We start from the raw sequence: 72,089 nt of genomic DNA, 5'->3' as shown, positions 1-72,089 counted from the left end.
ATGACTCATCGTCCGCTTCCCCGCTACAAAGGGAAGCAGATCGACAACACCAACCTGCTCGACTCCATCGATCGGGTCGACACCAAACTCGCTGAAACCCTAGCTCTGGTAAGTACGATTCAAAGTCAACCTAATGAGCAGGTAACTGCTCCCCACAATAGATCTACCCGACTAGCTCGGACCAGTCATCCTGCACGACTTGGTATAGATCTCATGGTCATATCTACTCCTGAAGGGCGCTCCGCTCGCCGCCGGCCAGCCTCCGCGATGGGTCTCCGGCTCTCCGAGTACGAAGCCTTGACGGAGAACCACCAGGTCTAGCCCTATGGCCTGCGAAACGCTGCCTCCAGCTACGCGTATAACCTACAACGCCGCTTGGATCTGTGTTTTATGCACCAACCTCGGTCGAAGCCGCGCAACTTCATCAACATGATCCGGAGTGAAGATTATCAAGAAGGATCCATCCACACAGTCCAAGAGGGCGACTCCAGCTCCTCGTCTGGCATCGCATCTAATGCATCTGTCCACACCAAGCTTCAGCATCACAAAGACGACGGCGCCAAGTACGATCTGGATCTGCCAGACCATGCCCCGGGGTTTTCACAATTCCTGTCTTTTCTACCAAGACGAGGGGATTTGATCCATGTTGTCAGCAATGATGAACCGCCAGCAGTTGGCGAAACAGAACAAGAAAGGACTGTGTACGAAGCACGCAATATTGACCGGTTTAATTGCCGACAAATCAAAGCCGAAGCAGACCAGGAGGCACGATGCATAAGGGTCCAGCCACGCGACCTCAATGATGCTTTCGACAGGGTGGGGGACAAATAGGTCTTCAGGACTCCAAGTGCCAACATAGCCATCGCCATGGCGACAATGCAACGGCTACCCAACACCCCGAAAACCCAAGCGGTTCACGATGAAATACAAGCCTATCTGACGGCTGCCGTGGCCCAGACCGCAGAGATTGTAAATCAAGTCTAGGCTCCATCCGTCTCAGTCGAGTCAAGCCATAGCTGCTAGCTCCCAAGTCGCTCACAGCCACTCAACCCACGTGGCTTGCGCAACAACGACCCATCAGACAACCGTCAAGGCAGAAACGGTGGCCACGATGGTGGTTAGGATGACAACCGCCGTCGGGAGGACAACCATCACGACATCTGGGACGATAATCACCGAGACAACCACGACAATCGCCGCGATAACCACGGTCATAGGGCGAATCTAGATGGCAATCGAGATCACCGTGATGGCAATAACGATCTCCGCCATTACCTCGGTGGACGTGATCTGCGCGCTCGCATCAACCAGAGAGCCGACGATCGAGCATCCGATGAAAGCTATCGCCGTATGGAGTATGACACTACCCATGGTCCACCGAGTTTGAAGCAGTTTACTCCACACCTTCGCCAAGTCATATGGCCCAAGAATTTCAAGCTTGAGAAACTTCAGAAGTACGATGGCAAGGAAAACCCCGAATTATGGGTCATGCTCTACGAAACTACGTGCAGATCAGCCATGGCTGACGAGCACGTCATGTCTAACTACTTCCCAGTCGCTGTTGGCCATGCAGGTCACCAATGGCTAGTCAGCTTGCCGGCGAACTACTTTGATTCTTGGCAGGAGCTTAAGCAAGCCTTCATCGACAATTTCATCGCTACTTGTGAACAACCGGGCAACAAGTACGATCTGTAATGGATCCGAGATTGGAAAGATGAGCCACTGCACGAGTACGTCCGGCGTTTCTCAGAGATGCGCATCAAGGTCCCATCAATCTCCGACAACGAGGTGATCGAGGCTTTCATCACTGGCCTCTGCTTCCACGACGCCCTAAGAGACAAGCTCCTCCGGAAGAGACCTGAATCAGTCACAGCGCTCGTATCCACCGCTAAGAAATATGCGGATGCCAACGATGCTAAGAAGATAATTATTGAAGAAGCAGTAAGGGTTCCACGCTCTGATCACCCCCCACACCGCGACGACTACCGCGGCAACCATGGTCGGAACGATAATTTTGACCGCCACAACCAGCGCAACGACTCCCGCGACCACCGTGACCAACATAATCAGCGGCGTAACCGCCATGACGATTACAGGAGCAAGCGTGCTCAGGAAGACGACGGCGAGGTCAATACCGTTAAAAAGGGTGGTGGACGTCGTAATTACAAAGATGACTACGCCAAAGCATTGAAAGGGCCCTGCCAGCTCCATCCTAAGTCAAACCATACCATGGAGAATTGCCACATTCTCAAGTCTATCTATACGCGTCAACAGGCTCCGGATACATCTGACAAGCCTAACGATGCAGGGGAACAATGCAACGAGGATAACAACGACGATGATGTAGACCCTCGTCACAAGTACGTCAAGCCAACCGATCACGTGCACACCATCATCGGAGGCAAAGTGTCCATCGAGACCAAGCGGGAACGCAAGCTGCTCGCCCGTGCTTGCTTGAACATGGCCAATGCCGACAACCTCCTCGCCGATCCATGGCTCCCTCCGTGGTCTCACCGCAAAATCTCTTTCAGCAGAAAGGACCAATGGGCCGCAATACCTGAGCCAGGACGTTTTTCCCTGGTCCTCGATCCTTGTATCAATAAGGTCTAGTTCGATAGAGTACTAATCGATGGCGGCAGCTCCATCAATATACTGTTCAAGAACAGTCTGCCCGCCCTGAAGATAGCTCAGGCGGATCTCAAGCCATACGAGGCATAGTTCTGGGGTGTTCTCCTGGGATAGAGCTCTACACCTCTCGGGCAGATCACGCTACCTGTGTAGTTTGGGACCCCGGACCACTTCCGCACCGACTATGTCAACTTTGTGGTTGCTGACTTCGACGGCACCTACCATGGTATTCTTGGTCGACCGTCGCTCACCAAGTTCATGGCCATACCTCATTACAGGTATTTGGTGCTCAAGATGCCTACCGAGAAAGGAGTCCTAACCCTCCGAGGTAACGTGTACGCAGCTTACACCTACGAAGACGGCAGTTTCAAAATAGCAGAGGCCCATGACCTCTCTATTCGCATGGCCGAGACCATGCTCGATGCTAAGAAGACCTCAGCCGACCACCTGGAGATCCCAGAGCTTGAGGTTCCATGCAAGAACATCAAGTCAAAGGAGCACAAGGTGATCCAGCTGGTCGATGGTGATTCCAGCAAATTGGCCCTTATCGGGGCCAACCTGGATCCCAAATAGGAAGACGCACTCGTCAGGTTCTTGAGGAGCAACATGGATGTGTTCGCATGGAAACCTACCGACATGCCTGGTGTATCTTGGAACTTGATCGAGCACTCCTTGAATGTCAACAGCAAGGCCAAACCTATCAAGCAGAAGCTACGATGGTTTGCTTGTGACAAAAAGGAAGCAATTAGAGTAGAAGTTACACGGCTTTTGGTAGCCGGATTTATCAAAGAAGTGTATCATCCGGAGTGGTTAGCCAACCCGGTTCTTGTACGCAAAAAGAATAATGAATGGAGAATGTGCGTTGATTACACTGATCTCAACAAACACTGCCCTAAGGACCCCTTCGGCTTACCTCGCATAGATGAGGTCATAGATTCAACCGTCGGTTGTGAGCTCCTTTCCTTTCTCAATTGCTACTCTGGTTATCACCAGATCGCTCTCAAAAAGGACGATCAGATCAAGATGTCTTTCACCACGCCCTTCGGCGCCTACTGCTACATGACTATGTCGTTTAGGCTCAAGAACGTCGGGGCTACATACCAACACACCATTCAGGCCTACCTCACAGATGAGATAAAAGACGACCTTGTAGAGGCCTATGTGGATGATGTAGTTGTCAAAACCAAGGAAGCACATACCCTTGTTGACAACCTAGAATGCACCTTTACAGCCCTAAATACATTCTAATGGAAGTTAAACCCAAAGAAGTGCATCGTTGGTGTTCCTTCTGGTATATTGCTAGGCAACGTCGTCAGTTACGACGGCATACGCCCTAATCCAGAGAAAGTCAAAGCTGTCTTAGACATGATGCCCCTAAAAAGGTGAAGGATGTCTAGAAGCTTACCGGATGCATGGCTGCTCTCAGCCGTTTCATATCAAGATTGGGAGAAAAAAGGACTACCATTTTTCAAACTGCTCAAAGCATCCAAGAAGTTTGAGTGGTTGGATGAAGCAGACGCTGCCTTCACGCAGCTAAAACAATACCTTACATCACCACCGGTCCTCACTACTCCTAGAGAAGATGAGACTCTCCTACTTTACATTGCGGCAACCAATCGGGTGATCTCCACTGCCATGGTGGTCGAGCGCGACGAGCCGGGCCACGCCTATAAGGTACATCGGCCGATTTATTTCATCAGTGAGGTACTCAACGAATCCAAGACCAGGTACCCATAGATTCAGAAACTGCTCTACGCCATACTGATAACATCCCGAAAGTTGAGACATTACTTCAATGGATATCGTGTGGTGGTCATGACCGAGTATCCTTTGGGGGACATCATTCGCAATAAGGATGCGAACGGGCGCATCGTCAAATGGGCAATGGAGCTATGCCCCTTCTCCTTGGAATTTGCAAGCCGTACTACAATCAAGTCTCAGGCACTCATCGATTTCATCGTTGAGTGGACAGATTTAAGCACGCCTGCCTCCCTGGGATTCGACGAGTATTGGACGATGTACTTCGATGGCTCTCTCAACATTAGCGGTGCGGGAGCAGGAGTCCTCTTCATGTCACCATCCAAGGAGCAGCTCCGGTATGTCCTCAGGATTTATTTCCTAGCATCTAATAACGCCGCCGAGTATGAAGCATGCCTGCACGGTTTATGCATTGCGGTTGAGCTTGGTGTTAAACGTCTCTATGTCTACAGAGACTCAACTCTGGTCATCAACCAACTCAACAAGGACTAGGACACGGCCAGCGAAAAGATGGACGCATACTACAAATCGATAAGAAAGCTGGAAGGCAGGTTCTATGGCATCGAGTACATACACGTGGTCCAGGACAAGAACCAAGCAGCAGATGTGCTGTCAAAGTTAGGATCATCCCGAGCCAAAATCCCACATGGCGTATTCGTCCAAGACCTGCTCACACCTTCCATCGAAGAGGAAGATTCCACGGTAGACAAGCCTCCAGACCAGCAATTGGTGGCTACGGTTCCAGTGTCGAGCACCATCAAGCTGCCTCCGACCACTCATGAGCCTGACTGGAGAATACCTTTCATCAAGTACTTAACAGATGGCAGCGGTTATACTGATAGGACAGAAAACGAGCGCCTGATACATCGCAGTAAGCAGTATCTGCTCGTCGATGGCAAGTTATGGTGCAAAAACGCAAAAGAGGAAATCTTGATGAAGTGTATAACCCAGGAAGAAGGCAAACATCTCCTAGACCAAATCCACTCTGGCTCCTACGGCAACCATGTGGCCTCAAGAACACTGGTTGGCAAGGCTTTCCGAGTAGGGTTCTATTGGCTGTCAGCAGTAGCCGACGTAGAAAAGCTAGTCCACCACTGTGAGGGTTGTCAGTTCTTCGCTAAGAGAATCCACGTACCAGCACATGAGATCCAGACAATACCAGCCTCCTAGCCCTTCGCATGTTGGGGACTGGATATGATCGGGCCCTTCAAACTAACTCCAGGGAAATTCACATGCGTCTTTGTGCTGATCGACAAATTTTCTAAGTGGATAGAATATATGCCTTTGGTACAGGCATCCTCAGAGAAGGCTATCACGTTCCTCGACTAGGTCATCCAGCGTTTTGGCATACCCAACAGCATCATCACTGATCTAGGTACTCAGTTCACTAGGAACGCATTTTGGGACTTCTACGATGAAAGGAGCATAGTAGTAAAATACGTCTCGGTGGCGCACCCTAGAGCTAATGGACAAGTTGAGCGGGCAAATGGCATGATCTTGGACGCATTGAAGAAGATGATGTACAGAGAAAATGACAAAGCTCTCGGAAGATGGCTCAAAGAGTTACCAGCCGTGGTCTGGGGCCTCAGAACTCAGCCCAGTCATAACACCGGCGTCTCACCATACTTTATGGTTTACGGCGCTAAGGCAGTCCTTCCAGCAAATATAGCTTTTAGATCAGCACAGGTAGAGAACTTCGACGAAGGAAGGGTCAATGAAGTACAGGAACTAGAAGTGAACAGCGTAGAAGAGAAACGGCTCGATTCTTACGTACGTACGACCAAATACCTTGCTATTTTGCGTAGGTACTACAACAAGAACGTTAAAGAGCGGTTCTTCATGGTTGGGGACCTAGTCCTAAAGTGGAAGATGAACCAGGCTGGTGTCCATAAACTCGCAACCCCATGGGAGGGTCCTTTCATGATCAAGGAGGTCACACAACCAATGTCTTATAGATTAGCTCACCTAGACGGTACTGACGTACCAAACTCGTGGCACATCGACAAGCTTAGATGTTTCTATGCTTAACTACTGAGATATGTACCCCTTTTATACTTTCGATTTACTTCAATAAAGCTATTATGATTTCTCCGACCACTCTAATGCGTCACTTCGAATTTTATGGTTATTCTAACTTAGCCAGTAAAAGCCAACCACCACTCCTTCTACGGTTTTTGGAGCAGGCCCTGTCTCCGGTTCCTCCCAACACATGCATGGGATCCGCTCTCTACGTTACGGGTGATCGACAGGTCCCCCTTGATTTGACTTGTCCGCGTCTACTTGTGCACAGGTCACAAACCTCACACTCCGACCACATGGCAAACTAGGGCCGCACAAACTTTTTGGGATGATGTGTCGAGCAAAATGGTACAACTAAACAGAACGTTAACACATTCTCACTTAGTTACACCAGCATAAGTTTCAAGCTTAAAAATGTTTTATACAAAGCAAACAAGCTTATAATGATATACAGTTACGTTATTACAAGCTTGCCTGAAGAGGCCCAAGTTTACAATAACACAACTATTCCCCCTTCTACAGCTCTAAGCCTATTACATTGGCTGGTCGGGGCATGCGGCACCTACTGCTCACTGCTTTCGATACCCTACTCGGGTCTTGAGGACTCTTGTGCTGGTCGAGCTGAAGGGGATGGCCCCGCCGATGCCTGGCTAGTCGAGACCGCAGGCTTCATCGGTTGGCTCGCAACTGATGGCGTTCCCTGTACAGGTGTTGTCCCACCTCCACACATGTTAATGTCGCCAATTATCTTTGACGATAGGTCTAGCTGGGCCATCCGAAGCTCCTCCGCCTTGTCTGGGTCTACCTCCTTTAGGTATCTAGCTTCCAGCGCTTGAGATTGATCAGGGGGTAGTGGGCACGCACCATGCTTAGCACATGGGCACCCGTGTACTCACCCGCCTCCTTCACGAACTCTTGGAACCATCCCCATGCTTGTCTAAATCTCTCGACCAGTCTGAGCTAGGGCGTCCTTGGCTCTTCCTCTGTGAGCGCCGGGTCGATAAGGTCGAGGACAGGCACAATGCCAGTGGCCACTTCCTGGCATCGGTTCTTCCATGTGTCCCGATCCTCGGTGGCCTCGAGGCATCTTGCTTTCCAGCCATCATGCTCTTTGATCATGGCTTCTAGATGCCTCTTGGCATTGACTTTTAAAACTGAACACCGCACAAGACATCAAATGTAATGGAACGACAAGACAAGGCGAGCAATAGAATGAGAAAGGTGGTCTGGAATACTTACTTTTTAGTTCCTCCTTTATTTTGGTGGTGTGGTCCTAGAGTTGAGACTGGTTGCATGCTAGTTTCTCATTGTCCTCCTTCAGACGACCACACTCTGTGGTCACGCGGCTATTCCCCTCTTGGAGGCGGGTTACTTCAGCTTCTAAGCCTGCATTATAGCTGTCACTACCAACAACACAACAATATGTGTTACACACCTACTGTGATAAAGTGATAACTTACTTATTTTTTCCCGCTCTTTGTTATTAAGCTGGCCGACCAGGTTCTGGTTCTGTGCCTCTAGCTCTGCCCTCTCCTAGTCAGCAGCTTCAAGTTGGCGGCACAAGTGTTCCACCTCGGCTGCCAGTTCTTTATTATTCGCCGTGATTCCCTCAATCTGGTCGAAGCACCTCTTTTGGTACTTCGCGGTCTTCATCAAGTCCTACATATAAACAAGCTAAGTCAGACAGATCGACTACATAAGAGGGTCAAGTGGTTAAGCCAAACATACCTGGACTTCTGTCACCAGACGCTTTGTCGCCTGTTCGACTCTTAGGGTCTCTTCGACCTCTAGGATTTCTTTGTGCATAACCCACTCATTGTTCCGCCAGCGTGACACATATACTTGTTGTCGTTTATCTTGGGGACGGCCCAGGATTTCTTCTACTTCGTCCTCTTCGGCCTCTTGTTCAGGGGGCTGCGCCGGTCTGGAGTCTGCAGTCACCGCAACCACCATGGCTTTCCCACGAGCCATAGCATCGGCTAGCGTGCTCTGTGCCAACCCCGGTTGCTGCTCCTCGGCTTGGACTGTTTCCTTTGGCGCCAAGGTACCTGCTTCAGCAGGGTTTGTGCTTGGAGCACTTGTACTTTGCTCGGCTGTCTTTTCGACTAGCTGCTCGGGGACTGACGTCTGGTCGCCCGCCTGTTGAGGCTCTGGTGAAATTTCTTCTTCAGGTTCCTCCATAACTGGCCGCTGGGCAGCTCTTTCCACCAGTACTGGTGAAGCCATGCCGCATCTGGCTAGCTGGTCGGGATTTTCGGTGGACGCCGACCGGATACACCACGGAAAAGTTCAGAAGACAATAATATTCAATACAAATTATGAGCTTACATCAAAGTCACAGATACTTATAGCTTTGAAGCATGGAATGACGTGGCGAAGGAGCGTCTCTTCGATCGCGCCTGCTCCACATGCTCGGCGGGTTCCACCGGGTCTTTTCCGATGACCGGTACTGGCGCCGGGGTTTGATGCTTAACACTTCCCTCGTTAGTCCTCTATGTTGCAGTGGTCGGTGATGTGACCACTGTTGGCACAGAGGAGCCACCCTGCTCCATCGACCCCATTTGTCTCCTCCTCTTTCGAGGGACAAGCCGGAAGATGTCCACATCCTCTGCTTCGTCGTCTGAAAGGGGGAAGATGGTTTGGCGCCGTTTGTTGGCAGCCGGCCGCTTGCCAACAGCTCTGGTCGATGCATCCTCCACAACCTTGAGTGCCACCCAGTGGACGTCTTTGGTCCTGGCACTGGTCTGGGCGACTGGGCTGGCAACTTGCGGCCAATCCACACCAAGGGGCGGAGACACAAACACTGTTGCCCGGTCACGACCATTACTCTAAGAAACATAAAGGAGACAACAATCAATTTCTTGTTACAACATGATTCTACAGGTACAAGGAAGTATCATTTACCTTTGGGGGAGGTCGGGCCAGCTTGAAGGCGTGCTCAATGTCGTTTAACCTGACATAATTGGGATCGGCCAGGTTGAATAGCTCCCCAATCCTGGCCTTGATTTCTATCTTATCGAGCGCCACTTTCCTGGTCCTTGTTGGATCTGCGCTTCCCTGGTACTCGAAGCCAGGATGTACCCTCTTCTGGCAGGGCTAGATCCTTCGGCTGATGAAGTTCCCGACCACGCTTGGGCCATCTAGCCTTCCCCATGGGATCATCCCGAGCAGTTTTGCGATCTGCTCCAAGTTCTCGGGCTTCTCTGACCAGCTGTTCTTCTTCTCTGGAATCAGTCCCACGTCGCACAGGGTGATTGTGTTTGACTCTTCGCGGATGTAGAACCACATCTTGTACCACTCGTCCAGTGAGGTGTTCCAAGGGCAGTGCAAGTATTAGGCTTTCATACCATCGCGCAGATTGAGGTAGACGCCTCTAGCTATCTTTGAGCCGCCGCACCCTTTCTTCCATAGATAGAACAGGTGGCAAAAGAAGTCAAAATGGGACTAGAAGCCACCATAGGCCTCGCAGAGATGGATGAAGGTGGAGACAAGAAGAATCGAGTTGGGATGCAGATTGCAAATCCTAATCTCATAATACAAGCAGAGACCCTAATGGAAAGGGTGCACTGGAACCCCAAAACCCCGCTTGAAGAAATCCTCGAAAACCACAATCTCACCTGGTTGTGGATCGGGGAAGCTTTCTCCTTCCGGCGCATGCCATCCCACGAGTGCCTTGTTGTGGAGCACTCCCATGACGACGAGGTCTTCGATGGTCTGCTCATTGCTGCTTGACTTCCACCACTCCTTCGCCATGACTCCACCTTTCTTCTGGGCGTCTCTCTTCACCATTAGTCTGTCCTTACTAAGGGGGTGGATGCGGTGGCAAGGGGATTAGTGATGATTTTTGGAGGAATAGGGTTCGGCAAGAGGAAGAAGAAGATTGCGGCGGCGAATGACAATGGGGATCGGTTAAAGTAACTTACTAGATCTATATTATAAATAACAACGAGCTCCATCATTTCATCCGCCCGAGATTCTTGGGAGACGTGCGCACGCGCCGTAGATGGTTGTTCACATAACCTCGAGATCTATGCCAATAAACACGCCCCATCGTTACCAGTGTACGCGCCTCTTCGTTGATAGTGTAAGAGGGCCCACACTGATGCACCTCCATACAGGTGCCAAGTGACTGTTTGCCAGAAAAGAGCAAGAAGACAGAGTGACATACTATATCCATCTACTTTTTTGACCAGACATATCAGACTGGACTTGACAGAGAAAGGAGATAAATAAATACACCAAATAATATTACAAGCGACGTTCGTATTTTTGCTGCATGTTTTGTGCTCAAGGATAGATCAGACTACTACAATGCTCGGGGACTACCTAGACCACTGCAATGCTCGGGGACTGCCCAGACCACTGCCATGCTCGGGGACTGCCCAGACCACTACTGTGCTCGTGGACTACCCAGACCACTACCGTGCTCGGGGATTGCTCCGACCACTGCCGTGCTCGGGGACTGCTCCGACAACTTATGTGCTCGGGGACTGTCCCGACCACTGCTTGGAGAATGGTTCTCCTCGGCTACATGTGATTTGTACTCACATACAGTTGAGAGACTTTTATTTAGACCTTGCTACAAGGCTCATACCTCGCCTTCCAGCAAGCTCGGGGACTACGTCGGTACGATGCACCTTCCGGTGCATCTCGTTTTTGTCTGTACAACGATTGGATTCTTAACTTCAGTGGAAATTCTTTTTTTTAGACCCTGGCACCATGTGCCTGCGTCACCTACTACCAGGCTCGGGAACTAAGTGGGCACACTTCACCTTGCGGTGAATGTCTTTTAATCGACCCCTGTGCTTTGAATGATTGTAAGGATTATTAATGTGCTCGGGGACTGTCCCGACCACTGCTCGGAGAATGGTTCCCTCGGCTACATGTGATTTGTACTCACATACAGTTGAGAGATATTTATTTAGACCTTGCTACAAGGCTCATACCTCACCTTCCAGCAAGCTCGGGGACTACATCGGTACGATGCACCTGCCGGTGCATCTCGTTTTTGTTTGTACGACAATTGGTTTCTCAACTTAACTAGGAATTCTTTTTAGACCCTAGCACCACATGCCTGCATCACCTACTACCAGGCTCGGGGACTAAGTGGGCACACTTCACCTTGCGGTGAATGTTTTTTGACCCCTACGCCTCTGACGTTCAAGGACACTATGCTTCAACACCACTTACATTTCTTTTCAGAACTACAAGTGGGCACACTTCTCAGGATGGAAATCTTTTTCTTTTTTCTTAAGAGCACCATACATTCTTCGGACAACTTACTTCTCCGATGATGACAGTGGTCAGAGATGTCAAGGACTCAAGCCTTACTTGTCGGAGAAGGTTAAAATGGCGTATCGCAGCATAATACATGGTGCTCGGGGACTAGCTGTGGGGGTATTAACCCCTAGACCCTTATGGCTAAGCTTGGGCCGGCCCGAATCGATGGGTCCGGTCCACCAAAAGAAGACGTGCGGCCCAGCCAACCTGATCAGAGTCCCGCACAAGGAGTCAAGGCAGATTTGGCGATCAAGCAAGATCCTGGTCGGTTAGAATAGGAATCCTTATCCGGCCACATATGGCAATTGTAACTGGCTAGGATTAGTTTCTAGATCTATAACCCTGCCCCCGGACTATATAAGGCGGGTAGGAGATCCCTCTAAAAACATCTCTCATTGATATACAGCAATACAAATCAGACGCAGGACGTAGGTATTACGCCTTCTGGGCGGCCGAACCTGGATAAAACCTCATGTCTGTCTTGCGTCACCATCTTGTTTGTAGCTTGCGCATCTGTCTACCAACAATCTACTACCTTGGGCATACCCCTAGGTAGACTGCTGACCATATTTCGTCGACAAGCTCCGCCATCATCTCAGCATGAGTCATCGGAGGCAGCGGTGGTGGAGGAGGATGAGGAGCCAAAAGTAGAGCCCCATGGCTCTCCCCGTTGGGCTCATGGGCCAGGCCACTCTTGCCTTGGCCCTCACCAAGACCGTGAGCCGCCCCAGCACTGGTGCTCCCGTGTCCGGACCTTAGATTCATCTGTAAGAGATAGGAACCATCCATTTAGAACAACTTTCTCGATTAGAAGCAAGGGATTAGAGAATTAACATCATATTTATTAAAGCATTCCTTTAGTTAGTCCTATCAATTTACTAACTCAATTATACATGAAGGGGGATTTCAGTTTAAGTAAGATGCTATTATTATCATGCATGCTTCGGCATATACGTTCACTCAAGCCGGAATATAGCGACATTCATAAAATTTTTGACACATCGTACACTCACTTTCTGTATACTAAGTGATTTCTTATGCAATGTAAGTCAGTGTACCTGTAGAAAACTGATTAGATAAAACCAGTGCCGCTATCCTAGAAAGACCATATTGCTAGGGCTTATACTCATTTACCAAATATAATCGCATCCTACTTTTCACAAAACTTTTGTTGGTCAAATTTTTAAGTTTTGAAAAAGAGTAATGAAACTCGTAACCATTATTGGCTCTGGTACCAACTATGGCAGAACCGCCCGAAATAACACACTTACGGAGGTGCTTGCCTTCCACCAGACACTAAGCACCCCGAAAGTAAGCTACAATGGGCGGTATCCGTCGGGCACACCCCAAGGGAGAACCCGAAAGATCCACATTTTCCCCAAGGATCCAATAATGAGAACGAGTTACAATACTAGTCCATTTCATACATCAGAGTTTCTTAAAAAGTACATTATTACAACACCAAATATTAGAGTGCGGAATAATAAACAACAAAATTTAAAAATAACATCTAGCGATAAGGGACGAGGATCCGTCTGTGCCCACCAGAAGAATCCTCCACACAAAGGTACTTCTCATGCATCACCTACAACAGGGGTAAATAAACCCTGAGTACACAATGTACTCGCAAGACTTATCCAACTAGTGGGAATAATTTTCCAACTCCAAGGAATATGATAAGATTTATGGTTTGCTGGTTTTCTTTAGCAGAAAGCAATACTAATAGTGAGTCCTTATTTATGTTATTATTATCAGCCATATTAAGTTATTATCTAGCCAGTCTATATAAGCACCTATTCTACTTTCAAGCAAGAGTTGAGCAATCAGTTCCATTTCTTCTCCTTTCAACTTTCAGTTCTCACTATGATGCTAGAGTTAAGACAAGCCATACCGACTCAGTGGCGATTCATGAACCAATGTGCCTAGCTAGGTGCCCCTAAAACAAATGCCCGGCTTGTACCCTAGACACAAATATGACTAACCCCTCACCCTCCTGTCCTAGGTGTCTAGGTCCCCGTCCAAACTTGGACTCCAAGCACCCACTCCTGAGTCCCGGACTCAGTGTGGTGCAAGGACCTTCACCATCACCGCCTCCAATCAGTTGGTCCGGAAAGAGCCAGATCCACGACAAGAGAGCAACAAGTCTTCCCTACACCCGTACCCAAGTATGTGCTCGGGACAATAGATCTGTGACTTACCTAGCGTTCATTGCAATGACCGGTCCTTAATTAACACAGACAGAGAAAAAGTGTAACTGAGCTATGCCCTGTTGGCCGCAGGACACAACCCTTTACACCCACCAATACCCAAACCATATCCCTGCTTGGTCACCATTTTCCTTTCCACCATTTTATCATGAGTGATCATATTTTATCACCTATTTGCGAGTAACGACAAGATACTCATGCTACCGATATCCTGAGCATAGCAGCTACTCGACCTATACTAGTAGGACTCATGGGTAGATATATTTATGCATATAGTTTCCATAAAATGTCTGTAACTTAAGTGCACATCACATATATATATTTAGTGATCATTAAAATAGGGGTTATGCACCGCGGCTTGCCTTGGGCAGGCGACAGGTCAGTAAGGTCAGCACCAAACGGTTCCGGGGTTCCCTCCTACACAATGATCTCCTCCTCGTACTCCTCAGTCACCTCGTCGTACTCCTATTCGTCGACGGGCATGAATTCTACCAGCTCGTGATCTACATGCATGAAATGATGATGCAATGCTTAGTAATATAGCAACAACAACTCTTAAAATAAAAGTACCTCTGTCTAACTACTGAGCTAGTGCTACCGACCATGGTACTAAGCTATCTGTTGTTACTGATAACAAGTTTGAAGCATGGCACACATTATTATAGCAACTACCGGTATTCTTACTCCCATTGCGGATTTACGCTATATATGATACAACAAGGCTAATCGCTATTCTACTTATCAACTTACCCTAGGACTACAAAATTTACAGCAAGTACCTACCAACCTAGTGAGCCCACTATAAAATTGTCATATCTATAGCTATCACTAATTTTCCACAAATATTCTTACAAATATTAATCTACATAATACTAAGCTCTTTAGTTTGAATTGATGACCCTACCATCGTCACAACTAACTGTAATCTAACTGTACTAACAAGTAGATGATAATTTTGTGAATCTAACAAAATTGGTTTCACTATATTTGGACAACTACACAAGGTACTACAATTTATCCAAGTTCAGCTAAAAACTTTATTGAATAAACACTTCCAATTTACTGGAAATTGGAAAACGAAATTCAATCGCGCGGCCCATGCGCTTTGGCTCAGCCCAAAACAGCGCGACGCGCGCACGCGTAGCGCGGCCCACGTGGGGGCACAGCCCAGCCGAACGACGGCCCACGGAGGGAAAGACCTGCGCGCGCCGGGCAATAAGCAGAAACCCCCTCGGACTACTCTGTATTCCCCGCGAGCGCTAAGGCACTGTTCTGCTAGTCTACGGTTTTACGGTTACGCCCTTGGAATATTCTATCTTTCATCAGCGACACCCCACGGGCACCCGCACACGCACCGGCACGGCGGTGTTGGCACCAGCGGCTGCGCCGGCCGCATCAGCCCTTCCCCGTCCTAACTACAGAACCGACCCTTACCTAGGAGTGAACACGAAGCGCCGGGCACTGGAAACGTGAATTGGGACGCTACAGCGAGGTCGGACCACATTGGCGGGTAACCTGCTACCATGGCGGGGCGTTCTAGTGAGCGATAGCGAAGACGGAGCAAACGAGTTAGCTAGTGAGAGCAAGGGGCTACCCACGGAGATAGTCGAGGCGTCGGTTCGGCCAGAGATGGCCCGAGCCGAGCTGGCCACGTGCGCACTGGCGGTGCGGCGACACACGACGATGGCACGACCGCGTTAGGGAAGACTGGACTGCGGTAATGCTTTGGCCACAGTGCGTGGGGTGCTTAGCCAATGGAGACAAGGCTATCAGCGCAAGGAATTGAAATGATATGCTTTGGTTACGTGGCTTGCCAATGGCGCAGGCCACCCTAGTCTTAAGGGCCCGGCGGGGCAGCACTTCAAAATTGAGGCACAATGCGGTGACACAAGCAGCGAGGTGGGGTCGGTTGGATGGCTGGCTACCCTGCAAAGCCAAGGACGTGACTAATTAGATTATGGTGCTGCCATCATGGCGAATCGAAGGAAATGGCCCCGCCAGCCATGGCGATAGTGGAGACAGGGGAGTTAGGCACGACTTGGCTCGACACTGTCATGGCCGTCAACACAAGGTACAAACATGCACAGGCGATGGGGAGCAGCGAGGCATGCACAAGACGTCACCACACTGCACCGCACGCATGTCGATGATGACTCGGCACTGATCGCCGCAGAGGATGGTAGGTCCAGGAAGGTAGCGATGAAACATGGTAGCAGACACGGGCGTGCTGGTGAAATTTGGCGGCCGTCCCATGCGTGTGCAGCTACGCTGCGTCAACGTCAATAGTGACGCACAGGTGGTGCTCATGAGCGCACCTGGCAAACGGCGACACCAGTTCAGCGAGCGTGGCAAGTAGAAAGGCGCAAGCGGAAGTGACCGCGGCAGAGCAGCTGGGCCCACCGGTGCAGTGAGCGTGCGTGCATGAGCGTGTGCCAGGGCGCAGCAGCAGGGACCCAGGCCAGCAGCGCGCCCATTCGCGTGGGCGGTGCATGCGGGCGTGATGGCGGTGCAACACAGCACGGCGATGCAGGACCACGTGGCAGGGCATGAGCAAGACCTTGCGCGGTGTGGTCCATAGGGCAGTGCTAGTGGTGAGGACGCCCGGTGCAGCAGCCCACGTATGGTGCACTTGCAAGGCAGCAGACGTAGTGACGACAAGCGCTGGCACAGCAACACTGAGAGCCTAGCAGGGTGACCACGGCCAGCGCTGGCACCGTTCACAAATATGTGACCTACACGCTTTTTAAAGTAGCCCAAAACTCAAACCTAATGCTCCAAACACCAAACCAGTTGTTCTACACTCAAAAGGGTACCTAAGGCTAGCCAACCATGCCAAAACATCTCACCACTTCTTAACCCGATCGCTCTATAGAAATTGTCGAACATGGCTTCGTCGACCCATTTTCAAACTTACACGAAATGACTTAAACTTCGAACAGTTTCACGTCGAATCCCTATTTCTGAGCTTCTTGATATATTAGCTAGCAAACCTCGTCCTCAACCATACGCATTTCATCATCTCCTACGAAGTTCGTACTACAAACTTTATCAACGTTCGCATAAATGTTCTATAGCATTTTTGTTTTGATAAAAATTCGCATAGAATACTAAATGATATTAAGCGACATGAAGTGTAACATTTGTTTCTTGTTTCAGATGAATGTTTCAAGTGTCGTACATTGATTTATACTTTATGTTACACACATTTTCATATAAGTATGATGCTCATGCAAAGTTTTAGCAAAAATGGTACAATGTAACACCGAGGGTGTTACATCAACTCTCTAGTGGAATGCCCGAGGCTAATTGGAGTGCTTTTTGTTGTGTTGATTCTTGTGGCATCCAAGTTAAGGGTCAAGCTTGAGAGGTTTGCTAGCGCGTGAATCATTCACCTAGAAACTTGCCTCAATGAAGATGTAGGTTACCGGCAAGCAATCGAACCTCGGGGATAAATCTTGTCTCCCTCTTGCCCACGGTGGTTAGCTACTCACACTTGTGCATTACTTTCATATACTTGCTTGTGTTTAGTTGTAGTTTAGTTGGTAGAAGTAGCTACTTTAGTTTCTTCACAAGTTTAGTTCAACTAGAATAGTTGCTAGTCTCTTGTGTGGTTGTGTGCTCTAGTGGCACTTTACCTCGCTACTAGAATTGTTTAGGAGGCTTGCATTTTAGTGTAATAGGCTAGGCAAAATAGTGGCTATTAGGGTTGCTTATTGTACTAACCATTTTGATCTGTGTTTGTTTATTTGTAGAGAAATTTTTATAAGCTATTCAACCCCCATCTAGCCATCTAGATCCTTACACCATGGAGCGACAAGGGAAACAACTCAAGTATATTGTACATGGAGGTCCCTAATCTAAGGAGTGCCACCCAGAGGACCACCGTCCCTGTCCCCATTCTAATCCCACCACCTCCCACATCCTGTCCTTCAATCTACTGTGGTCACCCCAACCTACATTGTACATATTGCAAAACAATCTGTCTAACCAACATGCATATTGATGAATAGTACTTATGTATCATTAAATTGTAATACCTTGCATTATTGTCAAGAAAATGAGACATGAGGATACGATATGGTTTGTCTATGTGGTAGAACCGTCCGAAATAATGCACTTACGGAGGCGCTTGTCTTCCACTACACACTAAGCACCCCGAGAGCGAGCTACATCGGGCGGATTCCGTCGAGCACACCCCAAGGGAGAGCCCGAATAATCCACATTTTTACTCAAGATCCAATAATGAGAACGAGTTTACATTACTTAGTCAATTTCATACATCCAGAGTTCTTCGAAAGACATTATTACATACCAAGTTCGGAGTGCGGAAATTAAACAGCAGAATGAAAATAAACATCTATCAATAATATACAAGGATCCGTCTGTGCCTACCAGAAGAATCCTTCACACAACGGCTACTCCTCAAGCTGCACCTGCAATAGGGGTAAAGAAACCCTGAGTACACAATGTACTCACAAGACTTATCCGACTAGTGGGAATAATTTCCTGACTCTAAGGGGTATGATAAGCTTTATGGTTTCCTAGGTTTCCTTTTTACATAAAGCAATACTAATAGTGCATCCTTATGTATGTTTATTATTAGCAATCATGATTATTTCATTATCTAGCCATTCTATGTAAGTACATGTTCTACTTTCAAGCAGGTGTTGAGCAAACAGTTCCATTTCACCACCTTTCATCTTTTAGTTCTTACTACGGTGCTAGACTGTAGACAAGCCATACCGGATCACCGATGATTCATGAATCAATGTGTCTAGCTGGGTACCCCAAAACACACGCCCTGCTTGTACCCCAGGCACATGCAGGACCAACCCACCACTCTCCTATCATGGGGTCCAGGTCCCCATCCAAACTTGGACTCTAAGCCCCCCCGCTCTTGAGTCCCGAACTCAGTGCGGTGCTTAGACCTCCACCATCCTCGCCTCCTATCAGTCGGTCTAGAAAGAGCCAGAACCCATAACAAGAGAGCAACAAGCCTTCTCTACCCCCATACACAAGTATGTGCTCGGGATAATAAGTCTGTGACTTACCTAGAACCCAATGTAATGGCCAGTCCTTAACCGACATAGATAGGGAAACAGTGTAACCAAGCTATGCCCCGTTGGCCACAGGACACAACCTCTTACACCCACCAATACCCAAACCATATCTCTACCCGGTCTCCATTTTCCTTTCACCATTTTTATCATGAGTGATAATAATAATCACCTATTGTGAGTAACGGTAGGCTACTCACGCTATCGAAATCCTGAGCATAGTAGCTACTCAACCTATACTAGTAGGACTCATAGGTAAGTACATCTATGCATGTAGTTTCCATAAAATGCCTATAACGTAAATACATATCACAAATATATCCAGTGATCATTCAAAAATAGGGGCTATGCACTAGGGCTTGCCTTGGCCAGGTGGGGTGTTAATAAAGTCAGCAACTGATGGCTCCAGGCCTCCCTCCTGTATGAGAATCTCCTCCTTGTACTCCTCAATGATCTCCTCATACTCCTGCTCGCCCGTAGGCACGAACTCTACCAACTCGTTATCTACATGTATGAAATGATGATGCAACACTTAATAATACGACAACAGCAACTCTTAAAATAAGAATACACCCATCAAGCTACTAAGCTAGCTCTACTGACTAAGACGCTAAGTTACCTCTTATTACCACTAAACAGGTATGAAACATTGTATGTATTATCTTAGCAACTAATGGCATCCTTATTCTTATTATCGATTTAATATATATACTACAACAAGGAATACTTAGCTACCATATTTCTCAATATATTTCAAGGCTACAAAAATTGCAGTGAGTACCTAATAATGTTATGAGTCTAATGTAAAATTTTCAGAGCTAGCACTTTAACCATTTCATCACGAAAATTCATTCTCTAAATAATCATAATAACAACAAGCATTTGAAAACAAATAAAGTAACCCTAAGGATACCACATAACTATATGAACTAAATACACTAAAAGATAGATCATGAATTTAGGAACCTAAAAATATTTATTTCATAATTTTAGGACACTTACATAATTTTATATTAATTATCAAAGATCAGTTCACAATTTAAATTAGAAAAGCATTAACTAACTCATTAGAAAAGAAAAAGGGCGACACAGCCTAGTGTGGCCCATCACGGCTCAGCCCACGCATGCGCAACGCGCACGCACACGCGCCCCACCAGCGTGGCCCACGTGGGGTGCGGCCCAACCGTGCGGCAATGGCCCGCGCGCGCCGGCAACTTCGCAAAAACCCCGTCGACCTACCGATGATTCACCTCGAGGACTGCAACACTATTCCTACAGTCTATGCTTATACAGATAAGCCCTTCCCAAATCATTTCTTTACCATGGGCGGGTCCTCCGGCCACCCCCACGCGCACCGGTGCGGTGGCCCTTGCACTGGACCACCACGCTGGCCATCTAGTCCCTTCCCCGTCCCCCCTAAGGAGCCGATGCTCACCTAGATGCAAACGTGAAGCGGTGGGCGGTGAAGCGATGAACGAAGACGCCATCAAGAGCTCCCTCCACGGCGGCGGCAACAGTGTTCCCATGAGCCAAACATAACTAAGGTGAAAGAACCATAGGATGGGCATCAGCAACTCACCCCAAAGCTACCTGTGGTGATCGCTTGACCAGGGACGGACAAGATGCATCCCGCCATGCATACACGTCAATCACGACGATGGGCTGTGGTGGCGTGACCGCGTCAACGGCGCCAGGAAAGCAATGACGGTGAAAATGGGGTGTGCACATCAAGAAGGACCGTGAGGTGGGGCTAGGGGTGCAACCAATTAGGCTTGGGATGACCAGGTGGGTAATGCCCACGGCAATGGCGGCTTAGCCTTTAATGGCGCGATGGCGAACGTCCGGCTCCAAATTGGAGCTTGCCAAGGCGCGATTGGACATGGTGCAGGGTCGGTTGGCTAGCAGGCTCGAAGATGGAGTTGGGGGCTCACCGAATTGAATGGACAAGACCCATCCATGCCGGATTGATGGCGCGGCTTGGCTGGCCTGGGCAGCAGAGGAGGGAGGGGAAAGAAGGGGATGGGTCCGGCTGCTTGCCCGAGCCTTGGCGGGACGCAGCAACCACACACGTGCAAGCGCTACAAGCCAACGCTGCCAGGAGAGGAAACATGCATGCGTGCAGCGGTGGCAGCGCAGCAGGGCAGCCATGGTGCCATTAATGGCAAAATGACACGCGAGCGGCCTCGGTAAGGCCACGTGCGTGAAGTCGGGACGAGCAGCGACGCAAAGGCATAGGCGGACGCAACGCAATGTTGTGGCATGACGGTGACAGCGCGGTGCAGCGAGCTAGCCTGTAGTGCAATGATAGGATGGTGGTGGCGCAGCCGCACAGGTGGACGTGACGCAAGCGGCGTGGGCGCACACGTGTGACCCAGCAAGCGCGACCGCAACCGGCAGCAGCGGCGACGCGATGCAAGCGGCAGTGAGGCAAGACAGCTGCCAGCCCAGGCATGGCTAGACACACACGAGCGCGTGGCCAGTGCACCGATGATGGCACAGGAGCACGGTGACCGCATCAACGCGAGGAACCCGACCCAAACGTGCCATGCACGCTTTTTAAAGCATCCTAAAAATCCAATTTGTTAATTCAAACGCCAATCCACCTATGCTATACTTAAGAGGGCATGTTAGGCTACTAAAACAAGCCCTAATACCCCATCACTCCTTAACCCAATTACTCTACAAAAATTGCCAAACTTAGCCTTGTCAAACCATTTTCTGACTTAAGAAAATTGACTAAGTCTTGATCGGATTTGCGTCAATTTTGATTTCGAAGCTATTAGGTATGCTAGCTAGTGAATTCATTTCTTGACCGCAGGTGTTTCATTGTCACCTATGAAGATTGTACTTCTAAATTTATTAAAGTTCCATATATACGTTCTATAGTGTTTTCGTTCAATAAAAATTCGCGAACATCCTTACTTGATAATTTCATAAGTCGTGGACAACCTTTCGTTATGCATTTCCGTTGGTCGTTTTAAGTTAAAGAAATTAATCGACACTCTATATTACATGCATTTACACATAAACATGATGCTCATGCAGTGTTTCAGTAATCAATTTATAGTGTAACACTGAGGGTGTTACAAATCTACACCCCATAAACAAAATCTCGTCCCGAGATTTCATGTGCCTAGCGTGGGAAAAAAGGTAAGAAACACCTTTTGATTTAAACAACTACCTCAATTAACCAGAAAGAAGGTGGGGGTAATGCTTTATGATATAACTTTCTTGCTCCCACGTTGCTTCATCCTCCGAGTGGTTTCGCCACTGAACTTTGTAGAACTTCACCACACTATTCCTAGTCACTCTTTCTTTCTCATCTAAGATTTTGACAGGATTCTCAATATAAGTCAAGTCAGGCTGGAGGGGAAGTCCTTCAATTTCCACAACTTCATCAGGGACCCGCAAACATTTCTTCAACTAAGATACATGAAACACATTGTGTGCCGCTGATAAAATATCTAGAAGTTGAAGATGATAAGCAACTGGGCTATACTGCTCCAAAACTTTGTAAGGGCCCACATATCGAGGACGAGCTTGCCACGGACACCAAACCGATGCACGCTTCTCATAGGAGACACCTTAAGATACACATGATCCCCAACTACAAACTACAAAGGCCTTCTTCGCTTGTCCGCTCAAGCCTTTTGTTGGCTCTGAGCTGCCTTCAAATGACTCTGAATAATATTGACTTGCTCTCGGGCTTCTTTGATAAAATTAGGCCTAAAATATCCACGATCTCCCACTTCAACCCAGTTAAGTGGTGTCCTACATTTCTTTCCATATAGAGCTTCAAAGGGTGCCATACAAATGCTTTCTTGATAGCTATTGTTGTAAGAAAACTTAGCTAAGTTCAAGCATTCATCCCACTTCTCAGGAAAAGAAATGGCACAAGCTCTCAATATGTCCTCTAGTACCTAATTTACCCTTTTGGTTTGGCCATCAGTTTGTGGATGATAAGCTAAACTTCAGAGGAGACTAGTACCAAGACATTTCTGGAGTTGCTCTTAAAAGCGAGAGACAAAGATTGTCCCTCTATCAGAGACGATAGTAAGAGAAACTAAATGCAAGGTCACAATCCGGTCTAAATACAACTTGGCATACTTTCTAGCTGAAGACCTGGTATACGCCAGGAGAAAGTGAGTGGACTTGGTAAGGCGATCCACAATGACCCAAATAGAGTTATAGCCCTTGGGCGTGCGGGGTAAACCCACAATGAAATCCATGGAAATATCTTCCCATTTCCAAATAGGAATGGGCAAAGGTTGTAAATATCCTAGGGTACGCATGTGGTCTACCTTAACTCTCCCACAAGTGTCGCACTCCACGATGTACTTGGTGATATCCTGCTTCATATTGGACCACCAGTACAAGTGGCACAAATCATGGTACATCTTGTTACTGCTAGGATGGATAGACAGCTTGGAATGATGAGCTTTATTCAAAATCTTCCTTCTAATCTCCTCATTTGATGGAACCACCAATCTGTTCTTGTACCTTACTACCCCTTGCTCATCAATACTAAATTGAGGACCACACCCTTCGGCAATTAATTTCTTGATGTGAGGAATTTTTTAAGTGTCTTGCCTTTGCTCCATAATAATTTGCTCAAGTAAATCTGAGACTAAGGCAATGTGAGCTAGCAACTCAGCATGGTTGAGAGACAAACGTGCTTCTTCAACCTGATATAACTTTCAGCTCAAAGCATCAGCTACCACATTAGCTTTTCCAGGATGATAATGAACCTCTAAGTTATAATCCTTGATTAATTCCAACCATATCCTTTGCCTCATATTTAATTCGGACTGAGTGAAAATATATTTGAGGCTCTTGTGATCCATAAAAATGTGTACCTTATTTTCCAACAAATAATGCCTTCAAATTTATAGAGCATGCACGACAGCAGCCAGCTCTAAATCTTGGGTGGGATAATTCACCTTGTGCTTTTTTCGTTGGCATGAAGCACAAGCTATCACACGCCCATCCTGTGTAAGCACACATCCCAACCCCATCTTCGAGGCATCACAATATACATCAAAAGGTCTATCAATATGTGGTTGGGCCAGAACCGGAGCAGTAGTAAGAAATTTCTTCAAAGCTTAGAAGGCTTCTTCACAAGCCGGGCTCCAAACAAACTTGGTGCCTTTCTAGAGCAGCTTGGTCATCGGCTGAACTATTTTGGAGAAGTTAGGAATGAAGCGCTGATAGTATCCAGCAAGACCAAGGAACTGATGAATCTAATGCACTGACTTGAGAGACTTCCAATTTAGCACATCTTGCACCTTGCTTGGATCTACTGAGATACCATCAGGGGTCAGAATATGTCGCAAAAACTGCACTCGATTTAGACAAAGCTCACACTTGTTGAATTTGGCATACAGCTTGTGTTCCTTTAATCAAGTCATTTCTATCCGAAGGTGTTGGGCATGCTCTTCCTTGTTCTTGGAATATAACAAGATATCATCAATGAATACCACTATAAACTTGTCCAACTCTGGCATAAAGACTGAATTCATGAGATACATGAAGAATGTAGGAGCATTGGTGAGACAAAAAGATATCACTAGGTATTCATACAGCCCATACCTAGTAGAAAACATTGTCTTTGGTACATCTTATGGTCTAATCTTGATTTGATGATAGCCTGAATGGAGATCAATCTTAGAGAACACCTTGGCACCAGCTAGTTGATCGAACAAAATATCAATACGAGGTAAAAGATACTTGTTCTTAATGGTTACCGCATTAAGAGGGCAGTAATCCACACACATCTGAAGAGTGACATCCTTCTTCTTCACAAAAATGGCTAGGCAACCCCATGGTGAAGAGCTAGGATGGATGAATCCCTTTTCCAACAACTCTTCTAACTGCTTCTTCATTTCAGCCAATTCCTTCGGGGCCATGTAGTACGAGCGTCGGGAGATAGGAGCAGTGCTAGGCTATAACTCAATGGAGAACTCCATATCTCTATCCAGTGGCAACCCATGTAGATCTTCAGGAAAGACATCCTATCCTTAGAAGAAGGAAGCCGTAACTCAACAACTCTCTGCTTTAGATCCAAGACTACCCCATATACACGCAACCAGTTCATTCCCAGAATTGCATCAATGCCTTGCCCCGGCAGCACCATGAACTGGAGGCGGTAAGTGTGGGTGGCTAACACTAATCCAACTATGTCCGTCCGAGTATTAATGCATAACTGTGCACCTAGAGTACCGATTCTATAGGCAAAAGGTATAGCCATAAGAGATATATTGTGTCTGTGTGCAAATCTCATGCTCATGAATGAATGTGATGCACCAGAATCAAACAATACATAACCTGGATGGGAATCAATGGTAAACATACCAGCCATCACTGGTTCATTTTGCAATATTTCCTCAGCCTCCATGAAATTAACCTGTCTAGAATGGCTTATTGGCACCTTCTTCTTGATAATTGTTTGCTTGATCAGGAGGGAGTTAGCTGAGGGCTGAGTAGACTGGGCAGGCTGGTTTTGCGAACGCTCCTAGGCATAGTGGCCTTCCTTGCCACACTTGAAACAAGCACCAGGCTTGTTCCCATGTCCTTGATGAGGTGGGACCTACTATCCCTAGGGCTTCTATTGTTGCACCTGCTGAGTAGGTGCACGGTATTGGGTGGAAGGTGCCTGATAAGTCTATTGAGGTTGTTGAAACGAATGCCCACCCGAAGACTGATAGGGCACCCGCCTGACAACATGTACCTTCTGCGCCTAGGGGTGACTAGAGGACCTAGTAGCCACCCGCTTGCGCTTCCATTCTACCTAGAGTCACGCTGTAATCCCTCCATGGCAATGGCTGTATTCATCATAGCCCCAAAGGTCTGATAGTTTCCTGTATATAACTCCTACAAGATGTAAGAGTGGCCACGATAGAAATGGTTCTTCTTCTCATCCGTATCAATGTGAGTCCTAGCATACTGTGACAAGTGGTTGAACTTATTGACATAGTCCATCATGGACATGCTCCCTTGCCTCAGGTCCAGGAACTCTATCAACTTCCTATTTAGAACACCAGCAGAAATATAATACTCTCTGAAGGTCGCAGTGAACTTCTACTAGGTCACATGGTGATCCACCAGCTGCATGGCATTAAATGTGTCCCACCATGCACTAGCAGATCCCAACAGCTATTGCGCTACAAAGCGCACCTTCTGCTCCTCAGTTACGGTGAGTAGCAGAAACTTTTGCTCTAGAATATGAAGCCAATGCTCCGCATCTAGAGGCTCAGCTGTCGGCGTGAACATGGGTGGGTGCATCTTTAAGAAATCCTGATAAGAGTAGGGTCCCTCGGGACCGCGAGCACCACCCTCGTTCCCACCATTTCCTCCATGGCCCCCACGGGCGAAGCCACCGATAGCCTATGCTAACAGCTCCATGGCATGGGCTGACTCGCGATGAGTTGCCAACATCTCTGCCATCATCTCCGCATGAGTCATTGGAGGCGGCGGTGGTGGTGGAGGAGGAGCCAGAAGTGGGGCCTCATGGCTCTCCCCGTTGCCGTTCCCATTGCCCCGACCACTTTCACCTTGGCCTTCGCCAAGACCATGGCCCGCTCCGGCACTGGTGCTCCCATGACTGGATCTCAAGTTCATCTAAAAACAAATAGGAACCAACCATTTAGGACCACTCTCCAGATCAGGAACAAGAGATTAGAGAAATGATAAAACATTTATTAAAGCATTCTTTTAATTTATCCTATCAATTCACTAATCGAATTTATATGTGTAGGGGAGAAGTTTAATTTAAACCCGATTCTGTTTTCATGATGCATGCATCGTCCTACCCGTTCACTCAAGCCAGAATATAGCGACATTCGCAAAATTTTCGGTACATCATACCCTCATTACCGCATTCTAGTCGATTCTTACGCAATGTCAGTTAGTATACCTACAAAAACTTGATTAGATAAAACCAGTGCCGCTATCCTAAATGGACCATATTGCTAGGGATTATACTTATTTATATAATTTTATCGTATCCTACTTTTCACAAAACTTTTGTTGGTCAAATTTTAGATTTTGAAAAGAGTGATGAAACTCGTAGACTCATTATTGGCTCTGATACCAAATGTGGCAGAACCATCCAAAATAACATACTTACAGAGGCGCTTGTCTTCCACTAGACACTAAGCACCCCAAGAGCGAGCTATATCGGGTGGATTCCGTCCAGCACACCCCAAGAGAGAGCCCCAATAATCCACATTTTTTCCTCAGGATCCAATAATGAGAATGAGTTTACATTACTTAGTCCATTTCATACATCCAGAGTTCTTCGAAAGACAATATTACATACCAAGTTCAGAGTACAGAAATTAAACAGCAGAATAAAAATAAACATCTATCAATAATATACAAGGATTCGTCTGTGCCCACCAGAAGAATCCTTCACACAACAGCTACTCCTCAAGCTGCACCTACAACAAGGGTAAAGAAACCCTGAGTACATAATGTACTCGCAAGACTTATCCGACTAGTGGGAATAATTTTCTAACTCCAAGGGATATGATAAGCTTTATGGTTTCCTAGGTTTCCTTTTTACAGAAAGCCATACTAATAGTGCATCCTTATGTATGTTTATTATTAGCAGTCATGATTATTTCATTATCTAGCCATTCTATGTAAGCACCTGTTCTACTTTCAAGCAGGAGTTGAGCAAATAGTTCCATTTCACCACCTTTCATCTTTTAGTTCTTACTACGGTGCTAGACAGTACACAAGCCATATCGGATCGTCGACGATTCATGAATCAATGTGCCTAGCTAGGTACCTCGAAACACATGCCCCGCTTGTACCTAGGCACAAGCATGACCAACCCACCACTCTCCTGTCACGGGGTCTAGGTCCTCATCCAAACTTAGACTCTAAGCCCCCGCTCCTGAGTCCCGGACTCAGTGCGGTGCTTAGACCTCCACCATCCTCGCCTCCAATCAGTCGGTCCAGAAAGAGCCAGAACCCATGACAAGAGAGCAACAAGCCTTCTCTGCACCCATACACAAGTATGTGCTTGGGATAATAAGTCTATGACTTACCTAGAACCCAATGCAACGGCCGGTCCTTAACTGACACAGATAGGGAAATAGTGTAACCAAGCAATACCCCATTAGCCATAGGACACAACCTCTTACACCCACCAATACCCAAACTATATCCCTGCCCGGTCTCCATTTTCCTTTCACCATTTTTATCATGAGTTATAATAATAACCACATATTATGAGTAACGGCAGGTTACTCACGCTCTCGAAATCCTGAGCATAGTAGCTACTCGACCTATACTAGTAGGACTCATAGGTAAGTATATTTATGCATGTAGTTTCTATAAAATGCCTGTAACATAAATGCATATCACAAATATATCTAGTGATCATTCAAAAATAGGGGTTATGCACCGGAGCTTGCCTTGGGCAGGTGGGGTGTCAACAAAGTCAGCAACTGATGGCTCCAGGGCTCCATCCTGTATGAGAATCTCCTCCTCATACTCCTCAATGATCTCCTCGTACTCCTGCTCGTCCGCAGGTATGAACTCTACCAACTCATTATCTACATGCATGAAATGATGATGCAACACTTAATAATACGGCAACAACAACTCTTAAAATACGAATACATCTATCATGCTACTAAGCTAGCTCTACCGACTAAGACGCTAAGTTACCTCTTATTACCACTAAACAGGTATGAAACATTGCATGTATTATCTTAGCAACTAAAGGCATCCTTATTCTTATTATCGATTTAATATATATACTACAACAAGGAATAGTTAGCTACCATATTTCTCAATATATTCCAAGGCTACAAAAATTATAGTGAGTACCTAATAATGTAATAAATCTAATGTAAAATTTTTAGAGCTAGCACTTCTACCATTTCATCACGAAAATTCATTCTCTAAATAATCATAATAACAATAAGCAATTGAAAAACAAATAAAGTAACGCTAAGGATACTACCAAACTGTATGAACTAAATATACTAAAAGATAGATCATAAATTTAGGAACCTAACAAAATTTATTTCACAATTTTAGGACACTTACATAATTTTATATTAATTATCAAAGATCAGTTCACAATTTAAAATAGAAAAGCATTAACTAACTCATTAGAAAAGAAAAAGGGCGAAACAGCCCAGCGTGGCCCATCACGGCTTGGCCCACGCCTGCGGCGTGCACACTTGACCCACCGACGCGGCCCAACCGTGCAGCTACAGCCCGTGACGAGGAGGCCCGCACGCGTGGCAACTTCGCAAAAACCCCCTCGACCTACCGATGATTCACCCCAAGGACCACGACACTATTCCTACAGTCTGCGCTTATATAGATAAGCCCTTCCTAAACCACTTCTTTACCACGGGCGGGTCCTCTGGCCACCCCCACGCGCACCGGTGCAGCAGCGCTGGCACTTGACCACCACACCGGCCATCCAGGTCCTTCCCGCTCCCCCCTAAGGAGCCGATGCTCACCTAGATGAAAACGTGAAGCGGTGGGCGGTGAAGCGATGAACGGATACACGGTCAAGAGCTCCCTCCACGGCAGCAGACACCCTATGGCGGCGGCTGTGTTCTCATGAGCCAGAGCACAACTGAGGTGAAAGGACCATAGGATGGCCATCAGCAACTCACCCCAAAGCTACCTATGGTGATGGCTTGAGCGGGGACGGACCGGGTGCGTCCGACCATGCGCACATGACAAGCACGGTGACGGGCTACGGTGGCGCGACCGCGTCAGCGGCACCGGGAAAGCAATGACGGTGAAAATGGGGTGCGCACATCAAGAAGGACTACGAGGTGAGGCTGGGGGTGCAACCAATTAGGCTCGGGATAACCAGGTGGGTAATGCCCACGGCAACGGTGGCTTAGCCTTTAATGGCGCGACGGCGAACGTCCGGCAACAAATTGGAGCTTGCCAAGGCACGATTGGACATGGTGTGGGGTCGGTTGGCTAGCAGGCTCAAAGATAGAGTTGGGGGCGCACTGAATTGAATGGACAAGACCCATTCATGCTGGATTGATGGCGCGGCCTAGCTAGCCCAAGCAACAGAGGAGGGAGGGGATAGAAGGGGATGGGTTCGGCTGCTTGCCCGAGCCTGACGGGACATAACGACCACACACATGCAAGCGCTACAAGCCAACATAGCCAGGAGAGGAAACGTGCACGCGTGCAGCGGTGGCAGCGCAGCAGGGTGGCCGTGGCGCCGTTAATGGCGAAATGACACGTGAGCGGCCTCGGCAAGCCCACGTGCGTGAAGTCGGGATGAGCAACGACGCAGAGGCACAGGCGGACACGATGCAATGCTGTGGCACGGCAACGACAGCGTGGTGCAGCGAGCTAGCGTGCAGCGTGGTGACAGGACTACAGCGGCGCAGGCGGACGCGATGCAAGCAGCGTGGCCGCACGCGGGCGACCCAGCAAGCGCGACCGCAACCGGCAGCAGCGGTGACGCGACGTAAGCGACGGTGAGGCGAGATAGCTGCCAACCAGGGCTCGGCCAGACATGCGTGAGCACGTGGCTCACGCGCCGACGACGGCACAAGAGCGCGGTGACCGCGTCAATGCGAGGAACCCAACCCAAACGTGTCATGCACGCTTTTTAAAGCGCCCTAAAAATCCAATTCATTAATTCAAACACCAAACCACCTATGCTATACTTAAGAGGGCATGTTAGGCTACTAAAACAAGCCATAATACCTCATCACTCCTTAACCCAATTACTCTACAAAAATTGCCAAACTTAGCCTTGTCAAATCATTTTCCACTTAAGAAAATTGACTAAGTCTTGATCGGATTCGCATCAATTTTGATTTCCAAGCTATTAGGTATGCTAGCTAGTGAATTCATTTCTCGGCCGTAGGTATTTCATCGTCACCTACGAAGTTTATACTTCTAACTTTATTAAAGTTCCGTATATACGTTCTATAGTGTTTTCGTTCAATAAAAATTCACGAACATCCTTAATTGATAATTTTATAAATCGCGAACAACCTTTCGTTATGCATTTCCGTTGGTCGTTTTAAGTTACGGAAATTAATCTACACTCTATATTATATGCATTTACACATAAACACGATGCTCATGTAGTGTTCTAGTAAACAATTTACAGTGTAACACCGAGGGTGTTATAGTCTAAGGCTTCTTAAGGACATTTTTTGTGATTCATATGATCCATCCCCTATTTTTGTGACGGTGATGGTTTGTAAATTGTATGCAATAAGACTATGAGCCTTTCTATTGTCCTTGCACATGCTAATCTACGTTGTGTACAGTAGATTACATGTGCTTTAACTTGGGCATATACTAGGCATGCAGGGATCACCACTTGAGGCACCTAGATTTTTCCTAGCATCTATGTCGTTCCAGCCAACTTTGGAGCGGACGTAGTCCCCATTTTCAACCATAGTATGGTGTGACACCCCTGGTGTTATGAGTTTGCTTTGCATCGAGATTTAAGTCCGAGAGGGATTAGCCAAACAAGTTTTTGGATTTTAAAAATTTATAACGCACGTAAAATGATAAACAAATTCTATGTGACTCACTTTTGTGGTTGGAAAAAATCAAAATAAATAGTGTTAACTAGTGCTCTTGGGAGCTCAAAAATCAAATTTGACGTTAAGATAAGCTCTTTTCGTTAAGTCAGCAAACACGAACTATTATTTAAAATACTATTTTTGGTGAATTATATTGAGCAAAATAGTTAAATGGTGCTTAAATATTTTACTCCTATGAGTTAGTATAAGGTATGGACTATTGCATGAAATACTTATTGGTAGCAGTTAATAGGGTTTAGACCTTTTAAAAATTGTAACAAAAGTGTTAATGGTTGTTAGTTCGAATTGAACCTTAACTTTTCTAAGTATGAAAAAAGTAGTAAGACAATGCTATCTTGACATTTAAATTTTTGCTAAAATGTTTAACCACTAGCTACATGTTTTGGTATTGTTGATTGTGTCAAAGTGAGTACTTGAGCATGGCAAAGGTGGTTGTTGTTTTGGGTGTCATGTTGCTCTCGTAAAAATTGCCCAAACCTCCTTAGAACGCGTTGTGAACCATGCTTTGGTGCTCGGTTCGCGAAATGGCGTTCGGCGCGACGAACCTATCTTGGCATCTCCCCAACTTCCTCTTTGGTCGTCCTCTGGTGGTAGGAATTGCTTCGTTAGCTAGCCGTTAGTGCTGATTTTGGGTTCGTGGACTTGGTTGAGCTTTCATCGAATTAGATTTCGGTCTGCTTTGAAAAGTGTGTGTGGCGTCATTCCTAGTCTCTCGGCCCGAGCACTGCGGTCACCAAGCGAGCATGCCGCCGCTGCCAGGCCACTCCTGGCCGTGGCCACTGCTCCGCTGGCTGACCTCATTGGCTACCGACCGCACATCGGGCTGTGTCAACCCTAGCCGTCTTCCGTGGGTCCAGACGGTGCTGCAGTGTTGTTGCTGTGCGGCTACCACGTGCGCGCTGCTGACCAGGCCTTGCGCGGGGCCAAGCCAACGCCGTGGCAGTCGTCGTCTACCTACCCGCCGAGTTACCGTTGTCTTGGCTGCCTCGTAGCGCTACCATCTCACCACCGCTGCCCTGTCGCCCACGCGCCATTGTCGCCTTGGCGCGCTGTGCCTGGCGCTCTTGCTTGCCCCGTTTCCATCCTTATCCCCTCACTAACCGACGCGCCTTTGTTACGCTGGCATGGCCATGTCCCCATGCTCTTGTGCCCTCATCATGTCTTGGTCGGCCCACGTTAAGTCGAGGCCGCGAGCCACGATGTAGCAGCGGTAGCGCACCATCCCCTTCTAAATCCCCAGCTCGGGCTCCCAGTCCAATCCCTCATGCCGTAAAGTAGTGCAAGAAGTTAATTAGGCATCCCCTCATCCTCAAGCCCGCCCGAGCACTACCGACCGGAAATTGGGCATTTTGCTCGCCGCCGGTCATGTGCGCCGTCGAGCCGGTAGGTTTGGGAGTAAGGCCCGTACGGTTAATAGCAGTTCAATAGCTCATAACCCTGAACTCGCCTTGACTCCCTCCATTCTGTCCTCTCGCTATTTTGGCCAGGCAACTCGTTGGCGACATGGTGATGCATGGGTGTCCATCCCAGAGCACCATCGCCTCAGGGGCTCGCACATGGCCAGATTGTCGTAGCGCTCCCCTGCTTCAACCGTTAGTAGGGCGTACACCACGGTAAACTACTAATGCTTCTCCGCCATCTCTACCTTTCCGTGAGAGCATAGGCTCATCAAAACAGTCGCGCCGCCGCCGCGGATAGCCGCTCGCCGCTGCAACCCACGATAGTGCGCCTCCGAGTCCCTAATCGCCATCCATCCTTGCGTGTTTAGTTGTAGATGGTGGTCGGCCCCTTAATTCCGTCGTAGTGAGCCTAGTTTGCCCGGTGTAACCACCTTATGCCATTAGCCGCCGCGTGGGTGCGAGCGGGGTTTCTAAGGATCTCCCCATGGTAAAGGTGAAAACATCCGAGGGTTTGGTTGCAAGATTACTCATAGTAGGAATAGTGCGCATAGTAGTCATGTTATTATCTGAAAGCTCAGGGGGTTTTCTGCAAAGCCGATGTCGCGCGCCGACGCCCCTGGTCTTGGGTCGTGCTGGGCCGCCATGACGCTCGCGCTGGGCTGCTAGGCCGAGTGCTTGCCACCGGCCCTTTTTGTTTTCTAAAGTATTTTTTAATTTAGTTTCTAAGGTAAACTTGTAAATTCAATATAAAATTATGTAGTTAACCGAAAATTATGAAACCAATTTTGTTAGGTTCCTAAAATCATGATCTATCTGCTGATATATTTTGTTCACATAGTTTTATAATATTTTCAGGAGTTATCTAATTAATTTGAGATGCTTAATATTGTAAGATATAAACTTGTAGGAATTTTTGTGATAAATTGGTAATAGTGTTGGCTCTGAAACTTTCATAATAAATTCTTAACATTATTAGGTGTTCACTGTAATTTTTGTTGCTCCATAATAATTAGTTTGCTAAGGTAGCTAAATGAGCCCTAGTTCAAAAATATATATTTAATCAATAAAATACCGAAACACCTTGGGATTTTAGAACTAAAACATTGTTCCAGAAACAACGCCTTATTCGACAATGTGGTATATAGCCTAGCACGTTAGTCATTAAAACTAGCTCGTTAGCTTGTAGAGCGTAATCGTATTTTAGAGTATCAGTTGCCGTTGGTTAATTACGTTTTCTGCGTTGCATCCACGTATATCATAATAGGAACAACGATGGATCGTGGATTCGACCAAAAAAGCAGAAAAGATGGTGCCTGATAATTGTGTCGCCATGATGGAATGCTAACTTTTGGTTATATCTTACCCAGGCAAGCCCAGTGCATAACCCCTATTATTCTGTACTTTATTTTATGCTTGTGCATTAAGTTTTAAAGAGTTGAATGAAAACCCACTTGCATATATATATCATTATCCTATGAGTCCTACTAGTATGTTAGGATCATGTAGATTACTATGCTATAGGATCTGGTAGAAGTCGAGTGATTACCTATCACTCATGAGAGATAGAAAAGATATTATTGTTGTTATTATATTACTATCACATGAAATATATATGAATGATAATTGGAGATCGGACGGAACGGTACTTTGTATCTAGACTTAGTTAGGCATTCGAGCGAGGCTCGGATTGCACTTGTTTCGTCTGTGTCGATTGAGGACCGTCTGTTGCTATGGATGGTAGTCAGGTCACAGACTTATTATCCTGAGCACATACTTGCTTATGAGAGCGGGAAGGCTCGTTACGCTCTTATCGTGGGTTCCGGCTCTTTTCGAACCGACTGATTGGAGGCGGGGAAAGGTGGAGGTCTAAGCACGATGCTGAGACCGGGTCTCAAGTGTAGGGGCTTAGAGTCCAAGTTTAGATGGGGATCTGGACCTCGTGATAGGAGTGGAATGGGTTGGTCTTGTTTGTGCCTAGGGTACAAACGGGGCGTATGTTTTGGGGTACCCATCTAGGATACATTGGTTCACGAATCGTCGTTTCTATGAGATGGTATGACTTGGCTATGGTCTAGCACCGTAGTAAGAACTGGAACTTAAAAGGTGATAAAATGGTTCTGATTGCTTATCACCTGCTTGAAAGTAGCATAAGAGCTTACATAGAATGGTTAGTTAATGAACTAATGATGACTGCTATAAAATTGAATATAAGGACACACGTTTAGTAATGCTTCCGCAGATGCAATAACCCACAAGCCAAATAAGTCTTGCATATCCTTGGAGTCTTTTATTTTTCTCCTGTCGAGTAAGTCTTGCTGAGTACAATTAAGTACTCAGGGTTTTATTCCCCCTGTTGCAGGTGATTAGAGGATACTTAGAGCTGACTCTTGTGTGTGGAAACCTCCTGGTGGGCTCAGAGAGGATTCCTTTCACGCTATGACCGTAGTGTTTATTTATAACCCTCACTAAAGGTTTTTATAAGAAAAGATGTAAAAATCTGCTAGCATTTCTCGTATATAAATGTCCACTATGTTAATACTCCACCATATCATTAAATTAATCTTTGCTTCATCTGTAACTCTGATAACATTGTTATATTCCGTTGTTATAATCAATTGAATTAATATTCTGTTACTGTAATAAAGTGATGTAAGAAATGACTTAAGAATGTTGTAAGTTGTATTATCTCATTTATGATTCTGATAGAAAAATGTGGATTTTCGAGTTCTCCCTTAGGGTGTGCTCGACGAAACTATGTAGTTTAGTGTCCTCTCTTGAGTACTTAGTGTTTAATGGAAGACAAGTACTCCTGTGAGGCATTAGATTAGACGGTTCTACCACATATGGAATCTTCTATTCCACTCAATTTATGTTTTGTAGACCTTTTTCATCCTAGTATCATGTTGAAATTTACCATAGAAAATTGAGCCGATCAGATGGCTCCAAAAGGCTTTGCAGTAGCCAGTAGTACTAGGTGTACTCCACTAGTATTGTAGTAAAGAGACTGATTTGTAATGACTTCATCTCTACCTATTAATTATGTATATATGGTTTTTTTTTTAATTCTGATGTATCCATTATGGAATCTTGTGAGATATGTGATCACACTGAGATATATGTGATGCATTAATATCAAATGTAGAATAGACAGCAACCTCTGTTTAAATGTATTAATAAAGTATATAAAAATAGAAAAACAAAGGTCACTACTAGTTAAAGACAATGAATTGGCAGTGACACCATGTTATCACTATCGGGTAGAGGCCTTTGACCAGATAGTGATATCAGCATTTTACTGTCGGGTCAGGAACCAGTAATGATAGGCATGCCCCATCACTATTCGTTGCTCTCTGCCGGACCTAATTCGGGTTTAGACCCGGTAGTGATCCATAGATATATACTAGTGCTCGCATCGAACGACTTCTACAAGCCACAGACGGGGACTGAGATAGACAAGTGACTTCTAAAAGTCATGAAAGAAGAAACTTATTAATCGTCTCCAATATTAAATAGAGATAGAGATAGGAATACATAGGTACGCCACAACATGATCACAATCTAGGTGAGTTGCAATCTGCATTAAACCTAACAACTACTTGTGGTACCTTGATTCAAGGTCAAATGGGCAAAATAAATCCATACCCATCGAGCTTATCATAAAGTTATCTTGTGGTGAAGAAAAGATCCAGTAGTCAACATAGAAATCTTACTTCTTTTGGACGTGTACGTACACTTCTCCAATAGTTGAATTTCTTAATCCACTAAACGAAGTGTTCCAGCCATGAGCAATTGGCATGATCATCAATTCATCATATACTGACCAGCATCTGTAAGCAACTGGTAGTTGATCGATAGGCTCGTGTCATGTCCATCGGCTCAAATGCCTGATAGGTTTGGTGTTTGCAATTTGTATTGTATCTCTCCAGCCTCCTCCTAGTATTAGGCTATTACATTTCCTATCCTGTCAAGGCCAATCATATGTTGACTTCTGTTTTTTCAAGTGACAGTTTAACAGCCCATCACCACCCTCTTCGATGTATCAGGGACCAGTTTGGCCCAGGTTCAGATATATGCCACAGAGCTGTGTAATAATGGAGCCTGGACTATAGTATGATTTGTTGATATTATATGGAAGGAAAATGTAATGGTACTTACAATGTAGCAATCAAGTACCAATGGCGCATAAAAAAACAGTAATGCATATTGTTTCTGTATCACTAAGTCAATGCAGCGCGCTGTTCGTGCCCGTATGACCACTTGTTTATGTGCTCCTGTAGTGCTGTCAGGTTTGGTGACCGCCCTTTTTTTTACTGCATGGCTTTTCAGTGTGGCTTACGGGAGCCGATTCAACATTTTCTACAAAGTTTCCATGACACTTGTGCAAATATCCTATTCTCCTCCCAAAAGAAAACACATGTGCAAATTGGACTACGTAGTAAACCACCGACCTGCGCCAGATTTGTTAGATGTAAAAAGAAAATATAACTTGACAGTAGAAGCATACTACAAGATGTTCTATTAAATTTGGAGGCTAGGTTTAGTTCAATGGCTAATATAATATTTTTTATTAATTAATAAGATAAGGTTAAATTTAGTGATGTCATTTTAGGCCATTATTAGTGATGGTATATATATTTATTGAACGGCAATTCAATATACACAACTAACTTGCACTACTACAAAAACAATTTTAGGAGACATGCCCTGAAATATCTCTATCTGCAAAAAAGATAAAGCTATTTTATGAGATGGTCAACCTATTTGTAGAGACACCCAATAAACTTCCTCAAAAAATGAATTAACGAAGATTGGTATCTTAAGAGGTCTGCATCTGAAAATGGAGCTCATTTCCAAAAACAGACCTCTTAAGAGGTCAATCTCTGCTAATAGAGGCATGTAGCCTATCATGGCCCACTACTGGTCTCAATATCTAAAAGGAAGGTTCGAAATCCCTAGCAACTTATCTCCTAGTTTCCCTCCCCACCAGTCGCCAACACTTCTCTCTCCCTCCCTACCTTCGTCGATCAGATCCGCCCCCTTAGCTTCTCTCCACCGCCCACATCTCTCCACTAAGCTGGCTAAACCTATGTCCCACTCCCACATGAGATCCTCAGTCGTACCCTCTCTCTCCCACATGAGAACCTCAGCTGCCGCTCCCTCTACTACTAGAGACAAACTCTATGCCAACGAAGAATTACAATGGCCAACGGGTAGTCGGAACCATGGAAATGCCCAATGGTTAAGGTATTGCCAATGGTTACAAGTTGACTCAGCAGTCTTTGTATCAAATAGTCGATGCTACAAGGCATTGACGATACTTACACGTCTACCAGTCTGCCATTATAACAAATGGCTGACTAGGAATATTAATTCGTGGTGGTCCTAATTTGACACATGGGAAATGGTTACAATTGCCACGTATAGACATAAGTTATGACTTTTAATCCTTTAATGCATTTCCCAACGGGTGAAATAAACTGTCAAACAAAATTTTCTCATTTGGGGTTTTATCGACAAATGGCCTGTTCGCTGGTTGGTTTCTGGGCTGATAAGCCCGACTGGTGCTGGTTTGTTGTGAGAGAAAAACACTGTTGGCTGACTGATAAGCCCTGGCTGAAACCAACAAACGAACAGGCTGAAAGCATGCATGCCGGCCCACCAACAAATAGGACCATTGACCCTCAACTTGCCAATGGTCCACCATCGGCAACTTATCGTTGGCCTCTCGGTGGTGCAAGATAATGCTCTACGGTTTAAAAACTGTTGCCATTCTTAAGATTCTAGTATTGCTCCTCTCGCTTCCTCTCTTCTAGATTCGGTGGAGGCACCAGAAGTTGAGGTGGCGGCGAGACCGGGAGTCCGGGTGACCTGCTGCCTTTCTGCAATGCATGGGCCACGGAGGGTGCTGCCACCACACATAGCTCTGGGATCTGGTCATCCACACATAGGTCCTCTTCCACTATCGGAGCTCGGGCCCTCCCAATAGCCGGTGGTCCCTCTGAAAGGACCGCTTCAATGCCTAGAAATGGGGATGGATAGGCTCTACAAAAATTTATCAACAAAGATTAGCAATTAAAACTAATTATCAGAGCACACGGGCAAACCCAGCCCGGTCGGCCTCTGATGTCGGGCCTGGCCAACTTTGATGCCGGACTAGGAATAGTCCCAAACCCGGCCTTGCAACACTTTGTATATTTGCATGTTCACTCAGCCCCTGCAATAACAAACAAGCACACCCAATTAGACACAAGCGAAAGCACAATAAATATAAGCAATATGAATAAATATGAGGCAAACCAATCAAGAGACGTGGATATTTGTTTGATAGAAGTTTGATCGACCAAAGATGTCATACATCTCTGTTGTGGAAGCCGTGAGTGACCCAACAAAGATCTCTTGGTAGGGCCTTAAGCAACGTCTTTCCACTTGTCCACTAAGTGATCTCTTCCTTATTGTAGCGGCGAGATCAAGCCTTTACAGACTACCGCAGCAGGGCTTTTATATTTTTTGACACTCTCTCGGATGTCACACAATCAAATAGCACCCTTCCAAATTTTCTTACAAATTTGCCATCTAAGAGAGAAGAATTCTTACAAATTTGCCAAAAATGACCATTTTTGCTTGCATGGCATGCCAAAGCATGGTGCCAGCATGGAGGCACCTTGCGAAAAGACCAAGCTACCCCTACCCTCAGCAGCACTAACCTGCGTGGCTCCTTCCCCTCTCTCTCTCTCTCCGAGAGCCGTGTCCCGCAACTCCTCTCACTGCTTAGGTGGGCCTCACTCGTCAGCTTCGTCCTCCACCTCGGGTGACATCAAATAGGTATTATACTATGAAAATATAATTAATAAAAAATCTAATGATACTTATTTGGTATCATAATGCTATTATTATTTGGTATCATAATGCATGCATATAGGTCCTAGGGATGCAGGATCCAAGTTTGGTCAAGATCCTAGCACAAAAAGAGTCAAAACTCATGCCGGATCATACACAAGATCTATTGATCAAAAGGCAATAATTCATCCGGTGATGATCAGTAAGCTTCGCTAGAGATAAGATAGAGTTCACCGGATGAAACGATGAAAAGAATGACCATCCAACCTATCATTCCATGAACATCATTAGAGGCGGAAGTATGAAGACAATGGAGAACACAGTGGCACCGAATGATACGGTGATGCATAGGCATACCCGGTGGATCACCTGGTGATCATCGGTACTGTAGCCAACGATTGGATAAATTAGCGGAGCCTTCAAATAAAAACCATTTTTTTGTAGTAGCACAGGTATATATTATTCATGCGAGAAAGCATATCCTCTCGTACTTATACCATCATTTCATATATGTAAACATCACTTCTGGACAAACAAAAACCACCTTCCGCGTGATTTTGTCCACATATACAGTTGAAGCCACGATAACGACAACTTTGGAAACAGGAAAAAAATAATTCCGTAGAAACCTGAGTCCTAAAGGGAGACCCCTGCATTAGCTGACCATGCAAATCGAAATACGGTATATTCCAAGAAGGTGATGTCTCCGAAGTTGATATATACTCTCTTCGCCTGTTGCACCTAGATCAATTCTTCGCAAAGTATATTTAAAAAATACTCCCTCTATCTCTAAATAAGTCAACTTATAGAGTTGTCCTAATCAAATAAACTTTTGTGAGTTTGAACAATTTTATAGGAAAGAATATCAATATCTATGGCACCAAATAAGTACACTATAAAAATAGTTTTTATGGTGTATTTAATAATACTAATTTTGTGCCGCAAATATTGGTGTTCTTTTTTATAAATTCGGTCAAATTTACAAAAGTTTCATTTAGGACAACTTTAGAAGTTAATTTATTTCAGATAGAGATAGTAATTTGTGTGCGTACACATAGTGAAATATGTACAAAACTCTATACTTCCAAAGTGGAGCATGAGCTCTGAAAAGTCATGATATAACATCGTATCTGGATTTAATTATGTGTTTGGTTGGAGGGCTCATGAAGGGTTGTTTTGAGCCATCCCTAATCATCATGTTCGCTTGGCTTATAAGTCGTACTTTTTCAGTGAACGAATAATATTTTTCTCTTACAATAAATCAGCCAACAGTACTTTCAGACATGGCTTATCGGCCAAACGAACAGGACAAATATCATTGTATTTGGATACGAAACATAGAGGATGAAACCGTCCCCGCAAGAGAATATTCCCTCAATCTGAGATGATGGCTCCGTAATTGCAAATCAGCGATGAGTCCATCCTAATGTCTCTCAACCCATCTCCTAATGTCCCTCAACCCAATATAAAACAGGGACGAGTCCATCCTCTGAATCAAACACAGAACAGGGTCCATCCCATCTTCTGAATTGGATTGGGTCCGTCTCATTCAATTCCCTCCACGTCCCCAGACTAAACACTTGTTAAGTTCTTGCATTTTGTCCCGAGACCTGTACTTGCATATTTACGTGTCTCTAGGGGCTATAATGCGCGTGAATCAGATAGGAATACACCTTTGGATTTTGTGTCTGTTTTATTATTAGCTAATGATCAAATAAAGTGGGAATAAAATTTTGGGGCGTGCTTTGAGGCTCACACCACCTTTGTCCTCCATCTTTGAAAATTTTGTCGCACACATGATAAAGGTTGTACTCTACTGACCATATATATGCTTCCCCAGATGAGTGTGGCCAGATGCTGCCTGCATGGCATCATCTGCTCTTCATCACGAGTATCAAAAGGAGGTGCCCAGCAAGAAAGATATATGCAGTTATAATTTGCATGATGATGTGATGATGACGAACGCAGCATATGAGGAGCCAAGAGAGATTATATTAGTAGCGTCACCTTGGCCCTGTTCGCTTGAGCTTATTTAGAACTACTTTTCAGCCATGGAACAGTATTTTTCTCTCACAATATTTCAGCATAAGCATCAGCATAAGCCAAATTTCAGCATCAGCGAACAGAGTGTCGGTACTCACAAGGTTATCAGTATCCCGATTTTTATCTTAGAATATTACGATACTTCGATCCTGCCAAATCAAAATGATACCGGTCCTATCATGTATCCTAAATTTTATAGTATCCCTATCCTACATGAAGACTTCCCATGATTCTATATAAAATTTTGAGTTTTCTTTTTAATGTTAGTCACTTGAACTTGTCTGGGTGCCACTTAGATCCACAAACTCTCAAAATGCATTTCTGACACTCTAATGTTGTTTAAGTGTGCTACTTACGGTTTGGAAGCTGGCTTTTGACCTACGTGGCATTGCCAGCATGGTGCTGATTGTGCCGCTACGCACCTAAGGAACGCGCGAGGTGGTTTGGGCCATGGAAATAAGCAAGCAGACCCCCTTCTTCTCTTCATTTCCAGATCCACGGTGGTACCGAGCGGCTTCGCGGCAAGGTCACCTACTGTCGCGGCAGCAACCGAGAACGCGTAGGCATTGCCATAGCAGCCCTCGGGGATGGCAACACCAGACTTGCCACGGTAGGCATTCATGATGTAGATCATCCGCATCACCTCATCGGGCTCCGGAGTGGGCACCGTGGCACTACTACAGAAAAACTTATGTCAGGCGTTTGGGAATGGGCCTTGGAGGCGGGCGGGCATTTCAACTGCCTCGGTTAATGCCTGGGATTAACCGAGGTGGGCATTTTTATTAACCGAGATGATCATAATCAACTGCCTCGAAAAATCAATTTACGGAGGCGGTCCTAAAATCTATTAACCGAGACGGGCCTTAAATACCCCCATTTTCGGAGGCGGGCCTCTTATAAGGCCCGTCTCGGTTAATATGGCCAAGTCCACTGCGATTTAGAAAAGCCCATCTCAGCCCGCTTTATCGCTCGGAGTATATATATGGGACTCTAGGGTTTCACTCTCATCCACTCCTCCCTCTTCCTCAGCCCGTCAGCCACGCATCGACTGACCCCTCTCCCTCCTCTCTCTCTCACACACACCAGCCCCTCCCCCCTCTCCCTCCAACCACGCCGGCGCCCCTCGTCGCTCCCACCATGGCAGTGCCCCTCCTCCCTCTCCCTCCTACCACGACGGCGAGCGCGGCCCGTCTCGCCCGGCGACGCGCGTGGGGGCGTAGATCCGGCCCCCACCTCCTCCTCGATGGCAGAACCGGTCCCCCTCCTCCTCCCCAGTGGTGGATCCGGCCCACACCTCCTCCCCGGCGACGGATCCAGCTCCTCCTCCACGGCGGTAGATCCGGCCGCCACCTCCTCCCCGACGACGGATCCGGCCCCAACATCGTCCCCGCGCGGCAGATCCGGCCCCCACCTCATCCCCGATGGCAGATCCGGCCCCCTCCTCGTCCGCGACGGTGGATCTAGCATCCTTCTCCCCCCCCCCCCCCCCCGGCAGCGGATCCGGCCCCCTCCTCATCCCCGGCGGCGGATCCGGCCCCCTCCTTCTCCCTGGCAGATCCGGTACCCTCCTCCCCAGGGGCACTCCCCGTGCCCGGATCTGGTTGCGGAGGTGAGCGGCGCGGATCCGACGGCAGCAGATCCCAGCGGGCGAGATCTGACAACGTGGATGGGCTCGGCGGGCCCATGGATGGGCTCGTTGGCTTTTCCACAAGTTTTCTTATTTGTTTTGTTTTTTTATTTGATTAACCGAGGCGGGCGACCAACCGCCTCCGTTAAGGCCGGATTAACCGTGACCTTCTCGCGGAGACGATTGGCAAAACCGCCTTGGTTAACTCTTTTTGCCCGGCTCAGTTAAGATTCCTGTAGTAGTGCGGTCAGATACTTCCATAAGAGCCTAGTGAGGAGGTCAAACGTGGAGGCACACGAGCAGAGGCACGGCGGAGGTCGAACTCATGACAACACGGCAACAACGACCGTCTCAAGCTGTTGCCGCCGCCGCCTCCTCCTCCATGGTGCCCTGCGTGCTCATGGTAAACCCTCTTCGAACTCTAAGATTAGCTCTCACCCATGGTACGTGGCCTGTGCCATGCATGTCCCCGCCCAAAAAAAATTGGGTGTTGTCTAAAGAAGCGTGAGTCCATGCATGCGTGACGATCCAACATCAGCGTAGGGCGGGGGCGGTCACCATCCCATTCCCAGCCACAAATTAAAGTGCAAGAAAACAAACATGTGGTGGATATCGACGAGGACGACCAAATTATTAGGTCACACCACTATTCTAACAAGGACGGCCTTGTTGTTATATAGTGTTTGAGTGGAACATCATCTATCACTGCTTTCATGTCCAGAAAGATCCGACGGCAACATCATCACATAGGCCTCGTCTAGATCCTCTGTCAAAACTTTATACATATCATATCGAATGTTTGATACATGCATAGAATATTAAATATAGATTAAAAAATAACTAATTATACAAATTACGACTACTTTACGAGACGAATCTTTTAAGCTTAATTAGTCCATGGTTTGACAATAAAGTGCTACAGTACACACATGTGCTAGCGACGGATTAATTAGGCTTGATAAATTCGTCTCGTGGTTTACTGGCGGATTCTGTAATTTGTTTTTTATTAGTATTCAAACACACCATGCGATGCCTTCAGGTAACATTCGATGTGACACCCCAAAACTTTACACCCTAGATCTAAACAATGCCATATTCATATCATATACGTGACTCTGATTTTAATTTGTAGTGTGGTTGATACGAAGGCATAATAAGAGAATATTTTTTTGCTATATATGTTGGTTGATATATACGTGCCAAAAAGTATATATGTTATTCCTCCGGTTGGAGAAGAAAAAGGTGCGTATGATTGTGCTTGCTAGGAAATTGTCCTTGCAAAAAAAGGAGCAGAGGACTTAGTGGCACTGGATAGGAACGGATGGTACGTGAAGATGCTGATGCACCACCCGATGCTATTTCGTTCTTTCTGGAGTTTCGTAAAGGGGGTGTGTACGTACGTACGGGAGCTGAGTCAGGAATGAAAATTACTAGTAACAGGCCAAATCAATTTGAAAGATACTAGTTGTATTTAGGTCGATGAATCCCTGGTTTTATTCTTGAAACGTTGATACACTATGTAACCATGTTTAATAATAATCAATAAAGTGCATCGCATGGCTTTTTTATAAAAAAAAAAGCTAAGGAAACATAGCCAAATTATTAAACGGTTTGTTGCCCAAACCATATAAAGTTGTACGTACTAGTTTATTTTTAGCACTCCTCCCACGCAGACATATAAATTGTGGCTGGAATTCGTGATTCTACGCACGTAGTACGTGATGGGGAAATAAGTCCATCCGGGCGGCAACAATGAGTCGGTGGAGAGAGAGAAAAATGTGCAGGCCGGAAGGCGGCTCACCGGCCCGCTAGTTGTTCTTTCCGTGGCACAAACTTACAGATCGATCGAGACGTCAAATAGCCTGTTTGATTGGCTGGTTCGTATCGTTGCTGGTTCATAAAAAAGTACTACTGGCTGATTTGTGTGTGAGAGAAATACCGTTGTGGCTGAAAATTTACAATAGTTTACGACGAGCGATAGCTAAACGAACAGGCCGTCGCGGCCGGCGGAAGTTGAACTCCGACGAGAAATTAGGCTGCAAGGAGCTCCTAGGTGCCGTCAATGTCAGCACCCGGCCGGCCGGCCGGCCGCGCCGCGTCGTCGACCATCCGATCCCACGGAGCGGGAGCAATACTGGGCGGAGACAGCAGAGTATACGTAATAAAATGCGACCATTGTTATGTCAAGCGCGAGGTGCCGTACATTGACTGTAGGTTACGTTCTCCTGCTGCACAATTCCTATATCCACGGAAGAAACATAGTACAAGTAGTAGACCAGTTTTACAACACTGGCCATGCTGGAGAGGAAAACTTTTGTCGCTAGGTCAACGCCATTCATCAGCCTTGAAGAAATGCTCCATCGTCAATTGGCAAATAAACCAGTTGCTTTGCTTGGAGAATTGGTCTGTTGTAATAAGTAACCAGTAATTACACGTCAGAATATATGGATAATGATTAGAGCCGGGCGTCCGTGATGGACCAACCCGCTCATGCCCCTGCATCGCGCGGCACCACGCTGCTCACCCGCATCGCAAAAAGAAAGAAAGAAAGAAAAAAAAAAGACCACTCCACTCTGTACCTGCGGCCGTCGCAGATGACACCGCTGCTCCCACCCACGCCAGTCGACGCAGCTGGCTCCGCACTATTCGCATCTCCGCCTCGGCCTCCCCTTCCTCTCTGTCTCCCACTCTCCTGACATGACCCAAAGCGTGGCCACCTCCGCACTGCACATGGCCAGCCCCGCGGTGCCCAACCGTGCGCGTGCGGCCCCCTGGCACGGTGGCCACTCACCTGCATCTCGCGCTGCGCCCCTCCACCTCACTCTGCCTCGCTACTCCTTCCACCAGATCCATTGCATGACGAGAGATCCGATGGTGGTGGGGACTATGGCGCCGGTTGCCGGGGCTACGTGTCGAGCCCACGATACCAGCGCCCACGAAAAGGGTCTTTGCTGGCCTCGTAGTAGGCAGAGTCCATTTGGTCGATGGTGGCGACGACGCAATTGCCTCCAGTAAATTCCACACGTCAGCGAGCCTCTATTTCGCAAGCAGCAAGGAGATGTTACGATGTGCTAAAAACACATGTTGAAGCGTATGTTTCAAGTCCTTCGTATGTTTCAGAGGTACGTTGCAATTGTTTCAGATGAATGTTGCAAAAGTATATCAGAATGTTGCATATGTTGCAATGATTGTACATGTATGTTGCAAAGGTATATTTCCAATGTTCATCGGTGTTTTAGAACGTATTTGTTGCAAGTGTGTTTATCTGGATGTTGCATACGTTTTACATATATGTTGTAAATGTTTTATCTGAATATCGCATATGTTTGTAATGGTTTTCAAGTGATTTTTCATGTGTTTTTCAAGTGTTGCAGAAGCATGTTTCATTTGTCTTCAGACGTACGTTGCAGTGTTGCATCTGGATATTTTAAAAGTAGGCCGGGTGTTGCACATGTGTAATGCGCGTGAGAAGTAGAGGGGACGCGAGCGGTCCCCGCGCGTAGTCCGGCGGCGCGGGCAGCGTCCGGGGCGGCGTAGGCCCCGCATGGGCACGTGAAACCCAGGCGCACGCGAGAGGGTGCTGGTTTTTTATGCAAGCACAGACGTGGATCGCTGGTGCGAGCGTAGGTGGCGTCCGGACGCGGGCCTCAGACCGAACATCCGAGCGCTAGGCGTCCCCAATATATATTCGTTGTGAAACTAATATATATATCTTGTTGTTTTCTTTTAATAATCAACAATATATCTTGCTGGCTTTGCTAGTGATGTCTTGCTATCACTTTGACTCCACATGTCAGCCTGCTAGGGATGCCCTCGTCGATCGAAACACCTCAACTATTTTATTCTAAGAGCCCGTTTGATGCGGTTCTTGGTGCTCCGGCTCCTACTCCTAAGATACTGTGCAACGCTGTTTTTTTACTATAGCATAATAAAAAAAACAGCTCCGAAAACGGCTCCGACTCCTCCAAAAATGAACTAGAGAAGAGAAGCCGGATGAGCAGCATATTTGGAGCTTCTCCCGGCTCCGCACAATAGTGGTATAGTGCCAGAGCTGGAGCCAGGAGAAACCCCTCCAAACGGGCTCTAATTATTAAGGACCCACAGCTCCATGAACGACGATACCACCGCGGACTGGCTCGGTCGGCACACCGCGGCGCAGTCGCCATCGTCCGCCGGAGGCGGCGCGCGGCCGAGAGAATCTGCCATGTGCCATGCATGGCACCTGAGGCTGAGCCTGCGCCGACAAGAGAGAAAACGCCACCAGCAACGCGTCGTGGCTGGGGGTCTCGAGCGAGCGTGACTGCTCGAGCCTCGAGGTGAAAAACGGGAAGACAGTTTATATATATAAAAATAAAAACCAAAAAGAAGCACACAAGGCGGAAGCCGGGGTTCAACGTGGTCAATCCGCCGTGTCCCGTCGCCGACCACCTAGAGCACGACAGGGACGGACGCGCGCGCGCGCCCGCGGGCGGCGAGGCCGGCGTCCACCTGGAACCACGCACGTCACGGCGCACGGCCGGCCTCCGGTCACTGTTTGCGTCACCGGCCAAGTGGGCCCTTAGGGCGGCGGGGACACCTGGGTGGGTCGCCGGCGGCGAGCGCGACGACGCGGGCGGTGCAGGCAGCGGGCAGGCGAGAAGCGCACGCGCAGATCACCCTCGGGGCCCGCGGCGCTTTGCACGACACGGACGGGGTTTCTAGCCTTCAGTTCGACGCTTCCTGAATAGTCGGGTCCACATCGCGGTTTTCCGTGGGGCCAGGGTGCAGTTGCTGCGTTGTTTTGGAGTGGCCTGGATGTCCGAAGTTGGGTTCAACGTGCGTGGGGTCCACCGCTATACGTTGATGCTGGATTCTCTACGCCGAGAGCCATTGACAGGTACAGCAGCTATTCGGCTCAAGGTTTCTGCGGCGGGTAAAACGACGGATGTTGTTTTGTTGTGAAAGAAAAATATTATACTATAGCTGATAAATCCGGCTGATAAGTTCAAGCGAACAACTGATTTCGGACAGTACCATTCCTATAACATTTTTTTTTGAGAAATTTCATATGAAAAATGCCAAGTACCCATGAATCCTAGTTTGAAATATAAATCAGATCAATTTTCTGAATATGATACTAGTAATATTAATACAGTAACTAGAAGTAATAAAAAAGGCATCAGCTTAAGACAATTTTTCCTTAAGATAATAACATGTTAAATCAAGTGAACAAATGAAATGCTGCCGAAGTTCACACATACTTCTTCTTTCTTTTGGGGAAAAACATAGCTTCATTACTCAAGTAATTTGATTATAATTGGACTGCAGACTCCTCTGCAAGACGCTAGGTGCCCTACAAAATTCGCCGTTCTTCGAGTACGTATTATTTTGAAAGAAGCAAAGGCCGACGTCATCTCCGCTACGGGGATTTTACAAATGCTTGTTCGGCTGAACTATTGATCAAAGTTTAATTTTATGGAATTAATGTATTTTTTTTACCCCTTTTACATAGAACCCTTTGGATATTACGCACCTTCTCAGAAATTTCGCCTATCCAAATATTTGGTTAGATCAGTATTTTTTATTTAACAAACTATAGGATGCTCTTTGTTGTGTCACGGAGCAACATCATCTTGATGATAAAATAATACATTTGAGTCGTACTTTGATGCACTAATAGCAAAATGATTGCATGCCGATGTACTTTAAAGGTAGTATAAACGTCGGCCCCACATGAGAAGTTTCAAGCTTGCAGCAATAAACAAAACAGTCTAAATCTCCATCCATGCATTTAACGATACATGCCATGTGAAGAGCTACCGCTATCTGATTACACTAAAATTTAGTAAACTTGCTCTAGAAAGAAAGAGATCGGCGGATGATACAAAAACAAAAACAAAAAAAAAATCTCCTAATTAAGGAATATTTAGGAGTCGACTAAAAAATATTATTTAATATATTTTGAGAGAAGCATAACCTCGTACTCAGCTTTGATCATGATAACTAGCCAGGCCGGAGTTCAGCTAGAATATAATATCAGGCTATGCAAAGGAGAAGAGGTCATTTAGTCCGGTGAGCTAAATGAGAAGACAAGATCACGGAAGGGATGATTACTGTGATTATTTTAACAACTTAGCCGATCAATATTTGGTTTGGCCGACAATTACACTTGGGTTGCACATCCATATACATGAGACATGGCATCGTGTAAGTGGATTCTCAGCATGATTTATGGAATATATATGGACTCAGACGGAACGAAAGGAAGAGTGCTTGAGAAGGGAAATATTTTATGTTACCTGGCCGGCCAAGCTACACAAGGAATTAAGCTGACATGTTTTTGTACGTATACACGTGGTGAAGATATGTGCAGAAATTTCTATCGACCAAGACATGCATGAAGCCACAGGCGTGTCCGCTTGAAAGTTTGGGTGCAGCACGATAAAACTGAAGAGGGCATGTTTGACGGCTTTCAACCAGCTTGAGTCCGAGACGAATACAATATCAGGAATATACGGTGGCCAATACATATATACTTTACACGCATGCGGTGATTAAGGAAATAAAGAGACCGGCTGCAACGGAAGTCATTTATTTGGTATGTAGTACGACTTCAGGACTCATACATGTTAGATTTTGCCGAGATAGATTAGATGTTTTCGGCAATTCTATACCTTGTACTTGAAAGACCGGCTACCCTATAAATATAAAGGGTTACGGCCTATTATAAAGGCATCCAATTAATCAATATAAATTATTTTTTTTGGTTTTACGTCAATCCTTAGGAGTAGGAGTAGTGTAGATCTCAGCGAGTTCTTCAACAAGTAGAGCTACATCAGTCCGCTCGACCTCCGGCTTGTCTGTAAGTACTGTCATGGCTTATACTTCCGTTGTAAGGCTGCATCGGTTAAGTTCGACCTCCACTGCGAGTTCTAGTATAAGCTAGTTATCGATCTTTATCTAGTTCAAGTACGACTGCATCGATTAAGTTCGACCTCCACTGCTCGAATTAGATTAAGGTCAAGTTATCGGCTTTGTCTAAGGGTGGCATCCTTCGGGTAGATTCATTAAGTTACCGATCTTGCTGATGTTCTTACTGTCATTAGTTTCCAGAATTATTAACCTGCCCGATCGAGATCGATCTAGATCGGCCTCATATCCTTTTAACCCATCGTTTATCTTGTCACATTGCAACGGTTCTCATTTTAAACGATGGATTACATTTCATCGGTTGTTCTACTTCGATCTTGATCATACATAATACACGATTAAGGCATGTTTGATCTTGAGGAGGTTTACTGGCTAATTAAATCTGGTTTATAGTTCGCTATTATGACTGTAACGATCCGGTCGATCCCCACTGATGGCATTTTAGATCGGAGGATGCTAGTTGATAGATTTGTTTTCGATCAGGCGTGACCTTGACTGTTTGCTATGCTTGCATCGGCTAAATAGCCGATCGCCCGCACTTTAACATTCATAGCATGTTTTTATGACCTTGTTAAATGTGAATAGATCTGTTTTCTTTAAAGGTTTAATCTGTTATCTTTATTATAGCTGTCATCGATCCGGTCGAACCCCGCTGTTAAAGATAATAGGTTAGATTTGAGGAGTTTATAGGTCTGCTCGTATGGAATAGTCGATTGTTCATATGCTATGACCATTTTTCTACTTGAATCGGCTATTTCAGCCGATTCGCCTGTACTTTCACAGATATAGCATGTCTTTCAGAAAACCTATCAATGTATAGACGGTTTTATGAATTCTTCGGTTTAGTTTGTTACTATCATCATAGCTGCCATCGATCCGGTCGAACCTCACTGTTGGTGGTAACAGATTAGATTCAGAGCGTTTGTAGACCCGTTTGTACTAGATAGTCGGTTTGTTCATATGTTATATCCTTTCTCGTTAGATTCATCAGCTCAATGTTTTACATCGGTAATATACATATAGCTGATGATTTTACTTATGTCTGCGTGCATTGTACTTGTCATCCTAAAATCAATCGCAACCCATGAGCTGTAAAATCCGTAAACAGTCGATTTCTTTGCGTATCGACTATTTAGTCGATTTTTCCGTCTGGCTGCTCCTGTAGCGGCACACTTGAAACTGTCTGGGCAAAAACCGGTATGTTTCACCTTAAATTACTGATAAACTTTCTCTCCTTGTCAGTTGCAGGTCAAATTGACTGGCACGCCTTCGGGAGGAATTCACATGGTCGGCTAGCTTTGCGTTGAAGCCAAGCGGATCTCCAGCCTTGCTCCATCAAGCGGATACTTTCGACTTGCTGTGTGCTAGGCGCATTGACACGTTTTTACGCCGACACTATCATTTAACACCATCCAAATATATATAGATCCATATCAAATTCAAAAGGAGTAAACCACCTTCCATAGCTTTGACATTTATATATATCAAAAATGGAAACGAACCATCTGAAACAATTCATGATTCATGTACCATGCATCATTTATGATGTAGTTCGTAATTAGGACCTTATCAATAGAAAAAATATCTAATAGATCTCATGTCATTTATAACTAGCAGTGAACTTAGCGGATACGGGGTGTTCGGCTGGTAGATATGTGCACTGTAGCTCAGATGATTTTGGATGATTAAATAGTATTCTGTGAGAGAATAAGCTAAAACAAGCTGAAACAATCCGAGACCGTACCGGCCGAACACGCTTATGATAGCACGCCCAATACACTAGTACTACTATCTGGGATATACACTATGTTCGTTTATGCTAAAATTTAGTTTATGCTGATGCTTATACTGATTTATTGTGAGAGAAAAATATTATTCGTTGGCTGAAAAGTAGTTCAAGCGAACATGGTGATAGATTTATTTGCAAGAAAAACGTTTTTCTCAACTATATATCTTTCCCTTCTTTATTATTTTTATATTATATCTAAGAGCATCTCCAAGGGTCTATCTAAATCTCACTTTCTAAATCATCATTTGGAGAGCCATCTGCAGCTTTCTATATCTTTTCACTCTACAACTGTTTTTTTATATCTTGTATATACTCTAGAGAATCATTTTCGCTATTTATCTTTGGCTAGCGAGAAATCTAGAATAGATGATGTTGTTGAAAGGTATTTTTTTATATTAAAATCACTATTTCTAGTAATTAGAAAGGATCTCGAGTCCCTTGGAGTTTCTCTAAAGGAGCCATTATTTGTTTTAGATGATATATATATATTATCTATATACCAGCATATAGGAATGGGATATCCTCTGATGAATAGCCAGCATTTGCAATGCTGAGGACGTGAGGAGGGCCACACCAAAGCAACCAGCGACGGCCTTTGACAAAAGGAAAACCGCTGCTTTCTCCCCTGCTTTTATGCCCCCTCGTCTCTTCTCTTCGTGTCCCACTCACTCGCCACCCCACCCCCTAATATTCTCTCTCCGCTCTGCACCTCTTCTCGTCTCCTTCCTTCCGCTTCCTCCGTCCCCCACCCCCTGGCCCCTGCGGCTCCTGGTTGCCCCTCACGCCAATGCAGCTCCCCCCTGTTTCGTTGCTTTGACCAAAATTGTCCCACCGGATCACATCCCCTTCAGGCCTCCTGCTCGAATTCCTAACGCCCGAGAAACCAAGAACCCGGGTGTGCCCGCTGGGCGACGCCGTCACCTTCACCTAATCCCAACTCCTCCCACTAGTCCTCACAACTGTCCCTCTTCTTCTCTTCGGTTACAAGAGCAGACCGGAGTTACCGGGCAGTGGAGGCAGCGATGAAGAGCCCCCCTGTCATGGATCCCGAGGCGCCGCCGCCGCCGGGCACTCCTCCCTATGACGACGAGGTATGGTGGGCTGGTGGCCGGAGTTGTCTGGTGTTTCAAAGGTCCAATCTTGTCGGGGCGGCTCATGTTCTCGCCGTCGCCGTTTTTCTTGAATCTCGGAATGCCCATGTCCGTCGGTTTTCTTGCGATCTTGGTCCTGAAATGTGCTGATTTCTTTTTGTTTGTGTGGCTGCGCTGTGTCGTCTCGTCCGCAGGAGGAGGAGGAGAAGCGGGGAGGACGGAAGGGGGTGCCGTGGCGGATGACGCTGAGCCTGGCGTACCAGAGCCTCGGCGTGGTGTACGGCGACCTCAGCACGTCGCCGCTGTACGTGTACAAGGCGGCGTTCGCGGAGGACATCCAGCACTCGGAGAGCAACGACGAGATCCTCGGCGTGCTCTCCTTCGTCTTCTGGACGCTCACGCTCGTCCCGCTCCTCAAGTACGTCTGCGTCGTCCTCCGCGCCGACGACCACGGCGAGGGCGGCACCTTCGCGCTCTACTCCCTCCTCTGCCGCCACGCGCGCGCCGCGCTCCTCCCGCCAGGACGAACCGCCGCCGGCGACGAGGACCAGTTCTTGGACGGAGCTGGCGGTGGCACCAAGAAGGCTAATGGCAATGCTGCGACGCTGGGCGGGGGCGCCGCCGCCAGCGTCAGGAGGCTGCTGCAGCGGCACAAGGTCCTGCAGCGGGTGCTGCTCGTGCTGGCGCTGGTGGGCACCTGCATGGTGATCGGCGACGGCGTGCTCACGCCGGCCATCTCCGGTGAGTCCGCGATCGCCCTTGCCTGATGATGGGCTGTTCTGGACTTGTTTGGGCTGTGTTGGTGTGCTGTCTAGTTCTGATTCTGACATGCTGCTCTGCTGTTGCAGTGTTCTCTGCGGTCTCCGGGCTGGAGCTGTCCATGGAGAAGGAACATCATAAATGTAAGGATCCAATCATTGCCCTTCTATTGATTTTGTATTTCTTGAGTCTAGATTTGTCTTTGTAGCTTTATAGGTACTGTTCGTCGATTCAAGTTGTTAGTTAAATGAATCAGGGTCCACCTCAAAGTTTCGTGATGCAATCATACAATTTCCCTAGTGTTGCGTCCCGGTCTTGTTTCAGCGACTGCTTCTTACCTGTGAGATGTGGGGCAAGAGTGGATTTGTGGTATTTGGAGTTTCTCATAGGAAAAGGTGGTCAAATCAGATGCCATGTAACTGAAGCATTTGGTTCGCGGAAGTTGTAATGCCAGGGTGTGAACTGTTGAACACAATCACCTCATGTTATGTCTGTTTAATCAGAAGATGTGGTGGAGTATACAGTTCATCCTGTGGAAGGTCTTTGATTCTTTGACTGGGACCAGGAACAGGAACAGATCATCAAAAAAGACGATCTCTTAGTACTGATGTATACTGACAGTTTCCATGTGTAGCAAAATCGAACTGTTGGTCAACATTCATGCTGTTACATGGAACTCAAACTACTCACCTTGTTTCAAGATATAGTAGGTAGAGGTATTAAACTGAACTACTCGTCAAAGAGGAAGGATAATGGTTCTCAAGTAAGATATGCTACCCAAATTGATGTTATGTTAGTATATGAAAGTGGGATGGAAGAAAGATGGTACCACGTAGTAAGATTCAGGAACCTGGGGAAAAAGGGCCACCTGTGCTGAAAGAAGTTCACATTTGTCAAGGTCTAAATTGTGAGGCAAAGGACCCTATTCTTGACTTTTGAATTAATAATGTTCCCTTTGTCAAGTTAATTATGACTTGACTTTATTCTGATTCCTTTTTGTGTCGATAAGGTGCTGTTTTGTTCCAAGTCCCTTCTCTGTATGAAGTTCTGCTATTGTGAATCTGCAGATGTGGAACTTCCTATTGCCTGTATCATACTCGTTTGCCTGTTTGCACTGCAACACTATGGTACACACCGGGTTGGCTTCATTTTTGCTCCAGTCGTGATCACATGGCTCCTATGTATAAGCGTGATCGGTGTTTACAATATTATTCACTGGGAACCCACTGTATATCGAGCATTATCTCCGTATTACATGTACAAGTTCTTGAGGAAGACACAGAGAGGAGGTTGGATGTCCCTGGGAGGAATACTGTTATGCGTAACTGGTACTGTGCTCAGCAAACCATTTCTGAACCTTTTGCCTTGATCTTTGGAATGTCTCTTACTACAAGGTGACCCTCTCGCTCTTTCAGGTTCTGAAGCAATGTTTGCTGATTTGGGGCATTTCAACCAGTTGTCAATACAGGTGAAGAAATGTTTGCTGCAAACTAACTTTTTCTGCATTCCATCCTAGAAGCAGTATATGGCGAATTATTCTCTGATAAAAATTTCTTGGGCAGATTGCTTTTACATGCATGGTGTATCCAGCATTGATCCTTGCATACATGGGACAAGCAGCTTATCTGTGTAAGCATCATATCTTGGAAGGTGACTACAGGATTGGATTCTATGTGTCTGTGCCAGGCAAGTTATTCTCGTCAGTTCTTATAATCAGAGATGCGAACAATATCATGATATCAGACTCAGTGCTGATTGTTAATGTTTACAATTTAACATTTCAGAGAGAATTAGGTGGCCCGTTATGGCAATTGCTATTCTTGCAGCAGTTGTGGGAAGCCAAGCTGTCATCACTGGTACATTCTCAATGATCAAGCAGTGCACTTCTCTGGGCTGCTTTCCTCGGGTGAAGATAATTCATACATCTGCCAAAGTACACGGGCAAATATACATCCCTGAGATCAATTGGATTCTGATGATACTGTGCTTAGCTGTAACCATTGGTTTCAGGAACACAAAACACTTGGGGAATGCATCAGGTACGCCAATGTTAATATCTTTTTATTATAGACTTTAAACTAACAAATTTTCTCGGGTGAGAACTATCATCATACATACTAAAAGTGAGTAGTAATGGCTGTCCATCTCACATCTACTTGTTATTTTTATGTAGGATTGGCTGTTATAACCGTCATGCTGGTCACAACGTGTCTGATGTCCCTGGTGATAGTCTTGTGCTGGCATAAGAGCATATTTCTTTCAATTGGCTTCATTGTGTTCTTCGGAACCATTGAGGCACTGTACTTCTCAGCCGCACTCATCAAGTTCAGGGAGGGAGCCTGGGTCCCGATTGTCCTTGCTTTAATCTTCATTTTGATAATGTGCATCTGGCACTTTGGCACCATTAAGAAGTATGAGTTTGACGTCCAGAGCAAGGTCTCCATCAACTGGCTCCTTGGTCTCAGCCCGAACCTCGGTATCGTTCGTGTCCGCGGCATTGGCCTCATCCACACCGAGCTCGAAACCGGCATCCCAGCTATCTTCTCGCATTTTGTCACCAACTTACCAGCCTTTCACCAGGTAGCCTCAATTCTTCTTAGCCAATTGATGACTCCATTGTCCAAATTCAGACATGGATTCAGAAGTACGTCTACCCTGCTATTGAGTATTGACCATTGTCGGTGATGACCAGGTACTCATATTTATGTGCATCAAGAATGTGCCAATACCACATGTCCGGCCTGAAGAGCGGTTCCTCGTTGGAAGGATCGGCCCGAAGCAGTACAGAATCTACCGGTGCATCGTCAGGTACGGCTACCACGACTTCCACAAGGATGACATTGAGTTCGAGAAGGAGCTAGTGTGCAGCGTCGCGGAGTTCATCCGGTCAGGGTCGTCCACGTTGAATGGCATGCCTGAGTTCGACGACGAGGAGCAGCACATGGCGGTCGTCCGCTCCAACAGCATCCGCATGCTCGAGGAAGAGGCCACCACAGTGGAGAAGACCGTCGGCCCGTCGCAGGCCAGCAGGGAGATACAGTCGCCGTCGCCATTGCCGTCGCCGACCCCGGTGGTTGTTCCCAAGAAGCGGGTGCGGTTCGTGCTGCCGGCAGCGAGCCCGAAGCCGAACGCCGGCGTGCAGGAGGAGCTGCAGGAGCTGTCCGACGCGCGGGAGGCTGGCATGGCGTTCATCCTGGGCCACTCGCACGTGAAGGCGAAGAGCGGGTCCAGCTTCCTCCGGCGGTTCGTGATCAACTTCTGCTACGACTTCCTGCGGAGGAACAGCCGGGGACCCAACTACGCCGTCTCCATCCCGCACGCCTCCACGCTGGAGGTGGGCATGATGTACTATGTCTGATCTGACTGAACCCCTGAAACTCTGATGAGAGGGAGAAATATAGGAACAGGAAAAGATAAGAGGAAATGAAACAAAAAAAAGTTTTCAGCTGTATATGCTAGATTTTGCAAGTAACTGCTGGTGAGTGCCGTTGTAAATGCAGCTTGATTTCCTTCTTAGGCCTTCAGCTTCTGTCGTAAATAGGACTACCAAAATTTCTTTTTTTCCTTCGGTGGAGAAAACTTCTTATGAGTTCTGCCATCGCCAAAACATCAAATGAATCTAAAGTTCTCAACTATTATAAGATCAGCCAAGAATCAGAAGAGTGCCATTTCCAATTCTGTCACACCATGGGCTCTGCTGGCCTGGCACGAACGTTGAAGTCCCTGTGCATCACCGGGCACCTGTCCAAGGCCGTGAGCCTCCTGTGCCAGAGTCCCGTGTGCCCCGGCGCTGGAACCTACGCGCTTCTGCTGCAAGAATGCGTGAACCGGAGGGACGCGAGGCTCGGCAAGAGGATCCACGCGCGCATGGTCGCCACCGGGTTCCGCTGCAGCGCTTACATCACCACCAAGCTGCTCATCTTCTACGCCAAGATCGGGGACCTCGGTTGCGCGCAGAAGCTGTTCGACGGAATGCCGCAGCGGAGCGTCGTCGCGTGGAACGCCATGATCTCCGGGTGCGCGCGCGGCGGCAGCGCGGAGTCGCAGGAGAGGGCGGTGGAACTGTTCGCCGCGATGAGGGCGGAAGGGCTGGCGCCGGATCAGTTCACGTTCGCGTCGGTGCTGTGCGCGTGCGCGAGGCTGGCCGCGCTGGGGCACGGCCGCCGCGTGCACAGCGTCGCGGTCAAGTCGGACGTGGGCGGCAACGTCTTCGCCAACAGCGCGCTCGTGGACATGTACCTCAAGTGCAGCTGCCTCGAGGACGCACACCGCGTGTTCGTGGCCGCGCCGGAGCGGAACGTCACGATGTGGACCGCGGTCATCTCCGGGCACGGCCGGCAGGGGCGCGTCGCCGAGGCGCTGGCGCTCTTCGACCTGATAGCGGCGGATGGGCTCCGTCCCAACGACGTGACGTTCCTCGCCGTGCTCTCGGCGTGCGCGCACGGCGGGCTCGTGGACGAGGGGTTGAGGCGCTTCTCCTCGATGTCGTCTGACTACGGCCTCACGCCAAGGGGCCCGCACTACGCGGCGGTGGTCGACATGCTCGCGAGGGTCGGCAGACTACACGACGCCTACGAGCTCGTCAAGAACCTGCCGGACTGCCAGGAGCACTCCGTGGTCTGGAGCGCCATTCTAGGCGCCTGCAGAAAGCACGGTGGAGACGTGGAGCTTGTCGAGCTCGCCGCGCGGCGGTTCTTCCGGCTGCAGCCTGGAAACGCCGGGAAGTACCTGGTCCTGGCGAACACGTACGCTGCCCGCGAGATGTGGGATAGCATGGCTGGCGCGCACGAGGCCATGAGGGCGCTCGGCTTAAAGAAGGATTGTGCCTGGAGCTCCGTCGAAGTGCAGGGCGAGAAGCACATTTTCCTCGTCGGAGACACGTACCATGACGAATACTCGGCAATATATGAGGTCTGCAATGCATTGGCCTCCGCCGTCGCTGAGCAATCCGTGCGACCAATGGATGGTGTCAGTTATTGTTGATCGCTATGCAATGGTCTGCGTGGTGACTGCTGCAATTCAAAATGGAATTGCCGCGCTTCTCTGGCAAGTGGCAAAAACATCCTGCACAGAATTGTCATCTAGTATGATCTGAATGCCTCATTCTCGTCTGAGCAGTTTTGGTCCAAAAGTTTATCGGCTCATTCTTGTTGTCCATATAAAAGTACGTGACAGAAGGAAGTTTACAATTACAAGTGAGCAAGACTTTCAGGTTTGCTACACTGTACCAGAGTCTGATGAAAACTGAAAGAGCAGAGGAAGCCCACAAAGATAACCTGGGGAATAAGTTAGCAGAGCAAAGGACAGGATGTTACGAGGTACAGGTCCATCTTTCTTTGGCCATTTGCTCTGTGCCTGTCAGTCACTACTCAGTAGGAATCTTTACCTTGCTTTCAGAAGCAGCATCTACCACAAGATCGCATCAACTGCTCAGGTCTCCCAATCATGCAGGCTTCGAATATCACATCGAGCTGTGAATTGGATGATCCTTGCAGAGCTGTGATATTGTCAGGGTTTGGAGGTCCACTACTGATATGTTTTCTTCAGTCCTCTTATCCCCTTTATCATTGATTCAGTCAAATCCGACAAACTGTCCATGACTTGACTGACAAGAAGTACGATCAGACCAAATCCGGAGTGAATAAGAAAAACTCAAGTGATTCATCTATTGAGCTTCTGGGAGTTTGACATTAAGATGTAGAACAGTTGATCTCTCAGAAAGAAAACCAAAAGAGGTCAGTTCCCCTGATACATCTATTCTCTATTGTACCATAGTGATCTGAAATGAAACCTTTTAAAATACAAATTGTTTATTACAGTTGATATAAACATGGGAAAAAAGAAGGGTAAAAGGAGACAACAGAACATGTACAACTTTATCATGTTCTCACAACAAACTTGCCAACAACGAATGAACAAACGGTGGTTCTTTTTTTTTCTTTTTGCAAATTAAATGATGAAACTTTCACAATTTGCTACCTTTTCTACTGCTGATTCTGCATCGGTGACGCGGAGACTCGAAACGGTCTCCTTGTCATCACCAATCTCATGGGCACAGCACATTCCTTCCACAAACACATACCTATTTATATCTATGGCTTGTCTGGCAGTGCCTTTACACTGTATTTTTTTCCTGACAACATTACATACAAGACAAGGTTTGTTTGATCTTATCTATCAACTGCTTATGTACCATGAAACTGGAAGGAGTTGAAGACAATCATGAATCAGGATGGGCCTCAGAATGATTCTGCTATGAGTGGGGGACGAATGTTCCAACATAGCCTATGCCGACAATGAAGAAAGCGATGGATTGGAGGAATAGGAATATGTAGTAGTGGTTGTTCCCAAATGCAATGTCATAGCATCCACAGAATAAGAGGTAAGCTGCAACACCAAGTTCCATAATATGCAACCCGATTCCACATTAAAGTTTAGCCGCGAGTATAAATAGACGAATCATTTGTCCAATAAAATAGAAATAAATCAGAAAAGACAATTCTTCGTTATGTACCTATCTCCTATCCTTATGCGGGGCTTCTTACATGCCTTGCCTGGCATTTTCATCCTCAGAGCATCACCAAGTTTTTCTGTCACCACCCATTCGTTCACCCTGCCTGCCTCCAATAGGCCAATGAAAGTGGCCTTTGTTCTATGCAACGACATCACATTCTCAAACAGGATCCAGAAGACAATTAAGTGAACTGACCTGCACCATCCAATGGTTTTGATGTTAATCTTTAGGTAAATGTCAGATCATACCTTCAGAGCACAGTGTGTAAGGCATTGTTGATTTTTATTACACCAATTAGTTGATTGGATCACAGAGTTCATGAAAAGATTGGTACCTTGGAGTGCGAACAGCATTGAGAAGGGTTATTATGGTTGGGATATAGACAGAACCCCACTTTGGTATTTCAACCTCAGGAACCAAGACTGTCGCGGGGATAACAATGCAGTAAAACACAAACGTCACAATGTGTGCTATGATCTTGCGCACAAGGAAGAAGTTGTAGATGACGTGGATTTTCTTCCAAAGTGTCACTTTCTGCAAGAAAGAAAATCAATAACTTGTTAGAAACAAGTCTTGGCTGTGTGTGCGCGAGCGCGCCTATATAAATAAAGGCTTTGTACAAGGCACCTTGTTTCTGACGATCTCCATCAACATTTTCCTAAATAAGTTTGCCGGTCCACATGACCATCTGTGCTGCTGATATCGGTACGCTTTGAGTGTACTTGGAAGCTCATTTTTCACTGTGAAGAGTTAACGCCCCGCCCCACAAGAGAATCCGCCATATGAAGAGCGTGAGAGAGAGGTTGAAAGAGACGGACGGAGCTTACCGTTGAAGCCGAAGAAGGCGTAGGTGGAGGAGCCGACCTCCTGCTCCACTGTGAAGTGGTAATCCAGGGACATCTCCTGCATCCTCGCCATCAGGCATTCATCTGCGTTCACTGCTCACGAAAAGACCCAGCAACAGCAGCAGCAGACATGTTATGTAAACATGCACGAGAATCTCTAGCAAATGAAAGCAAGTTGGAGGTACTGCCAGCCCAAAACATCCTTCCATCAATGGGGGTAAGGATAATTTACGCAGTTGACAGTCGAGACAGACTTTACTGATGCACATAGCTCCAGAGATGGAGATGTTCACTGCATGTTTGTTGCTGAGATCCCGAAAGACTGGGGCTTATTAGCTACTATCTAGCTTGAGGCCTCGTGTACGGTCGGCTGGAGTGCTGGACCGCGTGCGTTTATGATGGCAAAGCAGGGTAGGTGTAGGTTTCGTTGGAAGTTGCACACGCACGGGTAGTTGAGGCTGGAAGTCTGGAACCGAGACTCGACCGTGACCTGGTGTGGCAGCTGGTGCTGCGTGTCTAGCTGACGCTCACTCTGTGCAGGCTGCTCACTTCGCTGCATGCGTCGCGCTGCTGCTGCTGATTGCTGAAGAGAAAAGTCGCAGGAAAAAAAAAGGAACAGAAGGCACGTGGGTGGCTGATGGAGACCGACCGACCGCGTGGCAACGGCGTAATAAGAAGCCACCACAGGGTTGATCAGATGGTGTGGTGTAAGCTAGCTAGCCAACTCGAGGGCACTGCTGGCTCTACGACGTGTGCATTTGGAGGACCGGTGGACGGTGGTGGGCCTGTGAGTGACAGGGATACTCTGTGACCCTGAGCCCGGCACCGACACTCGAGTGTTTGCATTTGCGTTCTTCGTGTCCATGGACTGGGCAGTTGGGCCCGCCCTCCTACGGTCTTTTTTTTTCACCTCTCGTCCTCGCCGCCGTCGCGGACGATGGGCTCCCACCGGTACAGCCGCTCGGGCCGCTGCCCGAGCAGCAGGCGCGACGCCAGGACCACCACGGCCATGTACACCTTCTCCGCGAACAGCATCACGGACATGGCCAGGCACAGCGCCACCGACAGCCGCAGCAGCGGCACCACCACCGGGGACTTGAGCTGCTGCCACAACGCCGCCACGACGTCGCTGCCGGAGTAGCCCTGCACCGTCGACGTCCCCGGCCATTGTAGTATTATTTATGTCTCCTCGATCTCCTCCGCTCCGAGATAACAGAGCTGGCAGTGGCAGCACTGCAGCAGGCGTGGACAGCACCTCGCAATGCGGGGGTGGCCGGGCGGGAACGCAGCGCCGCCGGGGTGGTGCCGGTGCCTGCTCCACTGCTCGTGGATGGAGAATAAAAGGGTGAGGAAGCGGGAGGGGTGGTGGGCTTTGTCGGCTCCCGCAGGGTGCACCAGAATGCGAAGCAGCGAGGGGAGATTTAACGGCGGGGGCAGGGGTGGCGCCGCTGCCAGGTGGTTTTAACCGTTGGTGACTGTGATTCGCTTGGCTGTGCCTGCGGTAGATACAGATTGCTGATGCATGACCTGTTTTCACACAGCACATGCGAACCCATCGACGATCGACCTGTTTTCACCGGGCCATTCTATCATCTACCAGCTGGTTTCTCGGACTGAAAACATAGAGGATCGTTCCCTATTTTTTTCTTCTAAAACGTGTAGTTTTACAACTCCAAAAAGATATTGAGAGAAAAAAAAACCATCTCCAAGAGTTTCTAATAAATTACTTTTAAAAATCAAATTTGGATCTCACATCTATTATTTTTTTGCGGCTTTTTTTTTCTGTCGCCAGATGGCACAGGCGCGTCGAACCCCTAACGTCACGACCTCCCTGCCGCCGCCGCCAACTGTCATCCGCCGCCACCACCGTCAGTAGCAGCAGACAAGCGTAGCAGCCGGCTAGTAGCAGCAGACAAGCACAACAACAACCAATAGGCAATCGTGCCGGTCTGTACCATCATCTGATGGACAAGCACATCATCAGTAGCCGGCCACAACCAACCTTGGCAGGGCACAACGAGCCATGGATGGCCACATCAACTCGTTCTGTACTTCTCTCCCAACCACAGAGACGCAGAACGCATGCTGCGTCGGGCGAGCGCGCGTAGTACCGGCGTAGCCAGCCGAGCGGGCGCACGTGGCGGCGCCGGCCAGTGAGCGCGGGGCCAGCGGCGCAAGCGAGCGCAGCGGTGGCGGCCGGCGAGCGCGCGTAGGGCCAGCGGAGCGAGCGCACGCGGGGACAGCGGCGCAAGCGAGTGCAGCGGCGGCGGCCGGTGAGCGCGGGGCTAGCGCCGCGAGCGAGCGCACGGTGGCGGCCAGCGAGCGCGCGGCGCGGCCAGCAGAGCGAGCACGCGCAGTGGCGGCGCCTCCAGCGAGCACGCGCGGCGCGGCCGGCACGTCCTGGGCGGATGGCAACGCGTACTGTGCGGCCTGCGAACGGCGAGCACGACGCGGCGGGCGAGCGTGGCTTTGGCGGACACGCGGCCTGCACGCGCGGCGCGTGGAAGGCGAGCGTGGCCCTAGTGGAGGCGTGGCGGCACAGGCCAGCGCGATGGGTCGGGGAGCTCCTACGACGGCGCGGGCCAGCGCGGAGGCGCGCGAGCAGGGCTCCCACGGCGGTGCGGGCTAGCACGGAGGCGCACGGGCAACACTCTCGCATCAGCGCGACTCAATAGTTGCGTAAAGTTACGTGGAACTGGCTCAGTTTTTCCAAATACCTAAATATTAAGATGATGTATTAGGAACTGTTTGGAGAGAGATTTTTTCTGATTTTCCTAAAAATCAAGTATTAGGAAGGCAAATAGAGAACTCTTGGAGATGCTCTTAGGTCATACTTTGAGTAACAATAACCATAAATATATTTTTTTAAATGGAAACTTTTTAAAATCATAAAAAGTTTTTTTTCGTAACAAATCGAATAATACAAGTCTTGTGTTATCACTCTGTATATAATTTAGCGAATTCATAGTCAAAGGCAAAACAAAATTTATGATCCCAGGAAGTATTAGATTTAGGGTCTGTTTGGACTGCAGGAAAAGATTTCTGTTCCTGCGTTTTTCCTGTGAAGTTGAACTGATTCCTGCGAGATTCCTGTGAAATTCCTGCGTTCCAAACAGACCCTTACCATGAAAAGAATTTTAGGGTTTATTTTGCCACGCCGTTGCCTTTGGGATGTGTTTTGTGTTTAAAGTTGTCTTGTCTCAAACTTCTATGTTCTCGGCGAATTAACACATGCATACATCAATTTAGGATATTTTATTTATATTTCTCCAGATGGTTTCTATTTTATGGTTTAATTTTATAGAGCTACACCATACATAACATCTAATTTGAATGTATTACTCTAGTTGATTTATATTAGTTATGAACGTGCCTAGAGTAGTTTTCATGTACTTAGAAAAAATAACCTAATCAAGTTTTCGATGCACATGTGGCGGCCATTTCTATTGATCAGGGCCAGTTGTATTTTTTTTCAGCTTCTTAGTGCTTCGACATTATAGGAAACGTTATTTTAAGTATTCCAAATTTGTACATATTCCAACAAGGGAAAAAACAAAAAAAACGCCTACAAAATAGAGTGAATTTATTGTCCACGGGTTGTAGTTTTGGATCCATCTTTCCTTTTTATGGCTGCGACACCCTTGATGAGATGTGATATTAATAAGGGCACTCTCATGAGAAATTAATAAGGGTTTCTATCTATATCAAATGACTTGCCACCTAAACAAAATACTGAAATGGCAACCTAATTAATGAGAAAAGAGAAAAAAAAAATAGAGAAAATCGTTTCTCTCAGAAGAAACGACGTCGGCTCTTGTGAACCGAGGGAGGAAGAAACTGCAATTTCGGTGGTGGGAGGAAACCAATGGTTTCGATAAGTGGGGTCCGCAACAGGTGCTCCTCGTGCACGCCCGCCGGTAGCCCTGCAAGCTTGCTCGCCGGCCGCCACTCGTTCACGCTGCACGCCCACCCATGTCGCCGCGCTCATGTGTCGGCCGCTCACAGTGGAGGAGAGTGCAGTGAGGGAGGAAGGGATAATGAAGTGAGAGAAAAGACCGATAGGAATTTCTATTGATGGTTTTGTGCTGACGTGGTTACCATAGAAATCGTGTGAAGTTTCAAGCACTGAGATTGCCCCAAGTGTACTAATTGTTTTTTTTTTTGTTCATGATCACATATTCTCCTTAATGAGCCGCATTGCCTAGTATGCACGGAACTCAATTATTATTTTTTGAAATACATTGGTAAAGCTTTGTGTATGTTGATATATGATCGTTTGTTTTTTAGTAAAAGATTATTGCTGGATCGATTTTGTTATTGTAACATATATACAGTAATAGTACATACGCGGACTACGCTTATAAACACACAAACGCTCCCTTTTATGAAGAAAAAAAGAGCGTACTCAGTGCAGAGAGCTTCCGCTCTGTGCAGGGTTTGCACCAGGCCCGCCCTTCTCCAGGTCAACAACAAAAAAAACCTATTCCAACTGATGCATTTGCTGTGTGATATCCATGTAGCTCAAGCATTGGCAATCCTCGGTCTTGATCTACTCATCTACACACAACATACACACGGCCGCAACGCATTGTTTGAACACCTACGTAGATGTGATTTCGCAATCAAATCAACCGCGAGATCCTTGTGCTAATGTATTTCCTTGCGCCGTCAAAAACCACTGTGTAACCGATGGAATGTGCGGCTGTACTTTGCCGGCCGCCTGAAACGCCTTGTTGGTAGTTCGGTCCTTTCGCCCGTTCCGGCTGCTCGCATCCACCACAAGACCTTGCCGGAATGCCGTGCATGGGGTCGCTTACTAGGACGGATCGAACAGCATGTCTCCTCGCGTCGTCTTGTGGTGCCAAAATGGTTTTTTTTAATTTGGTTTTTTTTAAAGAAAATTTACGTTTCCTCCCATCCTCTGAGAGACGTAAACTCATCTTTTGACCCTAGGGTCGGTGTCAGGACTCATGGCTCCGAGTTAACACGTCTCGGCGCCACAGATCTTGGCTCCAAGGTGCCTGGCTGTGCACAGCAGGGCATCCTAGGTGGCGTTGACGTGGCTAGTACCTCGGAGCCATAGATCTTGACTTCGAGCTCGGCGCTAAGATCTGTGGCTCCGACCTCGGAGCCATACATAGATCTCGGCTCCGAGCTCGGAGCCATGGATCCTGACGCCGAGTATGGATTCAAAACTCACGGCCAAATTTTTCTTACCGATGCTGCTTTCATTTCTTCCTCCTCCCTCTCGGGTTCTTCCTCTCCCTAACCCGTCCAATCTCTTGAATCGACGAGTTTGACCTTGGATACTTGGATTTGATCCATACATCTTCGCGAGCAAGGTATCCTCTCTCCCCTTATCATTTTTACGCATTGATTTGGTATATATTACATCTATTTTGCAACCCTAGATATGTTATTACCTAATGTTTGAAGTAATTTTTTATTTTTTGTATTATATAACGGTAGGATGTCAAGGCGTTGTAAAGCTAGTAAGCCAAGGTAATCTCTTATCATCGTGTTATATTATGTTTTCATTTATGTGCAATAAATGGAAAAAATCTAGGTTTAGGGTTTAATATTCATTGCTTTCGGTTCTTAGAACAAATTTGGTTCAATTGTAGTTATGGCCGGATGACCAGAAATACCTTCGACCCATTGCCTCTGCCTAGTGGTATTCCAGTGCCCATGTGCTGGTGCGGTGATCCTTGCAAGGTAGCCAGGTCTGATGAAGAGGACACGTATAGGCAGTGGTATTGGATGTGTGCCAATTTTGCGTTTGAGCCTACACTTCATCAGCGACGCATTAACAAGATGGTGAGAAATTGATGTTGTGTAATAATTATTTTATGTTAAATCAAGTCTTGCATGATTTATTTGTTTTGTAACAATTGTATTTGTTGCAGACCCCTCCACCGCTCTATGATTTTAAGCAGTGGATCGACACTGAGATCAAGCCAGGAGACAAGGAGTGGATGCAGAACTGTTACGGTGGGAGGCAAAGGACAAGGAGATGATGGAGAAGAGACACAGAGAGGAGACTCTAAAAAGGAGCACAAGGAAGAGGAGGAAAAGAGGCGTGCTGCTGTGTAAAGGGAGGAGAGGGAGATGAAGCTTGAGCGTGCGCTCCGAGCGAAGGCAGCGATGGAGGAGAATCTCAATGCCTAGAGGAAGGAAAAGTGGCCTCATTGCACTAAGTAGTCTTCATGACTTGCTAGTTCTATGATTTATTCATGAACAATGTTGTCTAATCTTAGACTTTGCATTGTGTTGTCATGTAATACACTTTAAGTATGGACGTACCTAGGGCATGTTCTGCGTTATTTAGTTTGTCGTCATGTACTTCAAATGTTGTTATTTTGATTAATGTTCTCTATTATTGGACCTTTCATAGTGTTGTTGGTTTTATTATTTGTTGTTATAATATTGAGTTTAATATTGCATAGGTAGTGAAATGAGCTCACGTAGTGCAAATAAAACATAACGAAGTAGTGGATTACCTAATTCAACACACACAACATATGAAAATAGCATGTGAGAACATGTACCAAACTAGGGTACAGAGGTTATGGACTAAACCTAACATGCCTTAGGTAATTGAAGTAAACAACAAGCACATGAAATGACATGTGAGAAGATGTGTCAAACAAGGGTACATAGTTCCTTCAACTAATCCTAACATGTCTTAGGTGATTAAACAAAAAAACAAACACATGGATGTGATCCGTTAAAAAGATTGGTTTGTTCTATTAGTGTGGCCACATAGCAAATTGTGTTGCACCTTCTCCACAGTATCATTCCATTGTTGGTGGTGGTGACGGCAGGGGTGGCGACGAAGGCCCCTTGTTTCTGTGATTAAGACAGGTTCAATATGAATCATTACAGAGTGCCTCTTATGAACCGGCACCATTGTTGTTGTCGTGCTATTCGTCGTCCTTATAACCACTGCTAACTTCCCTTTCTAGATCAAAGATACGGTCCTACAGGTAGTAGATGTACTCCGCATGCGGATAAATAGGTCGAGGATCGACCCACCTAGTGAACCCACAGGTTTCTTCGACCAAGAAAGACTACAATAAGTATGTCATGTAAGTTGTATAGAAGAGGAACATATTGAAGAAATAAATAGTAATAACAATAAACTATGCTCGCGGGCATTTGAAGAAATGATGACCTCCATTTATTTCCTCGTTGAAAATCTGCACTAGACAGTCCTCACCATGCATGTATTTTGACCACTCTTCTTTCCATTCATCGTATCCTCTCAGTGATGCCTCTTTGGTGAAATCACTTTTACTCTTAACTGAGAACCTCTCATAAAGAGCTTCCTCAAAAAAATCGGGACCAAGAGAACCCTATCACATAATGGAAGTTCCCTTCCCCTTTTATCTCTCTCTGGACGGTCCTCTAGATATTGGTACTGCAACGAAAGAAAATACTAGTTGGGAAGTAAGTAGCAATGCATCCAACATTGCATATATATAGGCCGAGGCAGGTTTAGTTGTCGTTTCAATGTGTTATAACTGGTCACAAGAAGCCTAATTTAACTGGTCACAAGAATCCATGCTCGGCGCCAGGATCCAGAGCTCCGAGCTCGGAGCCGAGATCCACGGCTCCGAGGTCGGAGCCACAGATCTTGGCGCCGAGCTCGAAGCCATGATCTGTGGCTCCGAGGTACCGGCTACGTCAACGCCACCTAGGATGCCCTGTTGTGCACGGCCAAGCACCTCAGAGTCAAGATCTGTGGCGGCGATACATGTTACCTCGGAACCATGAGTCCTGACGCCGACCCCCAAGGTCCAAAGATGAGTTTACGTCTCCCAGAGCGCTAAACGTAAATTTTCTTCAAAAAAAGAACCAAATTATAAAAAATTGCGCCAAAATGGACCATGGGACGCCTCTCGTTGCCCGAAAGGCAAGTGAATGTGTTCCTTGGATACATATAATACGTACGTGGCGGCGGACGACATTTTTGCATCGGCCATCGGAGACCTTGGGCTAGCGCCCAGCGCCAGCGGAGAGGTGGGAAAACCCTTGGCCAGTGGTTGAGACGGCGCCACGGCGAGACACGACAGGGCGCCCCCGCAGCTCAGCCACAATGCTGCACCTTGCATGCATCTCATCAATGAGCCAATGATACCGGATTGTTTATTCACCATGTCCGCTTGATCGTTTCTCGCCCTGTTCGCTTAGGCTTGTTTGGCTTATAAGCCGTACTTTTTCAGCCAACGAACCGTATTTTTCTCTCACACCAAATCAACCAACAGTACTTTCAGTTATGACTTATCAGTCAAACAAGCCCAAACGAACATGACGTCTGTGGCTTATAAGCCGGATGATGCTATTTTATTGTGAGAGAAAAATATTATATCATAACTGATAAACATGGTTGATACGATCAAGCGAATAGGTGCATACACTCATGTGAAGTGGCACGAAGCTTCAGAGTTCATTGCATGAACTATCATCTCTGGAAGAGCAACAGGCTCTAGCAGCTTCATCAGCTGAACAAGGTCGCCTACGTACTCACCAATTCGACATGCAAGGTGCGACTCGCCAGGTCATCAGCTTACTCGCTCATGGCCCCACCGCCCCAGGGCCCTCGGTCCTTGTTGGGCGCACATTCTTCTCAGTTCTCACTCTCCAGCGCCAAGCCGCACGAGGAACAGCGCTTCCGCGCCGCCGCCGCCGACGGGCCTGCAGGTTCTGATTCGCCTTGCTTGTTGTACCGCAGGCTGAGAGGGAGGGGGCGGATGACAAATAACGGGAGGAGCACAGGGCGGCGCGCGCCGCCGGGAATGTCGCGCGGTCGTGCCGACCGACGGCCCGCCCGGCACAGCGGAACGGGGCGGCAGGCGGGGGCACCGCTGTCTGACGCTGCCGCCGCCTGCGGCCTGCCTGCTCGGTTCCGCGGAACTGAGAGCCTGAGAATCTAAGATGGTGTCGCCGCCCTCCCCGTGCCGCGCCACGTCGGCAGAGAGAGTAGCCGATCCCAGTGCACTGCGTTGCAATGCAAGGCTCTGCTGCTCTGCACAGCCCTCGGAACGAATGCTCCGGACCTTTTTTTTTTTGGCCGCCACGTTGCCTCCGTCCAAAAAAATAATAATCTATACATAATTATACGGCCCCGTTCGCTGGTCTGAAACTTGGATGAAAAACACTGTTCCGGCTGAATTATTGTGAGAGAGAAACACTGTTGGCTGGTTTGATGAACGGTGCAATGGGAGGGGAACCAGCCGGCTGAACTTTTCCGTTCAGACCAGCGAACTGAGCGTATATCTAAATGCATAACAAAAGCTATATAGTCTATCTAGAAAAATCAAAGCATCTTATAATTTAAAATAAAAGAAGTAATAATTAAGATATGTAATAAGTATCATTAGATTAATACTAAACCGTGTTTTCATTACAAATATTGATATTTTTTATAAACCTAGTGCAATTTGAAAATGTTTCGCTCTCGAGGAATGAGACTTTTTTTTTGAGACAGAGAGAGTATATATTCAAATCCACCTTAGGTGTGTTTGTATTTGGTTTGCTTAGATATCTATATATATGGGAGATGATGGTCCATATATAAATAGAAAAGGTTTGGTCTGTGGATAACCTAAAATATTCCCTTATTTTGTTGGACAAGTCGGCCCTGTAAATCGGCCGGATGAGCCCGTTCATGTACGCGGGAAGTTTGCTAATGTGGTCGATAGCATCTCCCAGAGTTTTTCTTAAGCTCCTTAAAATTAACATTTAGACCCGATTTGGATACAAAGTATTTTTAAAGTTGTAGAAAAATACCGTGGTTTTGTAAAATGCTTTAGTTTTAGAGTGTCACGAAGTGTTTGGGTACGCTAAACTTTATGGTTTTCAATACCATGGTATTGCTGAAACTATAGTTTTTTTTAGTTTTAAAAACTCCACTCTAGACCTCTTTTTTTTAAACCACGGTTTTTGCACATCAATGATTCTAGAACTACAACTTCTTGATACTATGGTTTTTTAATACTGCAACATCAAAACAAGGCCTTAAAGTCATTTGTATAAAAATTGTTTTCTATATCTATCTATCCTCTAACAAATTTTCTATATCTTATGCGCACCTTAGAGAGTTATTCTTACTCTCCTTTTTTTTGCTAACTAAAAATCCGTAATAGAGGATGGCTAGTTTTGAATATCCAATTAAAGAAACTGTTAGAGAGTGAACAATATTTTCGTTAGAATATATATTTCTATAACAATTATGAAAGATATAGATAGTCTCTTGTATTTATCTATACCCTAACAATAAAGAGGCAAAAATTCTGCCACCTATAAATTTTCGTCCAGCCTAATCACCAATGTTTTGTCCGTGTCCGATCTGTTCTCCGTCGGCACGGATCTGCCTGAGATCGGGTGCTAGTTTGGGGAAGAGGATGAGAAAAAGAAATAGAAGAGAAGGAAGTGTTCCAGGTGGAAAAGTGCAAGAGGGAAAGAAAAGGTGGAAGGATCTAAATTGAATTCGAGAAACTCGACGATTTCTGATGTAAAAGTTTAGTCCATGTTGGGCCTCCTGTTGAATCTGCCGCGTGGGCCTTATGCGCCAGTAGACTAGGCCGAGCCATGGCCTAGCCTTTTGCTGGGAAATTTTTATGGTAATCTTCTATTGATGTGTAAAATCTATGGTAAAAATTTCATGTACAATGGACACAATTGACTTTGTTAAAGTTTAAAAGAAAAAACGGTCCAACTGAAACACAACATAGGAGCACAAAAACACTAGAGGC

General features: G+C 46.8%; 2 protein-coding genes and 1 pseudogene across 2 annotated transcripts; 2 read left to right on the top strand and 1 right to left on the bottom strand.

The window, feature by feature from the left end:
• The first annotated feature begins 52,826 nt into the window (after positions 1-52,826).
• On the top strand, positions 52,827-57,424 carry LOC136529717 (potassium transporter 10-like). Its single transcript, XM_066522789.1, has 9 exons — positions 52,827-53,214; positions 53,409-53,955; positions 54,063-54,116; positions 55,041-55,301; positions 55,389-55,441; positions 55,536-55,659; positions 55,758-56,012; positions 56,147-56,553; positions 56,666-57,424. Exons 1-9 carry the CDS (start codon positions 53,146-53,148, stop codon positions 57,329-57,331), a joined length of 2,436 nt encoding a protein of 811 aa, XP_066378886.1. The 5' UTR covers positions 52,827-53,145; the 3' UTR covers positions 57,332-57,424.
• Positions 57,425-57,558: 134 nt separating this feature from the next.
• LOC136529718 (pentatricopeptide repeat-containing protein At4g16470-like) lies at positions 57,559-60,214 on the top strand. The gene is made up of 2 exons (XM_066522790.1): positions 57,559-59,708; positions 59,793-60,214. Exon 1 carries the CDS (start codon positions 57,559-57,561, stop codon positions 58,954-58,956), a length of 1,398 nt encoding a protein of 465 aa, XP_066378887.1. The 3' UTR covers positions 58,957-59,708; positions 59,793-60,214.
• Positions 60,215-60,394: 180 nt separating this feature from the next.
• On the bottom strand, positions 60,395-62,700 carry LOC136529719 (probable glucomannan 4-beta-mannosyltransferase 9; annotated as a pseudogene).
• Positions 62,701-72,089: the final 9,389 nt, after the last annotated feature.

This window comes from Miscanthus floridulus, chromosome 19 (genome assembly GCF_019320115.1).
Source record: "Miscanthus floridulus cultivar M001 chromosome 19, ASM1932011v1, whole genome shotgun sequence".
NCBI classification, from domain to species: Eukaryota; Viridiplantae; Streptophyta; class Magnoliopsida; order Poales; family Poaceae; genus Miscanthus; species Miscanthus floridulus.
This window is presented reverse-complemented; position numbering and strand designations above follow the sequence as displayed.

Bases quoted from the DNA above. Each gene is read 5' to 3' on its own strand.
- LOC136529717 (XM_066522789.1), top strand. From the start codon at position 53,146: ATGAAGAGCCCCCCTGTCATGGATCCCGAGGCGCCGCCGCCGCCGGGC. The intron at 55,302-55,388 runs GTACTGTGCTCA...TCGCTCTTTCAG, and splicing joins AATACTGTTATGCGTAACTG to GTTCTGAAGCAATGTTTGCT. The intron at 56,013-56,146 runs GTACGCCAATGT...ATTTTTATGTAG, and splicing joins ACACTTGGGGAATGCATCAG to GATTGGCTGTTATAACCGTC.
- LOC136529718 (XM_066522790.1), top strand. From the start codon at position 57,559: ATGAGTTCTGCCATCGCCAAAACATCAAATGAATCTAAAGTTCTCAAC.